This window comes from Arachis hypogaea, chromosome 9, assembly GCF_003086295.3.
Source record: "Arachis hypogaea cultivar Tifrunner chromosome 9, arahy.Tifrunner.gnm2.J5K5, whole genome shotgun sequence".
NCBI lineage: Eukaryota > Viridiplantae > Streptophyta > Magnoliopsida > Fabales > Fabaceae > Arachis > Arachis hypogaea.
The window spans coordinates 104926647-104998735 of record NC_092044.1 but is presented as its reverse complement, the minus strand read 5'-3'; the positions used below and the strand labels follow the sequence as shown (position 1 = coordinate 104998735).

The window sequence follows — 72089 nt, the reverse complement described above, 5'->3', positions numbered from 1 at the left end:
TTAAACGAGTCAATTTAGCTGTCAACTCAAACTAGTGGAATTTAGCTTATGTAAAAAAATGAGAATGCAAATCATATTTACCTAAAAAATTCTTTGAAAGAAATGTTCGGTAAAAAAAATCGAATTATTCTTAAATATATCAGTGGATTCAATTGTCTTATATCAAAATACAGGTCTCTTCCTCTTTTATATTAAACTCTTGCATCCACAAAATTATAACCTAAATAAGTGAATATAATTTGTGATAATAGATAATCACACTATAAAGTTAGATGAAAAAATTTGAGTAAGAATAATTATTAAATAATTAAATTAAATGAATAAGAGTATCACTAAATTCATAAAAGATAAATAAAATATAGAATTTGTACCTTAAAAAGATTAATTTTGATAAAAAAAAGATAAACTTATATTATTATTATATGAAGTAGTTAAAGAACAATATAAAATATTAAATAAAAAAATTATTTTAAATCTAACACTCATAAACAATAAAAAAAAACACTATACATAGCATTCAGTCGTATAAAAATTAATAGTCAGAGTTGGACAAAGAATTTGGTACATATATACTGTACAAGATGTCTCTGGTACGGGTTGAGAGATGGATCGGGAACTCGCAGGTCGAGGCGGGTGCCTGATTACCTGCAAAGACATTCCGACGCTCAAGTCAGGATGGATCTGTGAGGTGTACGGTGTGTGGAATGGATGATTACCTAGAGGGACCTGGGTCCTCTTATTTATAGGTGACGATAGATATCTTATCTTATGTTATCTTATTTGGCTAAGATAAGGGAGACGTTTGAATTCGAAAGTTGGTTGGGGTCCGAGTGGGCCGGTTCCTATTTTTTCAGAAGGTTTGGAAGGGCCGGACTCGGGTGACTGGGTTCATGTGGTTGCCCCGGATTTTGGGGGATCCGTGGGTCAGATCCGTAACATATACTTTCCTAAAAATTAATAATAGTCCAACTTTGTTCTTGAAAGATTATTAATTCTTTAAATTAGTCCCCAAAAGATTAAATTAGTCATACTAGTCATTGAAAGATAAAACATAAGTCAAATTGATTCTTCCGTTAATCAGATGATGATAAACCACGTTAAGTATCATGTGGCATAATAAGTTCATTGTTTCTAGACAAAAAATACCAAATAAGTAAACAAACATTCAGACGCTAACAAAATGATAACGGAAACATGTTATCAATAAAAAGATCCCAAAAAGAGGATTAATTTTGACAAAAATGACCAGCTATTAATTAAGTTAACTGGAGTTAAGGTTAAATGTTAAAGTGTCAATTAACAATTATCAAAATTACAAAAATTATCCATACTTTTAATTTTTATAATTTTAGAAACACCTCCATTTCAATTTTTTTAAAAATCGTAGCTCATTTTTTCTGAGATTCTTGTCTCTTACTTCTCTGCTCTACCTTTCTCCTTCTGAGCCAAACTCTTCTTGTCCTTTCTCTTTTTCTCCTCTTCTATCAAATCCGCCACCTTTAGCTTCAGCAGTATTGAAGTCTCTTCTACAGCAGTAGTATCTCACTTCTGGATCCGATGAAAAAGATGCTGAGGTGACCACCAAAAAATTTAAGATGGAATTTTTAATTAATTACCCAATACAACTGAAAAATCCAAAATTTCCCAACCCTAATCCCCCTTCTTTCCCCCTCTGAACCCTAATTTCGCCTCCCCGACACACCCTCTCACTCCCTCAACCTAAAAATCTTTCTGAACCCTAATCTAGCAAAAGATATCTCTTCCTTATCACACTCTCTCACTCTTTCAATCATGAATTGTCCCTTAAGATGACACTGGCGGACACAGAAGATCTGACGACGAGATGGAGACTGTGCAGTGTCGGTGACACTGACTCTGTCAGACTGAGAAGGCTGAGCTATGTTTTGAGGGATAGTGAGTTCAGAGTGTGAAACAGTGCATTGGGAAAGAGGGATTAGAGTTCAAAGGAAAAAGGGAATGGAATTAGGGTTCATAAGGAAGGATTTTGGATTAGGGAAGGGGGATTAGGGTTAGGGACTGGGAGGGAGGAATTAGGGTTGGGAAAGGGGGAGAGTGCATTCAGGAAGGGGAAGGGGGGAGTGCGTTGGGGAGGGGGAAGAGGAAGTGCGTTGCAAGGGAAGGATTAGGATTGGAGAGGATTTTTGCCATGTCATCAAAACGTAGTGGCTATGTCAGCATTGTGCTTATCGAAAATTTGCTTCAGTGAGCTCGAAGACACGCTTGTCAAATTTAATAATTTTTTAGGGGCCATTTTGACAATGAAGGTTGTGGTAGGCTTAGAGAAGGGGGGTTGAATCTATGCCTTCCTTTTAATTTGCTGTTTTGACTCTTTTTAAGCAAAGCTACAAATCTGATTCTGTTTGAACTCAGCAGCGGAAATTTATGAGACAATTTATTTTTGTCTCATGAATAACAGAAAACAGAACATGACAGAGAAGAAGAAGCTAACACCAGCATATATCCTGGTTCGGTTGCTTTGTGCTATGCAACCTACATCCAGTCTCCTCCACAAATATGGAAGAATTTCACTATAGTTAACAGTATTACATACACCAATTTCACACTCAAGTTCTAGCCTAACTTGACATTGGCTATGCTAACACCTAACTATCTTCTCTTAGTGCTAACCCAACTAAGAAAGGGATACCAAACAAGTACAAGATACAAGACACTTAACCAACCTAAAGAAATCTGAAAAATAACTCTAGGCTTTTCTCTCAAGTGTATCTCTCAACCTTTTCACTCATGGCTTTTTCTTAAGCTTTCTCACTTTGCCTTTTCTCTCAAGAAATTACAGAAAGATAAGCTTAGAAAAGTACATTACAATCAGAAAAACATGAAGGAGATTGACTTCATCAACAGCCTCTGTGCTATGCGAAAAACCAGATTAGCAAGCCTCTGATTCAGTTCTTCATACTGGCGGAATGCACCTTTGAGTAGGTTACACTGTCCAGTTAGTTGAACTTCTTCAAAGAGCTCTCTCAGAACAAACACCTCAGGTTTACTGGTTTTCTCTCCTTACCTTGAATGAACAGCAAGTTCTTCTTTTATCTCCTTGCATGTTCCTTGGTTCTTCCTCCAAGGTCAACATCTTGAGCCTTGAGCTTCACCAACCACAGATTCACTTTTTTCTTTTCAATCATCAAATTGGAACCTTTCCTTCTGACTTTTCCAACTTGACCGAAAGCCATGAATATGTAACTGAACTTGTTTTCCAATGGTCAACCAAATCTGAACCCTTGAATACCAACTTGGTCCCCAAGTCTTGAATGAGACCGTAGATACACAGCAGAATAGGGCAGAGTGCAATTTTCCCTTCACAGCCATTTTCGGATAGAGCAGAGAGTAGGGAAGAAAGGATGAAGATCTGATTCATGCAAGATGATATGGTTTACCTTTCTTAAGCTTGATTTAGCTTGGGATTTCTGTTTTAGCTTCTGTGCTTCAAGCTTCAACTCTCTCTCTCTTGCTTCTTTGGTTAATGGCTTATGGAAGAAGCTTTTCTTCTCTTTCTCTTTCTTGCTTTTTCTGAAATCTTGATGTGACTTGATTAGAAGGAAGAAGAACGTTGCTTTGGTTGGAGCATTATGGTGGGAAATGAAAATCAATTCGGGTTTGGATCATGTAACCCGTTTGGCCCATCTGATTTCTTTGGCTTCTTCCTTTGCTTTTGCTTGGGCTTTTTATTTTGCTTTCAGCCCAATATTCTTTGCTGAATGCCTTTTATTCCATTTGGGCTATTACCATTTGGCCTGCAATAATAAACAATTAGTTAATTAGTAGATATAATTAATCAACACTAATTATTTATTTTGCTCAAAAATAATGTTTGTCATCATTAATTAATTTAGTTAATTTCTTAACTCAACAGACAATAACAAAAGTCAAGTACCATTTTGTCAGCGTCGGAATCTTTCGAATGCCGATTTGATATTTACCACTTTTATGTAAAGGGAGTTTTGTTTATTAAGATCTAAAAATTGATATTAAAATTAAGGTTTAATTACACTGTCGATCCCTATATTTTATTAAATTTTTTAATTAACTCTCTATAATTTTTTCCTTTCAATTGGGTTCTTATAGTATTTTTAATTTTATAATTATCTCATTCTTAGTGTAAAAAATGTTTGAATTATCTGAATATTTTTTCGTAATATGAAGGTATTTATAATTAAAAACCTAACTAGATCTTTGCCACAAGTATTTTGGAAGAAATATTCTATTAATTTTAACATTTTTTATATGAAAAAGAACCTAATTACAAAATTAAATATAGTTTAAAAACTTAATTGAAAAAAAAAAGTACATAGACCTAATTAAAAATTTGATAAAATTATAAGGACCAACAAAATAATTAAGTCTAAAATTTGTATTAAAATTATTAAGAATTAATATTATGAAGACAAAAATAAGAGAGATTTATATGGGAACTAATTTGATTAATTTTTTAAATTTTAGGTATGAAAATAACTTACTGCATTATTTCAACAACTATTTTACTCTAAATAAATTTATAACGTGTCAAATAACACGTAGTACATGTGGTATGCCATGTATTCCTGACATGACACATCAATCAATTATCTTATAATACGTAACATTAACCTATTATGTCATTATCTAATTTTTTACCAGGATTTAATATAAAATTTAATTTATCTACTATATAATGATTTAATAATTAAAATTTATTAATAATAATTTTCTGTCTAAAACATTTTTTACAAACTAATTTAGTGTATTAATATAAATTTATTATTTCGGGCATAATAAATTAATAAAATAAATAATTAATTACATAACGAGGTATTTTTATGGGCCATTGCAATCTGTTTTTTTTTTTTAAGACCACTGTAAATTGTGTATTTGAACATTAAACAACTGTTTTTAATGTTTTGAACAAGCATCACTATTAAAAAGCCCACTTCATTATTTAATTCTTTTCTCATTTTTCAAACCAGCGGACCAGGTCTATGTTCAACCGATTTTTTGTTCTTTGAACCAGACCAACCAGTATATTAATAAAAAAAACCGATGGGACCACATGTTTATCTTAATTAATGATACACTAACTACGAAACACGTGTGATCATTCTAATATTGCCAACTCAGAATATTTACATGAAGACAAAACACCCATCATCATGTGAGTAGCCGCCTGAGAGATATCTCTTGAAGTCTTTGGGGTAGACATATTTTGGATTTGTTTTGAAATGAAATTCCTCTTACCAACTTATCCTTCTATTGTAATGTGTATCTTATCTACACACTTTGCTTACCGTGTGAATGAAGTGTTTGAATTGTGGAGCAACCATTTTCGGGAGTGCTTTCCTTAATTATATTACCTAAAACTCAATGTATCATATTTTAGTTTTGTAATTTCAGTCCTCCAAAATCTGAATAATGTTGGCTCAACATTTTCTTAGTAAGTCATTCTTACAAAATTTCCAAAATTAGTTCTGTACCATTTATATTTAAATTATTTTTAGGTTTTTTTAATAATTTTATTTAATATTTAATTAAACCGGTTGAACTCCGGTTGAACTCCGGTCGAACCAATGAACCATTGAACTAGTAACCTCACTGGTTTATTGACCAGTCCGGTTCTCGCAACCTTGACATTATGTGATGCCTATTTTTATGAAATTACGACTTATTTTTACATAGAGTAAGGAGCTTATCAAATCCACTATTTTGGGAGAATAGGGATAAATCATTTGACTTGTGCCTAGCTAACTATTCATGGTGATTGCTTTCATAGGTCTACTTTGACTTTACCTCATAGGTTTTTAGCCTTATGTAGGTTAATTTTTGAAATAGATATGATGATAAAAAATTTATAGACAAAGTGATTTATTTTATGTATAAGGGTAAATATATGGTTGGTTTTCTCTCTTTTCAGTGGTGATAACTCTCTTCCTCTTTTTTTCAGAGGCAAGAATTCTAGAAGGGCATGTTATATCATTCAGTTGTTATATCCACAAAGAGATATCCATTTGCTTTTTTGTTTCAACGTGTGTATTTCTATACTTTGTGATCACTTTAAATCATGTCTAATTATTATTCTACTGCAAGATTAAACAGGATGAGTATTTTAAAAAGGGTAGTAAAATTACAACAGAGAAAAGGTGAGTTAGTTTTTTTCTTTATTAGCTCACAAGATGAGGATATGTTAACTAATCTAATGTTCTTTGCTAAATTAAAGCATCTTATTTTCTGCTTAATATTTTCTTCTATTTATTCTTGGTTTCTTTTATAGTTGTTAAGCCAAGAGTTTCAGCTCAGGAAACTCACTTCTCACAGTAACTGATTCCATGTTACTTTTTTAGACTATTATATTTTATATCTTTTCATTTTCCCAAATTAGTTATGCATGCTATCATAGATTTTGCATATATTTTTTATCTTACTTTGCAGCTGACTCCATGCGGTTAAATTAGTCTCCTGCAACAAATTTATTTACCATTATATCAGGTTCTATTATAAGAAAATATGTAGTCTCAAATTTTGGTAAGAGTTGATATATAAATTTATTCTTTTTGTCTCAAATATGCTAATTGATTGTTCTTGTTTGTTCGACTTGGTTAAATGCTATACTTCTTTGGAGTTATAGATCAATCATCAGAGATTTATGATGCTTCTATAAGTATTGCACCTATGCTTGATGACGCTCATGATCATCCATTATTTGCACAAAGTGAAATGCAAGGTTAGTTTCTTGTGAGGTCTCGACTAAATAATAATAATAAATTTAAAGAAGAAAAATGAGTATAATCATATGGGGCAACATAATGGCGTCTTCAATCAAACATACTTGAACAAGTACAATAATGAAGTAGAAAATAAAGGAAAAAATATATAGCTAGAGAAAGATTTAAACCAATGTTCTAAAAACCGGTTCGAACCGGCCGGTCGGACCGGTCGAACCGTGAACCGTTGAGAAAAGCGGTTCGAACAATAAACAAAACCGTAGATTTCAGAAATCGCCATCGAACCGGTGAATCGGTCGGGAACCAGTCGGTCAAATCGAACCGTGATCCGACCGGATTTTAGAGAAGGCAACTAAACGTTGCCGTTTCAATCCCCAAAAATCCCTAACTATTACTCCGTCGCATAGCCAAGCCCTAATCGATCTCCTCAGTCCTCTCAGTCTCGCACACACACTCAGTCAGGGGGAGGGCTCCTCAATCTCATCGAGCTCACCTCCGTCCAGCCACCGTCTCGTGCCGCCGCCGTCGTCGTTCCTTCGAACAGCCACCGCCTCGTGCTCGCTCACTTCGCCTCCATCGCGCAGCAACCAGTGCAACCTTCGAAGCCTCCATCGCGCAACCTTCGAAGCCTCCATCGCACAGCAGCCATCGCGACCTTCGAAGCCACCATCTACTGCTCTGTCTCCCTCGGTGTCTCTCGGTGTCTCTGTCTCCCTTGGTCGCTCGGTGTCTTTGTCTTTGTCTCTCGGTGTCTCTGTCTCCTTCCACAACCACTGTCTCTTGTGTGTTCTCTAGGTAATTTTTTTTATTAACTATGAATTTACGATTGAATAATTACTTGATTCTGTGAAGTTCTGTGAACTCTGATATAGTGATATCTGATCATAGTTTTTTATTGCGGATGGCGACTCATGGCGGTGAGCCAAAAATCCGCCATAAAGTTATAGCGGATGGCGTTGCGGAAAATGGCGGAAATGGCGGATTACCTAAAATACACATATATGTACAAAAAAAACATGCAGAAAAATTGCAAATATAATAAACTATAAAATCTATCTATATAAGCAACTTTCTAGTCATAAAACATCTAATTAATATAGCAAATATAGTAGCAAATTTAGCAAATAAATATAACATCAAGTTCAAATCATAACTCAAAAGTCATAAGCAAGCCATAAAATAGAAGACATAAAACATAAAAACTATAAACCATCTACATTCTATTTCTAGCTCTCATCAAATTCATCCAAATTAACACGATTATTATCGTGTCCCTCTACCCCCTCATCATCCTCTGATTCAGTATCATTGAATTGAATCTCCTCTTCTTGTTCTTCTTCATTTTCAGAATCCTCTTCATCTTCAAAATCTGGTTCTTCTTCCTCTTCCACAATTACTGCTTTTCCTTTTCCTTTTTTTGAAGCCTTAGACCCACTTGGTCCACCCTTTGCACCACCTCTTGCAGTTGCAGGTTCTTTTCTTTTTCTATTTTGTTGTCTTCTAGTATATGTCATAGGCTCATGTCCTCCCATTGCTTCAAAAACAAGGTTCCAACTCAAAGTGTTGTCATCTTGATGAACCAAATCAGCATCATCATCCATATTATCATCATCTCGAAAGGTGGCAGTCCCAATTTCTCCCACTAACCACTCATTACACTCATCAATGTCATTGAGTGCAATAGGGTCAACTTCATCTTTAAGGTTGTACCTCTCGATGAGTTGTTGGTTATACTTTATGAAGACCAAGCTCTCCATCCTTTCATGATCAAGCCTATTTCTTTTCTTAGTATGAATATGCTCAAATATACTCCAATTGCGTTCACATCCAGAAGCACTACAAGTCAAGCTCAAGATCTTGATAGCAAGGTCTCGCATGTTTGGAGTTTCATGCCCATATGTCCGCCACCAAAATGCTATAAAATTAAAATAAATTTGTCTAAGCCTTTAATGGAACTAAATTTATAAAGTTTTGTAAAATTTATAACAATCTTACCGGGTGAAATCTTTTTCCTCTGAGATTTTGCAAAGGATGATCCAAAAAGTCCATAGCCGGCCTTATATAGTGCTTGCTCCTCCAATATCTTCTCTTGCACAGCTACACTTGGCACCAATCTAGTGATGCACTCAAACCATCCCTTTGTAACTTCTAAATCCAATTCAATGCGAGGATTATCATAAAACAAATCCGGATTCAGAAAATGACCAGCTGCATGCAACGGACGATGAAGTTGGCAATTCCATCTGTTGTCAACGATTTTAAAAACTTCAGAATATTTGCTCACATCATTAGAAAATGTTTTCATGATGCATTCCTTTGCCTTCTCCATTGCTTCATATATATAACCCATTGGCGGCTTCTTCTCCCCATCAACAAGTCGAAGCACCCGAACAAGAGGCCCCATGATCTTAAGGGTGTACTTGACATGATTCCAAAAAGAGGGCCTAATAACAATCTTTGTTGCCTCCCTCCCTTTTGCCTCCCTTGACAACTTATTCCTTACCCAATCATCCGAAGTGAACATTCTTCTTAGATTTCCTTTCTCCTCATAAAGCCTTTCCAAAGAGAGAAATGAAGTGGCAAATCGGGTGACTGCATGCCTCACCAATTCCTTGCCATTTGTGAATTGTCTCAACATGGATAAAGTGCTAGAGTGGCTATAAGTGAAGCTAACCAAAGAAATGGCACTTTTTATGGTTTTTTGGATTAACGGTAACTTCCCAATGTCTTCAAGCATCAAATCCAAACAATGGGCAGCACACGGGGTCCAAAACAAATTCGGTCTTTTCTCCATCAGCAACTTACCGGCTAGAACATAATTGCTCCCGTTGTCAGTTACAACTTGAACAACATTTTGCTCCCCAATTTCCTCAACAATACCATCAAGAAGCTCAAACATTTTTTCACCCGTCTTCACATAATCAGAGGCATCAATAGACTTCAAAAACATTGTCCCAACAGGAGAGTTTACAAGAAAGTTGATAATGCTCCGTTGTCTCTTATCCGTCCAAGCATCTGACATAATAGAGCAGCCATACTTTTCCCATTGTTCCTTATGACCCTTCAACAAGTCTTTGGTGTATTCTAATTCTTCATTAAGGAGTAGCACCCTTAGAGCATGATAAGTGGGAGCAGGTAAATTAGGACCAAAGCTTCCAACAGCCCACAACATTTCTTGAAAACTCTTCAATCTCACTGGATTCAATGGAATCCCAGCTTGGTAGAACCACCGGGCTATGTATCGATGAACTCTACGAACTGCTTCCTTATTACATGCTTCCTTGATATTCTGTTGCCTCAATTTCTCCTTTTTGTTTCTTGCAATGGCAGTTTCGGGTCTTTTCATAAACAAGTCCATTGGACCTCTCATAGAACTTGCCCCCCCTCTAGCTGCTGCCATTGGAGTTGGATTTGGAATTTCATCAATTCCTTGAGCATCTTCCTCTGACAATCCAAAGCCCAAACTATCTAAATCAAGCTCCCTAGCATTGACACTATGTTCCTCAGTGCTTGCCGGCGTAGAACTTTGTCTTCCTCGATTTTTTTTTTTGGTTGTAGAACTCCCATAATTCAGCAATAACATCCTTTGGGACCATTTTACATCCAGCAACATTCCCAGGCTTAATCATTAAGTGCTCCTTTGCCCGTGTAATTCCTCCTCTCGTAATTTTTCCACAAAAATTACATATGGTGTCATTGGTATTTCCCTCTTCTACAGCAGTAACATATTTCCACCCTGGATCAATCCTACTGGCACGGACAGCAGCTGCAGGACGAGCAGCAGTTCCAGCAACATGGCCAGCAGAGGCAGAGGCAGGGGCAGGGGTAGGAACAGGGGTAGAGGCAGGGGCTGGTCTAGAAGTTGACATGATGAACTGAGCTGAAAGGAAAAAAAATTGGAGGAAGAGAAGTTTATGAGGGAAGAGAAGGAGAAGGAGACAGGGAAGTGGGTGAACTGATTCACTGAATGAAAAAAAAAAAGAAACGGTACTTCTACAAACCAGAAAAAAGAGGGAATTGTGGTGATGAACGGCGGTGACCACCACCGGCGACGGTCGGCGACGAACGGCAACAGGCGGCGGCGACGGACGGCGACGGGCAGTGGCTAAGTTCAGCGGTGATTGGAGGCAGAGAGAAGAGAGAAAGAGAACAGAGAAAGAGCCGTTCTGGAGGTTGAAGGCTCGTTTTTGAACTGCAGCTGCTGAAGGTGGGTTACACTTTCATTTAGGGTTTTGCAAAATTACCCAATTACCCCCGAATTTTTTTAAAAAACCCGAAAAAATCCGCCATTTTCGCCATTCTCCATGGCGGACCGCCATGGCGCCACCGCCATTGCGGCGCCTTTTGCCCCGCCGTGATAAGCACGTTGCGGTGGCCTACATATGGCGGTGAGGTCAAATCCCGCCACGCCATTCCGCCATGGCGCCGCCATGGCCGCAATTTTAAAACACTGTATCTGATATGTGGTTTATTGATATAGTGAAGTTTTGTGAACTCTGATTCAAGTCATTCAACTGTGAACTGATATGGTGATATAGTGATTGAATAATTGTTTTTCTGTGAACTGTGAAGTGTGAACTAATATAGTGATTGAATAATTGATTGAATAATTGTTTGCCTGTTTCAACTGATTTTTCAACTGAATAATTGAAATTGAAATTGAAATTCTGCAACTAATTGATAGGTAGGTTTTGTTTGTTTATTTCTCCTGAATTGAAATTGAAATTCTGCAACTAATTTTCTGGTTTGAGTGAGTAAGAGTCAGCTTTTTCTGCTATTTAACTTCATGTTGTTTTATGGGAGTACAGCTTGATGGAGCTATTAAGGAAGCTTTTGATGTGGCGTACAACAATATATATGCATTCCATGCTGCTCAAAAGACACCTGAGAGAATTGTTGAGAACTTAAAAGTATGTATGTCATTTCAATTCTTATTCTTACTTTGGATCATCCATGTTTTATTAAGTCAATTTTTTTAAACAGTTGAAAATAAATTACTTAAAGATATGTCAAGTGGTGTCCTTTTATGACAATTGTTGCTTGCCAACTTTATTTAGAAAAGGCTAGATATTCCTAGAAAGATTAAATACAAAATATGTGGAAGATTTATTTTGGTTCTAGTTAGATGTGCATTACTGCCCCTGATTTATGGATTTTCACCATTATGTTTGTGCCAAGTTCTTTGATTTTGTAATTATGCTTATGTGTTTGTTCATTCTTGGGGTGTTACACCAATATTTTTGCTTTGAGTCTTCTGAAAATACTAGGAAATTCAATGCAAGCGAGCTGCAAGAAGTATTGATTCTGTGGGTCTTTATGTTCCACGAGAAACTGCTGTATTACCATCAACAGCTTTGATGCTTTCTATTGTAAGTGAAATTTTTTATCAAACTTGAATCAGTTGGATGTTGGCATGTTTATGTTTGATTGGCTGTTTTTGTTATTTGACTTTTAAGTTTGTATTTGAATGAGATCATAACATTCTGATTTATGTAACACTTTTAATTGGGATGATATTTTCAGATTTATATTAGACTATAATTATGTTTTAATGTGTTTATTTATATTTTATTTACTATTTTATTATAAAACGATTTTTTCGATTTAACCACGGTCGAACCGGTTGAACCTACGAACCAATGAACCAATAGCTAGAGCGGTTCGATGACCGGTTCAGTTTTCAGAACTTTGATTTAAACTTGCCTACTAGCTATCCACAATCCACCACCAGCAACAGTACAGCACCTTGCACCTACACTCAGACCAGCATCACTTTTCACCAGCGCATCCAGACTCTAATATTGTATCTAAGTAGTAGAGCAAAGGAAGATTTCAACATCATAGGCAAAGAAAGAAAGACATTGAGAGAGAGCAAAATAACAAATAATGACCAAGAAAATAGAACACAAAAACTCACCACAAATGCAACAGAGCAGTTATCTAAAGAAGGAACAGAGTCACCCGGAGACAATGAAAGGGAAGCACGAGCACAACCTTCGAAAGAATAGAGCCACAAGACGTGACTTCAACCCGCAGCAGAGGAGAATCACCAGCAGAGCCTGCAGCAGAGCAGATAGAAGAGAGTGCGAGGAGAGTGTCCAACGAAAAAGTGATAGGGCGACGGCGTTTAAAGATGAGTCGATGGTGGTTTAGTTTAGCTTAGGGTTTTGGGTGAAATATGTGTTGATTAGGGTAATTGATTTAGGTGAAATTGAATGAGAAAATTTTGGAAGGATTTCAAATAGCTTCTATGTTATTTTAGGTCTGACTCATTTGTAATGTTCTAATAATCAAACTTCTGTAATTAATATTTATGTAAATTGTTACTTAATTATATTATTGCAATTTAAACTATTAATTAACCTACGTACATTTTATTCAATTTCTATTATTAGGAATTGAGCAGTGAATTTTTTGTATTAATTATTTTATCTTCTTAATAAATTAATTTTAAATGATAAATTTTCTTCTGTTTAAAAGATAAATTTAAAACTACTTTTATTCAATAATAATGCAGTTTAATTCGGTTAGAATAGATGTATTATTATTATTTCATTTGAATTTTACTTTGAATAATTATAATTTTTAATATCTGGAAGGCTATATAAATACTTCTTAGACGTTTGAATATTTAAATAATTAAATGAATATTAATGTATTTGTTTTTAAGTTAGTATTATAAACCTTAAATATGAATTTTTGAAATGAAATATATGCAGTTGATTATTTTTTTTCTTCTTCTTTGATCCTTGTTCAAGAAAGACGTCATGGGGCGTACAGAGTCAACGGGTTTAAGTTTAGCATTATGGCAAAGGATGAAGGGATGAAAATCCAAAATAGTGGAGTATATGTCCCGTCTAATACATGAAGTTAAGCAAGCATGCGTGACAAAAAAGTAGATGTTGGTAATGTTCCATATTATGACAAAATAGTAGACATAATTGAATTGAATTACAGCTGTCAGATCTCAGTTGTATTGTTCAAGTGTGTTTGGGGGGATACGACTACTAGTAGAGGCATCAAACAAGATCATTTGGGTCTTACTAGTGTTAATTTCTCTCGTTCGATACACACCGATGATCAAGAAGACCATGAATAGTACATATTGGCGTCGGAGACTCGTCTCGTATATTATGTGGATGATGAAGTAGATAAAGAATGAAGTGTAGTGTTCATGTGAAGCCACGAGACTTGTACGACACGGGAGAAGAGAATGAAGAAGCTGAAGTTGATTTTTCTCCTCAGCCAAAATTGAACATGTTTGCGGCAGGTGATATTGAAAACTTACAGTTGACCAGAAATAATGATATAGAAAACTCCACAAATAATGCTTCTGAAAATATCGACGAGGTTGCATAATGGAAATAGGATTAAAGTCAATTTACTTTAAAAAGGGTCTTCGTGTAATTAATGTGTTTAATAATCTTAATGGTGTATGTAGTTTGATGGTTATATCACGATTGGCATTTTCAGAATTTAATTAAGTTTTTACTGAATTGTTGGTTTTAATAAATAAAAGTCATTTTCCATTTCTTTATATGATTTATTTAGAAAAAGTTATCTTACAACGAAGTATTAATTTCGTTATTATTGTTATTGTTCTTAATATCGTTGTTATGATAATCATGCTATTTATTAGTTATAATCAATGCTAATATTGTTATGACTAATAAATATTAGTGAACAGAGCAAATAAAAATAGAAGACTTTTTATCATGTTGTGCAAGCACAACATTCACTAAAAAGATAATTATGGCCTCTCCATTCTTTTTATTGGAACATGGAATTTCTGTTGCAATAGACATATGATTTCGTAGAATGAATGTTAGGTATTGATTGGAGGCTATATTAGGACACTCTTATTTTAACCAATACTTGAAAACGACTAACGAATTTACCATGTAGATTTGTTCATTAGGCATACCCTTTAAAATGTCTTAAACCATATTTGATTAATACATATTTTAAGTTGACATATGCTAACAAATTTACTACAATAATATTTGCTACATCACCATTCATATTTGTAGGAATTTTATGAATGGGAATCAATGTACGAAAAAAAATTGATATGTTTTTGTGACGTATATCTGGAAAGAGTTCTGGATACATACTTACTGAATTGAAGGTACAAAAAATATATAATATAGAAAGTTCATCATAAAAAAACAGTATTTTACGAAAAAGATGATGAGCTATATTTTTTATTATATAGATGCGCTTTACAAACAAGCATGCGGTTGAATTGGATATTGCATCACAGGAGAAAATAAAATTTATAGAATTGCACACTATAAAGTTTCTTTCCCAAAAATCTGCTCAAACTATCAACAAGGGAGATGGTAATTGTTGTTTATTTTTGTTTAGTTTTAAAACTTGTCTTAGCAAATTAAGGTACCTTTTTTTCTAAATTACTATCTAATGACTTTGGAGTTGGTTTTTTCTGATTATACTAAGATTTTTGTATATGGGTTGATATTTTTAGTATTGGCTGAATATTCAGAAAAAATAGCTAATGACAGTTTAGATGGGGCAGGGATTGATTCAGAGGACAATTTAGATAATATCTCTTCTGTTGGAATTGACATCTCCATGCAGTTTGATCTGAATAAGGTTCCAGAAAAAGATAATGAAACTTTAGATGACAACAAAGAGAAGATGATGTACACGTTGCAAAAAGGGACTTCAATTTGAAGTCATAGTTTGGAGATGACATATCAGATCCTTTATCACATGAAGTCAGTAAATTCTTGATATAATATTTTTGGTCAGGTTAATACGATGTTAAAGATAAAATTTGACCTTTTATTTTAAGACTTACATTTTTTTTTCTTAATTTAATGGTTTATGTTGCGGTATTACATATTTCACTACTTTAACAATTTATTGATTTAGATTTAGTAAGGTATATCTTTGAAGAAGCCTAAAATTAATGTATGCTCAATTGAAATTAGCATTAATTTATACATATTTTATACTTTTGTTTTAGATTTATGCTTGAATGCAAACTTAAAAAGATTTTATAATAAATGAGAAAATCTAATTGTAAATTTTTTCATATGATTAAATAAATATATTTTTGAATTGATTAATTTTTTTTTTACGTAAAACAAATCCAAAAATAGTGTTTAGGTAACAGTAACTCAAACATATTTTTCAAAATAAACTTATGAGAATATATCAAAAATTAAAATATGGCAAACTCAATTTAATTACTAATAAAAAATTCTAATTTTAGGAAAGACAATATTTTTCTATTACAACATTGAAAAAATTAGTGAGAACTTAAGCAGTTTATACTCTGTTGATTTTTAAAAAGAGATTACATCTAAATATCAAAGTGAGGAATTTAACGAATTTGGCGGCGGTTTGAGTGAATCCGTAGCTAAAAGTAAATTTTGTCTCAGCGACTACTTCTCGCAATTAGGTCAATTTAACAGCGATTACACTATAATTGTCGCTAAATTCCAAACGAATATCAACGCCAGACCTAGCCGCCGCATCAACTGCCATTATTTTTTGGACGGCAGCAGTTGTAACTGTCGCAAAACCACCATTGCTATCTGCTAGATTTGTAGTATTTCTGCAATCATAGTGCTGGTGGGTTTGGTAGTTGTAATGGTTTTTATAATAGACTTGTAATTTTGGTGTTTGTCATCATATTCAGGTTTTAGTAATAGAAACATAATTGATATTGGAGTAGTAATAGTGGTGAAAAACTAACAATAATATTAACGAGGTATGTGTAATTTATTAATTTTAGAAAAAATAGTTATGAAAAGGTTTTAGAAAGTAATAAAAAGTGAAAAAAAAAGTTTAAGACCGTTCATTTTTGGCAAAAATATTTTAAATTAAAAAAGTAAAGTATATTTTTTGTTGCTAAAATTTGTTAAAAATTTAAAAAATATTCTTAAGTATTATTTTGTTTCAATTTTATAACAAATGTTTTTTATTTGCATCAAACTTACCTCTATTAGCTAAGTTTCAAAAAATTTAGGATCAATCCAGTAATAATGCATGATAAATAAAAATTAATGACAGAATTATGTGTCTGATTTGCTTGTGTTGAAAGTTATATTTGTATTGTTGAATTAGACCTAAATTTCTTGAAAAAATAGCTACGAGAAATACATTTGATACAACTCAAAAATTTTGAGACAAATTTAAAATAAAATAAAATTTATGAATATTTTTAAAATTTGAGTAATTACCCAACTTTTCTAAGGTTTTTAATATCGGATGATTTAGTCCGCATGTTTCAAAATCCACAAAATAATCCTTAAAACTGCATTTGTTTATAAGTACGAGACACTAATATACAGGAATATAGGGTACATTTCATTACAACCATAGGACATTGAGACAGAGACACAGAAACATAAAATCATGTTTGACAGATGAGACATGGACAAAAATATTATATCCAAAGATACTGAATTATTGTATTTTGTGTCCATCTTGATAGAAAAGATATAGAGACACTAACAAAAGATAAAACTTATTTTTATTTTTTCTTTCATTATTCTTATTATTTTTTCATAATTATATTTTTTATTATTATATTTTCTTACCAAATTGTTTGAATAAAAAAAATAAGAATAAATTGAACTTTCATAATTCGTTGTAGTATATTACTAAACAAAATACAAAAATTAATAATTTTTGTATCTTATTTTTAGTGTCTTATCTTGTTTTATCCTGTTATTAGAACCAAACTAATCTATAAAGATATAAAATCATATTTAAGAGACAAGACATAGATAGAGATTATGTATAGAAATATTGAATTATTGTATTTTGTGTTTTTTTTTATAGGAAGAACATAATCACACTAACAAAAAGACAAAACTTATTTTTTTAATTTTTCTTCATTATTTCTATCAAATTTTTATAATGATATTTTTTATTGTTATATTTTTTTCTTAAATCTTTTGTATGAAAAAAGAGTAAATTAAAATTTCATAATTTATTTAAGTTTATTATCAAATAAAATATGACACTAATTTTTTTATCTTTATTTTTTGTGTCTTATTTTTAATATTTTTATCTTGTCATATTTTTAGAACTAAATACAGTCTAATATTTACCTCCAATAGACAATATAACCCTGATTTATTTAATTAAAATGACTATTTTTAAATTTTTAAAATTTGTTAGAAATTATTTTAAAAATTTTTAAATTATTTTGTCCTTCAGATCAAATTAGAAGAGATTACATTGACTAACGAAATAAATAATAAAGACAATTTTATATATTTAAAAAAAATTAGTGTCCAATTTTAAAATCTAATAGAATTATTTAAGTAATTACTCTTAAAACTTTTGGTAAATTCGAGAGAAAACAATTATAATTTTTCGAAGTGAAAATATTTTTTTCTTGCAATTAATGCTTTATCTATTATTTTATTAAAAGGTCGTGGACTTGTGAGCCGGACTAGTTAAATACCCTACATTCATGCGCACCGTAACAACTCCTCTCATTGTCATATATCATATATGCAATGTGAGAGAAAGAAAACTCTCGCCGGTGCCAGGGTTTATGATATAGTCCGAGCCTGAAGACCAAAGTTGAAAGAAAGAACAGAAAAGAAAACAAGAACTATTGATCAAACTTAAAAAGAACATTGACACATAAATTCGAAGCAAAAATCAATTATATATTATAAAGAATAAACAAATAATAACTGCATTTTCTTTTCCGTCACCGTTCTGGTTGCGATGGATATTAGGTTTCCTTATTCGCCGGCGGAAACTGCAAATGTACGTACGGTTCAGTTCGGAATTCTCAGCCCCGACGAAATCGTAATGTTTTCCAACTTAAAACATTTCAAAACCCTCGAACTTGAAGAAACCACAATGATTGTGATTATGTATTGTGATTGTGATTGTGTGTGTGTGTGTGTGTGTAGAGGAGAAACTCTGTGGTGGAAATCGAGCACGGGAAGAGCTCGGAGAAGGGGAAGCCAAAGGTCGGAGGGTTGAGCGACCCTCGCCTTGGAACCGTTGATAGGAAGATTCGGTGTGCCACGTGTACGGCTGATATGGCTGAGTGCCCGGGGCATTTCGGTCACTTGGAGCTCGCTAAGCCAATGTTTCACGTTGGTTTCTTGAAGACGGTGCTCACCGTCATGCGTTGTGTTTGCTTCAACTGTTCCAAGATTTTGGCGCGCGAGGTCCGATTTCAAATGTTTTGAGAACCATGCATTGAGTTAATAGGAGAAAGGAGCTTAGTTGCTTCTTGTTGAATTTGATTTTTTTCTGAATTCTTGTTTAGTAGTCTCTTTTTAAGTTGACTATGGTTTTGGAGCAGGATAAGAAGTTTGAACAAGCTTTGAAGATTGGGAACGCTAAAAACAGGCTGAAGAGGATCTTGGATGCTTGCAAAAACATAAGCAATTGTCAAGGTGGTGAAGATTCTGAGGAGCTGGTTCGAATTGGCTGCGGTGCCTTGCAGCCCAAGATTACTATTGACGGTATAAAGATGATTGCTGAGTATAAGGCTCGGAGGAACAAAAACAATGACCATGAACAGCTTCCTAATCCTGAAGAAAGGAAAGAGATTCTTTCTGCAGAAAGGGTAATAATTGACATTTGATCCGAGTTCGGAATTTATATTATTATCTTGACTTCTATGTTTGTTGCTAAATAGTAAATAATAAATAATAAATACACATGTTGAATCAATTGAAGGTTCTTGGTGTTCTAAAAAGGATAAGCGACGAGGACTGCGAATTGTTGGGCTTGAATCCGCAGTTTGCGCGTCCTGATTGGATGATCTTGCAAGTTCTTCCAATTCCTCCTCCACCAGTGAGACCTTCTGTTATGATGCACTCATCTTGTAGGTGTGAGGAAAGTGTTCTCTTCTCTTGCACTGTCTTTACTTGCTGTACAAGTTTTCTAAGCTCTTTAAATTTAATTAATCCTTTACCAATGATAGTGATGAGTGATAACATTTTCATCTTTATCTTACCTACATTATGTAATTGTTGGTGCATGTAGGATGACTTGACTCATCAGTTAGCCACAATCATCAAGCACAATGAAAATTTGAAGAGACATGCGAAAAATAGATCACCTCAGCATATTGTTTCCCAGTTTTCTCTGTTGTTGCAGTTCCATATAACCGCATATTTTGATAACGAGTTGAAGGGACTGCCAAGAGTATGATTGTGTTCATATGCCGCCGTTTGCTACTGATATAATCTGCATTTCCTTTATAACCGTTGAATTTGGAATTTTGATAAAATTTTCACAGGCTACTCAAAGAACAGGAAGGCCTATCAAATCAATTTGTAGCAGGCTTAAAGCCAAAGAAGGTCGGATTAGAGGAAATTTGATGGGGAAAAGAGTTGATTTTTCTGCTCGAACGGTTATTACACCAGACCCGAACATTAACATTGATGAACTTGGAGTGCCATGGAGTATTGCTTTGAACCTTTCACACCCTGAGACTGTAACTCCATATAATATTGAAAGGTTGTCCTTTGGATATGGTTTTCTACTTGCTTGGCTTTTAAAACATTTTGTATAATTATTAACCAAACAAAGAATTTTAATTTACAAAAAAATGTGAAAAACAGGTTGAAGGAGCTTGTAGAGTATGGACCCAATCCCCCACCTGGGAAAACTGGTGCCAAGTACATCATTCGCGATGATGGGCAAAGGCTTGATCTCAGATATTTGAAGAAAAGTTGCCATCCTCATTTGGAGATAGGATACAAGGCATTGTGTTTTAGATGATACAGTTTCTCTTCTTATTTTAAAAAGGTTTCCTCTTGATGTCTGCTAATAGTTTCAATTGTTGTGATTTTAGGTGGAGCGCCATTTGATGGACGGAGACTTAGTTCTCTTGAATCGTCAGCCTAGTCTTCATAAAATGTCCATTATGGGGCACAGAATCAAAATCATGCCTTATTCTACGTTTCGGCTTAATTTGTCGGCAACTAAGCCTTATAATGCTGATTTTGATGGGGATGAAATGAACATGCATGTTCCTCAGTCATTTGAAACCAGAGCAGAGTTGTTGGAGCTCATGATGGTGCCTAAATGCATTGTATCTCCTCAATCAAACAGACCAGTAATGGATATTGTTCAAGACACACTATTAGGATGCAGAAAAATCACCAAGAGAGATACCTTCATCACAAAGGTATTATTCACCGAATTTTTATATATTGCTGCAGTTACTTGATATATGAAGAAGTTCTTGTACAAGCTACTCAGATTAATGAATTTTTTGTTTTCCTTTTTCTTTTTTAAAGGATGTATTTATGAACATTCTAATGTGGTGGGAAGATTTCGACGGGAATGTTCCTACACCAGCAATATTGAAGCCAGAACCATTGTGGACTGGGAAACAAGTTTTCAATCTTATTATTCCCAAGCAAATAAATTTAACTAGGTATTCTAGCTGGCATGATGATAACGAAGGAGGATCATCAATAACTCCAGGGGATACTATGGTCAGAATTGAAAAAGGGGAACTACTTACCGGAACTCTTTGCAAAAAGACACTTGGAGCATCTACTGGAAGTCTCATTCATGTCATTTGGTATGCAACATCACTATATAAAATGTTAAATGTTCCATTCATCTTTACAACTTCTTTGCAAAGGGTTGAATTGATCTAATGATCTTGGTAAACGTGGCTTTGGAAACTGTAATAATTCAGTTACTTTCTTCTTTGCACACCCTCGCTAATGTTGGCTTGAATACAGGGAAGACGCTGGCCCCGATGCAGCTCGTAAATTTCTTGGCCACACTCAGTGGCTTGTAAACTACTGGCTTCTGCAGAATTCTTTTAGCATTGGAATTGGTGATTCGATTGCGGACGCTTCGACTATGGAGGTTATTAACCAGACTATTTCAGAGGCAAAAGAGAAAGTGAAAACACTATTTAGGGATGCTCAAGAAAAGAAGTTGGAGTCTGAACCCGGTCAGACAATGATGGATACATTTGAGAAGAAAGTGAATGAGGTGATTCAATTATATTGCAGGTCACTTTGATATATTACTAAATTCTGCATTTGCTTGAATATGATGTTTCATGTTATTGGCAATCTTAGGTGCTGAACGAAGCTCGTAATGATGCCGGGAAAAAAGCGCAGACAAGTTTATCTGAGAGCAATAATCTGAAAGCAATGGTGACAGCTGGTTCCAAAGGAAGTTTTATCAACATATCTCAGATGACTGCTTGTCTTGGTCAACAGAATGTTGAAGGCAAGCGAATTCCATTTGGGTTCATAGATAGGACACTGCCACACTTTACAAAAGATGATTATGGGCCTGAAAGCCGAGGCTTTGTGGAGAACTCGTATCTTCGAGGGCTGACCCCACAAGAGTTCTTTTTCCATGCCATGGGAGGTAGGGAAGGTGTTATTGATACTGCAGTGAAGACCTCTGAAACTGGATACATCCAAAGGCGGCTTGTGAAGGCTATGGAGGATATTATGGTCAAATACGATGGAACTGTTAGGAACTCCGTAGGAGATGTCATACAATTTCTCTATGGAGAAGATGGTATGGATGCTGTTTGGATTGAAACACAGAATCTTGATTCCCTGAAAATGAAAAAGTCAGACTTTGATAGGACCTTTAAGTATGAGTTTGATAAGGAGAACTGGAATCCTAGTTACATGCTTGAAGGGCCTATTGAAGACTTGAAATCCAGCATAGAGCTTCGTAATTTACTTGAGGATGAATTTGAAATGCTTGAACATGATAGACATCTGCTTGCAAATGAGATTGCCACTACTGGTACTAGTTCTCTTCCACTGCCTGTTAACCTTAAGAGGCTTATCAGGAATGCTCAGAAGACATTTAAGATTGACTTTCGAAGGCCTTCTGATATGGACCCGATTGAAATTGTAGAAGCTGTTGATAAGCTACAGGAGAGACTTAAAGTTGTTCCTGGTGATGATCTCCTTAGTCAAGAAGCTCAGAAGAATGCTACTGTCCTGTTCAATATCCTTCTTCGCAGCACTCTTTCCAGTAAAAGGGTCTTGCAGGAATATAAGCTTTCCCGCGAAGCATTTGAATGGTTAGTGGGAGAGATAGAATCAAGATTCCAGCAGTCACTAGTAACTGCGGGGGAAATGATTGGTTGTGTGGCGGCACAATCTATTGGGGAGCCGGCTACTCAGATGACTCTCAACACATTCCACTATGCTGGTGTAAGTGCTAAGAATGTTACACTTGGTGTTCCCAGGTTAACAGAAATTATTAATGTGGCCAAGAGAATCAAAACACCTTCCTTGTCTGTGTATTTGAAACCTGAGGTTAGTAGGACTTCAGAGGAGGCCAAACGTGTGCAGTGTGATTTAGAGCTTACTACACTTAGGAGAGTGACACAAGCTACAGAGGTGTGGTATGATCCAGACCCATTGTATACTGTAATTGAAGAAGATGTTGATTTTGTGAAGTTGTACAATGAAATGCCTGATGAAGAAGTTGCTCTTGAAAGAATGTCACCTTGGTTGCTTCGCATAGAATTGAACCGAGAGATGATGGTGGATAAGAAGTTGAGCATGGCTGACATTGCTGAGGAGATAAAACATGTGTTTGATGATGATTTGAAATGTATTTTCAATGATGACAATGCTGAAAAGCTCATACTTCGTATCCGAATCATGAATGATGAAGCCCACCGGGGAGAGATTCAGGATGATTCTGCTGATGATGTTTTCTTAAAGAGAATAGAAAGCAGCATGCTTACTGAGATGACATTACGTGGCATCCCTGGCATCAGCAAAGTATTTATGAAAAGTATTGACGTTCCAAAATTTGATGACAATGAAGGTTTTCAGACTCATAAGGAATGGATGCTTGAAACTGATGGTGTCAACCTTTTAGCTGCAATGTGCCATGAGCAAGTTGATGCAACAAGGAGCATAAGCAACCACCTTATTGAAATTATTGAAGTCCTTGGAATTGAGGCAGTTCGGCGGGCTCTTCTGAATGAATTGCGTGCTGTCATCTCTTTTGATGGATCTTATGTCAATTACAGGCATCTCGCTATTCTTTGTGATACTATGACTTATCGTGGTCATTTGATGTCAATTACGCGCCATGGTATCAACCAAAATGATACCGGTCCAATGATGAGATGCTCATTTGAACAGACTGTTGATATTCTCCTTGATGCTGCAGCATATGCTGAGGCTGATCACTTAAGGGGTGTCAGCGAAAACATCATGTTAGGCCAGCTTGCGCCCCTTGGCACTGGACAATGCTCTCTGTATCTTAATGATGAGATGATTAAGAATGCATTTGATCTCCAGCTACCTAGTTATATGGATGGTCTTGACTTTGGCAAGACACCTGCTCATTTCTCCATGTCAACTCCCTATCTTGATGGCTTGATGTCACCAACTCATTTGTCCAGTCCAAATCTGCGGCCATCACCAATTAATAATGCAGTTTTTTCACCTTATGGAATGGCCTGTGGTTACAGCGCATATCGAAGTGACTACAGTATATCTTCACCTGCTTATGATCCAGTTTCACCTAAGTACACTCCCACTTCTCCTGTATATAGCCCTGTGTCACCAAGTTATAGTCCTCTTTCCCCAACTTATACGTGAGTCATTCTTTGGATTCTTTTAATATTGGTTTCTGGAAATCTATATGATAAATGGAACTTGCAACCAAACTGTATTGATATCCTGAAAACTTTATTTTCATAAAAAAAAAAACTTTAGATTTGAGTCGGAAATTATATTCTTTTGCAGCCCGACGTCTCCGGCATATAGTCCTATATCACCTGCATATAGCCCCTCCTCTCCTGGGTACAGCCCTACATCACCAAGCTATAGTCCTATATCACCTACATATAGCCCCTCCTCTCCTTGGTACAGCCCTACATCACCAAGCTATAGTCCCATATCACCTACATATAGCCCCTCCTCTCCTTGGTACAGCCCTACATCACCAAGCTATAGTCCTATATCACCTATATATAGCCCCTCCTCTCCTGGGTACAGCCCTACATCACCAAGCTATAGTCCTACTTCCCCTTATTACAGTCGGTTATCTGCAGAGTATAGTCCCACATCACCATACTATAGGTGAGTCATTCTTTGGATTCTTTTAATTGTTGAACTTTGCTAATGGATGAAGAAATGGAAGTTGCCAACACTAAAATGAGGATGAGCCTTAACGTTGGTTCTCAATATTAGCTTTTTGGGTAGTTGAAAATAGTATAGTGACTTTGGTTCTCAACTGCACACTTGTTTTGTTATAGTTCTTCACTCCAAGTAACTATATGCCATATTATTTTGCAGCCCCTCATCACCAACTTATTCTCCATCCAGCCCAAAATTTAGTCCAAGCAGGTAAGTTAAGAACAACAGTACAAATATTCTCTCTTTCTTTCTTCTTTTCTTGCTTTCTTATGTGTTGCTAAAATTGCAAGAGGTTGCATTTCTTCTTTCTTTGACTAATCCACATTTTCGCATTTTACAAGTCCGGATTTCAGCCTAACTTCTCCACAGTTCAGGTATGCATCTATAGATATCATTATTTAATTATTTTAGTTGCCAAATATCTAGGCATATCTATTAATTTTGCCATTCTGTTTCATCATTTATAGTGCTTCAATGGAATACTCGCCAAGTCGACATGGTTACTCACCGTCATCAACCAGCCAATACACTCCATAGACAAGTGCCAAGGATGAGGATGATAATACAACTCTCTGAGGTACACTCACACCTGAAGAAAATTAATATCTGTCATGATTTCTATCTTTATTGGATGGAGTATTTGACAGTAAACATAATTATGAAAATCTTCACTAGATATATAAGGTGATTCAATATTCACTTGATTCTATTTTGCTCGTATTGATTTAATAAATGTGCATTTCAAAATAAAAAATCTTTAAATAGTCTCTCATTTTTTTCAAAGAAAAAAATAGTACAAGAGGTGTTATTATTTTAAATGTAAAATTACTTTATGTTAAAATAATATTTAAAGATATTTTTTAAACAAATTTTATGAATAAAAAAATTATTATAATATCAAATTTATAGCTTCTTTAACATAAAACATTTGTACTCTCATTAGTGATCCTATTTTTCTAAAATATTTTCTAAACACAATAATGGCCAGATTTTTGGAAAATTGGAGGATATTTGTTGTTGCTAGTATAAGAATTCGAGGGAAAAAGAAAGAAGGTTTTGATGTTGGTATTCTTGCACTTTAACTTCCCTTGGGATTCATGGTTGCAAAACAATAATGAGTGATAGCATTTGCTCAGGTTTTCTTTCTCTGCTTTTTGATTTCCCCCTTGTTTGATTTAAACTTGTAGAAAAGTTACCTATTTGTATTGTGGTTATAGTAGCATGTATGACTACTCAATTCAATTCTGAATCGAATATTTCACTGGAAAGTATCTAAGACTGGTGTGAATGGTTCAACACAACTTGAGACTTCAAGGAGAAGAGTTAGCTCTGCTTGGCTCTCATGTTTGCATGATTCTATCTGTTTCAATTGTATTAATAATCACAATGGAACTATGCAAGTGTTTCTGCTTTCATTTGTTTTCTCGATCTTTTTCTTTATATTTTAGCATTCTTTTTCCCTCTTCATCCAAACAGTTAATCTAGTTGTTTGATAGTATAAAAATTCTGATACATTTTTATCGGTAATAATTCTAGAGATCCAGAAATATTGGGAACGACTAAAGATTCATGATCACTTGTATACATGGTGATATCTAGAATGTCCAATACTAAGAAATTTTTAGATATGCTATGTAGACAATGATCATGGATTTTTATGATTATTGTTTTTAGTATTTTTGAATCTCTTTAGAATTAATACGGATACTTCAAAAGAAAAAATATATATTTGTTGAATTAGCTACGAATACAAAACTCAGCATGGTAGTCTGTATAGAATATAAACAAAGAAGATTACCATAGTCATCCAAAAAGGATATTACAATACTATTATTATATTATCTTGACATCGATCTTAAATTAATTTAGAGGAAACTTATAAGACTGATAAAAAAAAAAAGCGTGCACATATTTCAGTTTATAGGCATTCAGAACTAATTCTGTAACTATCATAAATATGTACAATACATTGTATATACACAAAAAAATTAATTATCTATATAAAATATATATCAAAATATAAAATATACAATAAAAATAAATTAAATAATATATTTATATACAAATATATTATGATTAATTTTCAATGTGTATATATTATTTTGAGTAGAGTTGGAGGTTTGTATATTTATATATACTTTAAATTTTGCTTAAAGAGTAAAGACTATATAAAAGAGATAATCATGATCTTCGTTTATCTATTTATTTTTATTATATAAAATTGATACTTAAATTTTTAAATTTTTTATTTAAATTAAATAAATATATCAAATTATTAATTACGAAAATGTATAAAATTGAAGTATTTATAAAAATCTATTATATAACACATCTCGAATGTTGAGAGGTTAATTTAAATTTGAGCATATCTCGACATCTAAGATATAATTGCTAACTACCTTTCTAACTCAACTCAACTCAACTCAGCTTGAGCATGCTAAAAGTCCTTTGCTAGATAGACAATAAGAAGAGCAATCTTTTACTCCTTAGTAATATCATCAACATCAAAAACAAATTTATTTAGTTGATACCATAAAAAATTCATCTTAGTAATAAAAAGAAGGGGTTAAAATTGTCCTTGGTAGAGAGATTTAGTAGATAAACAACTAAGCCAATAAAAGAGAATTAAAGAAGTTACCTGAAACCAAACTATTATCAATGCTCATTTACGGGCCTCTTGCCACTTTGCAATCACAGAATACATGGAGCAAAGATTCAGAGGATACACCACAAATGATACAACTGTCTTCCTCCATCATATATCTTCTGGTGTAGTCAAAAGGGTTTGATGCGCTACGAGCCAGCAGAAAGACCGCAACCGTGGAGCCTCCAGCTTCCATATTTTTTAGAATAAGAAAGCATTTGAGTTATCCGCATGTCCCAAAAAGATAACACAAGCCGATTTGATCGAGAAGACACCACTCAATATCATAAGCCAAACCAACCTATCGATGCCCTAAAACGATTTAATAGAAGCAAAAATATAATATCAATCCTCTCCCAGTATAGTACCAATCCGATCATAGTCTCAATGACTATTAATAACAAACTCGCAAATTCTCTCTTCCAGCATCTCTTCGCTAACTTCTAATTTAGCAAAGTCCACAAGTTTATGAATATCTAGAATTTATTGGTCGGTCCAAAAATTAATCTCAGTACCGGATCCGACCCTCCATATGAGATTATTCTAAAAATCCTTCTAAATTATTTGGATGCCTTGCTTTAACAACACGAAAAGTAGCCTCACGACATCCATAATGATTTCAAAGAACTTTAACCCAAAGATCTCCTTTATTATGGACAAATGTTCGATCTAATTCATCAAATTTGCATTATTAAGAACTCACACAGGTCTAAAGCCGAAACCTCTTTGCGCCTTAGGCGAACAAAAAGTTTTCCACTTAAAAAGATGAGGCTTTTGATGTGTGGAAAACGATCAAACACAAAACTCACCGGCAAGTGTACCGGGTCGCATCAAGTAATAATAACTCACATGAGTGAGGTCGATCCCACAGGGATTGAAGGATTGAGCAATTTTAGTTTAGTGGTTGATTTAGTCAAGCGAATCAAGTTTTGGTTGAGTGGGTTGTATTTAACAGAATATAAATTGCTTGGAATGTAAAGGGAGAAGGGAAATTGCAGTAAATTAAAGAACAGGAAAGTAAACTTGCAGAATCTTAAAGAACAAGAAATTAAATGACTGAAACTTAAAGTGCAAGAAATGTAAATTGCAGTAACTTAAATGGCAAGGAATGTAAATTGCTTGAATGTAAAAGGGATTTGAGGACTGGGATTGCAGAATCTAAACAAAGAGAAAGTAAATTGCAACAATTAATAAAGTAGAAGATGAATTGGAATAAACTGAAATTCAAACAGAAAATGAAATTAAAGTGCAGCAGGGTTCACAGAAGAACCAAAAGTAAAATGGGATCTCAGGTCTCAAGAGACTAGAAAGCAGAGTCTAGATCTCAATTTGCCTTCCCAGATCCAAGTTCACAAAGCAATTGACAAGGAATTGAAGAAGAAGCAGTAAAGGGAATGTAAATGGGTTCAATTATGCAGAAGAGAAATTAAAGAGTTCTTGAGTGGAGATTGAGACAGAATTTCCTCAATTCTTAACACCCAAGAATCAAAACAAGGAAATTAAAAAGACCCAAGCAAGAATGAGGAAGAAGAGAGATCAATTCCCCTCCCCAATTCTCTGAAATCTCAGTGAAGACACCAAGAGAAGTTCCAAAGTGCAAAAGTAAAATTCAAAGCTCAAAAGAAAGTGCAAAATTCAAAAGCTAAGCAAAAGGTTCAAAAAAAGGGTCTAATTACATCAAACTAGCTCCTATTTATACACTTTCTATTCTTGGATTTTGGGATTTGGATGGGCTTTTGATTTGGTGAAGAAATGAATTAAATTGGCATTTTAATTGAATTTTTCGGCCCAAGAAAATAGCTTCCAGGAGGCTGCCCTGCCCTTGTGGAGGGCAGGGCAGGATTTGGTGCGTGTTGGTGCTTGCTTGGTGCGGCTTGGTGCGGCTTGGTGCAGTCTTGGTGCGCAAAACGCTGCCCTGCCCTCGCGGAGGGCAGGGCAGGAAAATTTGGTGCGCCAGAAATGCCACGGTGCGTGCTTGGTGCTGCTAGATTCAAGCTGTGATGCGCGCTGGTGCTGCCAGGATCGTGCCTTGGTGCGCAGAATGCTGCCCTGCCCTCGCGGAGGGCAGGGCAGAAAAATTTGGTGCTGCCAGGATTGTGTGTGGTGCACGCTGGTGCTGCCAGGGTCATGATTTGATGCGCCAGATTCACTTCTTGGTGCGCCAGAATTGTGCACCAACCAAATGCTGCCCTGCCCTCGCGGAGGGCAGGGCAGTGTTTCCAAAATGCAGTCCCGTGTTCGAATCCGGGCAGAAACACACGCTACATCATTTTCCTTGGTTTCTTGGCACGGTAATGGGCCTTAAGTCCTAGCTTCCTCATGGTCCCGTGTTCAACTCTTGTGGCAAGCATTTGGAGACATTTTCCTTTGATTTTCTCCCTTGGTGAGCCCGATACTGCCCTTGTGGAGGGCAGGGCAACATTTTATTCCTCTTGATTCCAAGGCACAAAATTGTGCTCTGCCCTTGTAGTGGGCAGGGCAGAGTTGCCTTTCATGCTTGGTTCCCTTATGTTGCCCTTCTAGAGGGCAGTGTGCCCTTGTGGAGGGCAATGCTTGCCCTTCCTCATGTTGTGCGCCACACTTCTTCTCTCTTTGACCACACTTTCTTTTCCTTGGGCCACACTTCCTTAGGCCACGCTTTTCCTTTTTTTTTCTTTTCTTCACCTACAATAAACCAAAACAACCACTCAAAGTATCACTAAATTCAAGAGGCTTATAAATCAATTAAAATTCAATTAAAATTAGCTTAAACCTCATGGATTAACATTAATTTCATGGTGGTTGCTTGATTTAAAGAAGTTGTGCATTTTCACTCCAAATCACTTACTTAAGAAGCAAGAAAGTGCATAAAGACTAACAAAACAAATGAAATTAGCTTGAAAAATGGGTATATGATGACTTGTCATCACAACACCAAACTTAAATCTTGCTTGTCCCCAAGCAAGCATCAAAACTAAGAGTAAATGACATGAATAAGAAAAGAACACATATCCTTATTAGGCATATAGCAGAACTTGATTTATGGAGTCTTTATGCAGACAATGACAACTCACTTATTGTTGCTGCTACATAATATACATCTTTCCTCAAAGGCTTGCTAAACTTGCTGTTGGAAGACTCACTTTTTAATTACTCCCTTGCTAACTTTTCTTGGCTTATAATGCTTAACAAGCTTATTATTCTTTTGGAGGTTTGGTGTCAAATGTTGCAGTATTAGCCTTTGGCTTTATTTTCTTTTTCTTTTACTCAACATCTTTCCACCACAGACACATGGCTCACTAATTCTTCCTAGGATCATTGATGCCCAGCATCTCTTTGGATAACTAAATGTTCTGTATCTAAGTTGCTCTTTATTGTGGATTTTCAATTGGCCATCCCAAATCAGTTGATCTAAGTGACCGGGTTTTAAAATACCCCTTAGAATTTACTCATCCAAGCATATCTTAGTACAAGAACACCACAGGCATATGTCCTAGGGTCCAAGCTATTGGTGTCCAACCTTTATTCTTTGTTTTTCTTGCTATTTTGGCTTTTTCTTCTTCCTTTCCTTTCTGTTTTCGTTACCAAGGGCTGTTTCATTATTGATAAGAGTCTTTATACAGCAGGCTAACTTACACTTGAATGAGAATGATATTATGCAACAATTATTTCATGAGTTATGCATTTAATCAAACACATATACCACCACCAACTTCCATTCTTACTTATGCAACATTGGATATTTCACTTTTCAATTCAAACAAGTCTCTTTTATTTAAGCATATGGGAAACAAAACAAAATTTCAAGCTAAGTGATGGATAACAAGCATTATGCAGATTTAGCATTTTTCTAGCTATTTATTAACTAACTAAAATGAAAAACAAAGAACAAAAATTGCATGAAGTAAAAGAAATAAATGATGGAGGCATATCATGTTTCAGACATGCATCTCCTTATTAAAGACATGAAAGAGGAGATATGAAAGAACTTTGCCACCTTCTAATGGTCGTGGCTGCTGCTTGATTCTCCCTTCTTCTTCTTTCTCTTCCCTGTCTTGGAATAATCTCGGATCTCTTCACCAGGACATCTTCTACCCCAAACAGAATCTAAGAGTCCTGAGAGCCCAACATCTTCCAATCTTTTAAAGGTTGCCTCAGTATATTGATGAGATCTTGCCTGTTGCTTGGCTAAAAATTCAGGGCATTGCTCAAATGGCTTGATCTCAGGATTGAGTGTTGGCAAATTGTGGGTCAAGTACTCCAACCTTGCTTGCATGTTTTCATCATTCTCCATTCTTTGTGCGTATCTGACTTCTCCCATGGTGTGATGAACATTCTTCCATTGATACAGGTTGTGACTATATTCCCCTGCTTTAGCTTGACTAAAATACAGCTTATCATATGATTCTTTGAATTCTTTGTATTGCTCTTTTTGTCCTTCAAGAATCTGTGCTTGAAATTCTTGCTGCTGAGTCATCATTTGTTGTTGCCATCTCTCTTGTTTTTCCTCCATTTGACGCTGCCAAGCTTCCCGTTCCTCTTTATCTTTCAAATATTGCTCTACAAATTCTGGATGGGGCTCTAGATATTTCTCTTGGCCCCCCTGATTTTGACCTTGTTGAGCCTGCATGAGTTGCTGAGATAGTTCTTCAATTGATCTTTGTAACTGGCTCATGTCTATGGCATCATGAGCTTGATTTCGTCCTTCCTCTCTTTGTGATCTCCTTTGTCTAGGAGCTACCACCCCTTCTTGATCTTCTTCTTCATTTATTCCCTCCATACTCTTCTTGGTGATTCCTTTTCCCTTTTTCACTTTTTCTGTATCCTCATCTTCAAAGATTACTTTAGCTTTCTCACATAGTCTGAGGATGGTACTTGGATGTCCAAGACTACTTGATTTGCTTGTGCTATTGGCCATATCTTGAATACTGTCGGCTATGAGTTGTGCGAGGTTGATTTCACCTCCATGTAAGATGCAGTATGTCAAGAGTGCCCGTTTGATTGTGACCCAAGAGGCGTTTCCAGTAGGAAGAATAGATCTCCTCACTATTTCATACCATCCTTTGGCTACAGGAGTAAGATTTATCCTTCTCAAGTGACTTGGAACTCCCTTTGAATCTCTTTCCCAATCTGTATTTTCCACACATAACCCTTGCAGGATCTCATCAGGATTATTTTCCATTTGCAATCTAGCCTCATAACTAGGCTCTGCATAAGTTATGGTTCTCAACTTTAGAGCCCTAGTGATGGTTGCTGGGCTGAAGCTCACTTCAACTCCTCTGACATAACTTGTGTAAGGAGCACTATCTTTGTTTTCTTTCACAGCATTTGCATAGAACTCCCTGATCATAACTGCACTGATGTCAACTAGAGGAGCACACAAGAGTTCCCACCTTCTTTCTCTAGTAATTTGCCTCATGATGGGATATTCTCCTTCCCTCAACTCAAGGCTTTTCTCATAGATGACATTCTTTGCCTCCATGAACCTATGATATCTCCCTTCATGGAATTTGGATCTAAATTTGTTTGCATCAAATGATGGGGGTTCGGCTACCATAGGTTCCTTTCCCGGCCTTCTTTTTGAACTTGAAGAGGCCATTGAGTTTGAGGTGAAAAGAAAGAAGAAGTGAGAAAAGAAGAAGTTTGTGTTGTGTTTGGGAAGAGTTTTGGTTCGGTTCTGTTGTGAGACAAGGGAATTATGTTGGTTTTAGGAGTAAAGAGGATTATGATTCTCATATGAGGGTAGCTTGAATGAGTGTGTAAACCGTTTGGTGCAACGGCTATTAATAAGCAAAGTCTTCAAGCTTTCCAACAAAACCACAATGAATGAAGAAGGAACTCGTTAGTGCTCATGAAGGGTTGGGATTGAGTTGTTCATCTAAAGGATTCATGGAATGGACGGTCTGCATGCATTGTTGAGGCTTGACGAGGATCCTCCTCCCATTGGCTGCATGTATTTAGGCGTTCAATGATGCATGCATGCATACAAATTCTGCTTCCCCATGAGCACGTTCTTCTAGGCACATGTGACCATCCTCACATAGCTCCTTCTAGCCGTGGCCCCTCCTAGATTTTGTCTTAATCTTTTTTTTCCTACCTGAACCAAAACAGCTAGCTTAGAACATTAATATAGTCGTTGGCAATTTATTTGCAATAATAAAAATTGTTTTAGTTTGTTTAATAGTTATTTGAATTTTTTTTTTGTGATCAATTGTGTCCCTAAATAAAAATGCTAAAGTTTGGTGAACACCAAAGTTATCTTTTATTGAGGGGACGGCTTAACATTGCAAACCGTTCTTCACAATTGATGCATTTTATATAAAAAATTGATGCATGATCCCTTTCTGTATGGTTTTGAGTCCATGATTGGGAAATGATCTTCTGAACATTGTTACACATGCAAACACCAAACTTAGTGTTTGGTCATATGCTTCATCAAAAGAATTATGCATATGTTCTAAGACTAATCCCCTTTTTTTGAAAGATGAACTTGGGTGTACCTTAAGGTACACCAAACTTAGAAGTTTGACATGTGCTTTAAAACAATGTATGTATTTATCAGGCATGAAAGTTCAAAATTATACTCAGAGGAATCATAGCTTATTGAATGAAAGAGAAGACAGAAAGCTTAAATCATGGGTTGCCTCCCATGAAGCGCTCTTTTATTGTCACTAGCTTGACATTGAACTCCCTTTAGGGTGGTTGATGTTGGTGATGTCTCAACTTGTCACCTCTCACTGTAAGCTTTCTCTGTGTGCCTTGATGCTCAATTTCCATGTGCTCAAGAGAAAGTATTTGGTTGACAGTGTAATAATCTTCTGTTCCCAGCTGTTGATATACTAGTTGCACCTTATCACCTTTAGAAAATCCTTCAGTTGGAATTTTCTTGTTCTTCCACCCTTTGTGAGCCTTGTTCTTGCTCTTCATCTTTTTCTTTCTTGTTGATCTTTCTTTCTTGACATTGACTTGAGTTGTGATACCTTCCTTCTTGTTTATCACCCCTGCTTCCTTTTGAATTTCTTTTTCTCCTTGTATAAGTTTGTTTTTCTGTTCTACTGCCTTGTTGGTTGCTTGCTTTGGAAGGGAGTCACCACTTGTTTTGCTTATTTCTTCATTCCTGTGTAATTCTGGAAAGACTTTCAGAGTGATGCTCTCCTCATGCATCCTGAGGGTTAACTCTCCCTGCTCTATATCCACAATGGCTCTAGCAGTGGCAAAAAATGGTCGACCAAGTATTATGGAATCATTTCCATTTTCTGAAGAATCCAGGACCACAAAATCTGCAGGATAAATGAACTTGTCAACCTTAACTAAAAGGTTCTCAATCAGCCCTTTAGGATATACCACTGATTGGTCTACCAACTCCAAGGACATCTGTATTGGTTTCACCTCCTCTATGCCAAGCTTCTTCACTAAAGAAGATGGGATTAGATTTATGCTTGCTCCTAAATCACACATTTCCTTGTTGATGAATAGGTTTCCAATAGTGCAAGGTAGGAAGAAACCTCCAGGATCTTCAAGCTTGGGAGGGAGTCCCTTTTTAATGAGTGCACTGCATTCTTCACTAAGCATTACAGTTTCCTTTTCAATCCAACTTCTTTTCTTGTTGATGAGCTCTTTCAAGAACTTGGCATACAGAGGCATTTGCTCCATAGCCTCAGCTAAAGGTATGTTAATTTCCAGCTTCTTGAAAGTCTCAAGAAATTTGTGGAAATGCTGATCCTTTGTCTCTTTGTGTAATCTCTGTGGATAAGGCAGTGGTGGTGTTAAGTTCTTCTCCACTTGATGTTGTCTTGGAATTGGTTCTTCCATGATTTGCTTTCCTTTTTTCAAATTCTGTGGTTTGTTGTCTTCCTCTGTGAGTTTTTCTGGGACATTCTTGCTTACCATGTCCTTGTTGATGGCTTCATCATTCTTCGTTGGCTCATTGTCATTGTTCTTGGTTGCTCCTTGGTTACCATCCAATAACAGTTTTCCACTTCTTAGTTGCACGACCTTGCATTCTTCCTTTGGGTTAGGAATAGTGTCACTAGGCAGTGAGCTTGATGGTTTTTCAACAGAAATTTGTTTTGAGATTTGCCCAATTTGCCTTTCTAAGTTCTTCATGGAAGCTTCTTGGTTCTTTGTTGTCAATTCTTGGTTCTTCATCATTTTCTCCATGAGCAGCTCTAGATTGGTGATCCTCTGGGATTCATGTGAAATTGGTTGATTTTGGGTTGTTGATGGATGATGATAAGTGGTTTGATTTGTTGGGTGGTTATTGGGTGGATAATGGTTAGAGTTGGGGTAGTTATTTTGTGGTTTTCTGTATGTATTTTGGTTAGTGTTTGGCTGGGGGTTATGGTTTGTGCTTTTCCAATTATTCTGACTTGTGTTTCTTTGCCATGGTTGTTGGTTTTGATTATGGTTGTCTCCCCACCTGAGGTTGGGATGGTTCTTCCAAGATGGATTGTAAGTATCACCATAGACTTCATTTGTTCCAGGATTTTGGTTGTGCATGTATTGGACTTGCTCTTGCTGTTGCTCCTCTTGAGTTTCTTCACTTTGCACCCAAGTAGTTGGTGGTTGGTTGGTGGCACTCACTGATGCAACTTGCAAGCCATCAATTCTCTTGGCCATTTGTTCAAACTGTTGTTGAATCTGATGCTGCATTATCTTGTTCTGAGCTAGAATTGAATCCACTCCTTCCAACTCCATTACTCCTCTTCTTTGTGATGGTTGGCGTTGTCTTTGATGAGCAAAGAAATATTGATTATTGGCCACCATGTCAATGAGGTTTTGAGCTTCCTCTGTAGTTTTCATGAGTTGCAAAGAGCCTCCAGCTGAATGATCAAGTGCTTCTTGAGCTTTAAGAGTGAGCCCCTCATAGAAGTTCTGCAACTTATCCCACTCAGTAAACATCTCTGGTGGACATTTCCTCAATAGTGCCTTATATCTTTCCCATGCTTCATATAAGTTTTCAGCCTCCATTTGAGTGAATGTCTGCACATCAGTCTTCAATCTTAGGATTCTTTGAGGGGGATAAAATTTGGCAAGGAACTTGCTCACCAAGTCATCCCAAGTGTTGATGCTTTCTTTTGGAAAGGTCTCTAGCCATTGGGTGGCTTTATCTCTGAGAGAAAATGGAAAGAGTAGCAACTTGTAGCTATCAGGAGGTACACCATTGGTTTTCACAGTGTCACAGATTCTCAAGAAGGTAGACAAATGTTGATTTGGATCCTCCAAAGGTCCTCCTCCAAAAGAACAATTGTTTTGAACCAAAGTGATGAGTTGTGGCTTTAGTTCGAAATTGTTTGCATTGACATTGGGAGGAAGAATGCTACTTCCACAGTGTCTAGCATTTGCAAATGTGTATGAAGCCAAGACTCTTCGTTGTTGTTGGTTATTGTTGGCTCCTTCTCCTGGTTGATTGAGATCTCCTTCCATCTCTTGGAATTCCTCCTCAGATTCTTCCTCTCCAATAACGTTTTTTCCTCTTTCAGCTCATCTTATTCTTCGAAGAGTTCTTTGGTCAATTTCAGAGAGGACAGGGGAAGATCTTCCTGTACCTGACATACAAACACACAACAATAAACACACAGATCCAGAAAACTAATGAAACTCCAATCTATAGTTAGAATGAAGTTTTAGTTAGTTTAAGCAAAAATTCAAACAGTTAGTGTGTTAGTCAAAATTAAAATAACAGAAAAGAAAAAGTGCTTAATCTAGACCTCCACTTCACTTAATCATTGTCAATCTATTTCAATCCCCGGCAACGGCGCCAAAAACTTGATGTGTGGAAAACGATCCAACACAAAACTCACCGGCAAGTGTACCGGGTCGCATCAAGTAATAATAACTCACATGAGTGAGGTCGATCCCACAGGGATTGAAGGGTTGAGCAATTTTAGTTTAGTGGTTGATTTAGTCAAGCGAATCAAGTTTTGGTTGAGTGGGTTGTATTTAACAGAATATAAATTGCTTGGAATGTAAAGGGAGAAGGGAAATTGCAGTAAATTAAAGAACAGGAAAGTAAACTTGCAGAATCTTAAAGAACAAGAAATTAAATGACTGAAACTTAAAGTGCAAGAAATGTAAATTGTAGTAACTTAAATGGCAAGGAATGTAAATTGCTTGAATGTAAAAGGGATTTGAGGACTGGGATTGCAGAATCTAAACAAAGAGAAAGTAAATTGCAACAATTAATAAAGTAGAAGATGAATTGGAATAAACTGAAATTCAAACAGAAAATGAAATTAAAGTGCAGCAGGGTTCACAGAAGAACCAAAAGTAAAATGGGATCTCAGGTCTCAAGAGACTAGAAAGCAGAGTCTAGATCTCAATTTGCCTTCCCAGATCCAAGTTCACAAAGCAATTGACAAGGAATTGAAGAAGAAGCAGTAAAGGGAATGTAAATGGGTTCAATTATGCAGAAGAGAAATTAAAGAGTTCTTGAGTGGAGATTGAGACAAAATTTCCTCAATTCTTAACACCCAAGAATCAAAACAAGGAAATTAAAAAGACCCAAGCAAGAATGAGGAAGAAGAGAGATCAATTCCCCTCCCCAATTCTCTGAAATCTCAGTGAAGACACCAAGAGAAGTTCCAAAGTGCAAAAGTAAAATTCAAAGCTCAAAAGAAAGTGCAAAATTCAAAAGCTAAGCAAAAGGTTCAAAAAAAGGGTCTAATTACATCAAACTAGCTCCTATTTATACACTTTCTATTCTTGGATTTTGGGATTTGGATGGGCTTTTGATTTGGTGAAGAAATGAATTAAATTGGCATTTTAATTGAATTTTTCGGCCCAAGAAAATAGCTTCCAGGAGGCTGCCCTGCCCTTGTGGAGGGCAGGGCAGGATTTGGTGCGTGTTGGTGCTTGCTTGGTGCGGCTTGGTGCGGCTTGGTGCAGTCTTGGTGCGCAAAACGCTGCCCTGCCCTCGCGGAAGGCAGGGCAGGAAAATTTGGTGCGCCAGAAATGCCACGGTGCGTGCTTGGTGCTGCTAGATTCAAGCTGTGATGCGCGCTGGTGCTGCCAGGATCGTGCCTTGGTGCGCAGAATGCTGCCCTGCCCTCGCGGAGGGCAGGGCAGAAAAATTTGGTGCTGCCAGGATTGTGTGTGGTGCGCGCTGGTGCTGCCAGGGTCATGATTTGGTGCGCCAGATTCACTTCTTGGTGCGCCAGAATTGTGCACCAACCAAATGCTGAGGGCAGTGTTTCCAAAATGCAGTCCCGTGTTCGAATCCGGGCAGAAACACACGCTACATCATTTTCCTTGGTTTCTTGGCACGGTAATGGGCCTTAAGTCCTAGCTTCCTCATGGTCCCGTGTTCAACTCTTGTGGCAAGCATTTGGAGACATTTTCCTTTGATTTTCTCCCTTGGTGAGCCCGATACTGCCCTTGTGGAGGGCAGGGCAACATTTTATTCCTCTTGATTCCAAGGCACAAAATTGTGCTCTGCCCTTGTAGTGGGCAGGGCAGAGTTGCCTTTCATGCTTGGTTCCCTTATGTTGCCCTTCTAGAGGGCAGTGTGCCCTTGTGGAGGGCAATGCTTGCCCTTCCTCATGTTGTGCGCCACACTTCTTCTCTCTTTGACCACACTTTCTTTTCCTTGGGCCACACTTCCTTAGGCCACGCTTTTCTTTTTTTTTTCTTTTCTTCACCTACAATAAACCAAAACAACCACTCAAAGTATCACTAAATTCAAGAGGCTTATAAATCAATTAAAATTCAATTAAAATTAGCTTAAACCTCATGGATTAACATTAATTTCATGGTGGTTGCTTGATTTAAAGAAGTTGTGCATTTTCACTCCAAATCACTTACTTAAGAAGCAAGAAAGTGCATAAAGACTAACAAAACAAATGAAATTAGCTTGAAAAATGGGTATATGATGACTTGTCATCAGCTTTCTAACCAAATTAACTCCTCCAAACAAAATTGTGACATATGCTATCAATTCGATTACAAATACTCAAAGGCAGCTTCATGGTTTGCATTATATAAGATAGGATAGTTGATAGAGTCAATTGAACAAGACTCACTCTACCTACCAAAGAAACATTACAGACTTTTTAAGAGTTAAGACATTTTAATATTCTGTCAAAAATGAAATGATACATTCAAATATATCATGATTATAAAATTAATTTATAATTTTATATTTATCTTTTTAATAATTTTTTTTATTCTCATTTATTTTTCTAAATCCAAGTAAATTTAAATTTGGCACATCTCTTTATTAAATATATTCAAATATATCATGATTATAAAATTAATTTATATTTTGTATGTTTCTCATTTTTATTCATTTTTTTAAAATGTTATTTAATTATTTGTAATCCAAAAAACATCATATAAAAAGACAAAGTATGAAAATTAAAACAAATATAAAAATAAAAGCAATAAATAAAGATATAATTTTATATAATTCTAATATAAAAAGTTTATAATTTTTTTAAAAATAAATGAATTCAAATTTTTAAATAATAAATTATATTTTAATTTATATTACATTTTAGTTAAATAATTATATAAAATTATATATTAATGATTAAATAAATATTTTGTAAAATATTTTAAATATAAAACCATTTAAATTTAATATTAATTTATATATTATTTAATTAATATCTAAATAATATAATATTTATTAAAATACATTATATAATATAATTAATTAATAAATTTAAAAGATCAGCATTTTTAATAAAATCTAATAAGCTTTTAACCAATAAAAAAATGTATAATTTTATATTATTAAATATAATCTCATATTATTAAAAATATTAATAAAAATTAATTAACGATTATAAATCAGAAAATCTGTTGGCACTTAATACTAACTGTAATTAATTTACCACTCCGAGAGGTCACACTCTAGTTGAAAGAAAAAGAAAATCATATCTAGTATATATATCATTGTTGAAAAAGGGGTAGGTTTCCATTAATTAGGTAAAGCCAAAACATGAAGATGGAAGTTACATACTGATTCTGGAATATCTTGTACGCAAACATGGTTACCAAACATAACAATCATAGTAGGTAGTTAGTTACGTAGCTTCTTTCTTTGCACGGCAAAACACAAGGCCCCTACCATCTCCTTCATGGACCATGAAACACCATCTCAAATCAATAGCTGAACATGGAAAACGTGTCTTCAACCAGAACCAGGGACTCATTCATCTTGGCAAACTTGGCCAAGTTGAAGACGCTGTCACTGTCTTCGAAACCATGCCCCACAAGAACCTTGTAACTTACAATTCCATGGTTTCGGTTTTTGCTAAAAATGGTAGGATCAATGATGCCCGCAAACTGTTTGATAAAATGCCCCATAGAAACCTGGTTTCTTGGAACACCATGATTGCTGGGTATGTTCACAACAACATGGTTGAAGAAGCCGCTCACTTGTTTGACACAATGCCTCGCAGAGATAACTTCTCATGGGCTTTGATGATAACTTGCTATTCGCGTAAGGGGATGCTCCATAAGGCTAGGGAGCTCTTTGATTTGGTTCCTGATAAGTTGGACACTAAGTGTTGGAATGCCATGATTGCAGGTTATGCGAAGAAGGGTCACTTCCGCGAGGCCGAGGAAGTGTTTGAGCGGACACCGGTAAAGGATTTGGTTTCTTACAACTCGATGTTAGCCGGGTATACCCAGAATGGTAAAATGCATCAAGCATTGCAGTTTTTTGAGAGGATGACCAACAAGAACGCAGTTTCATGGAACTTGATGATTGCTGGGTTTGTTAACTGTGGTGATCCTAGTTCTGCTTGGCAGTTGTTTGAAAAGATTCCAAATCCTAGTGCTGTTTCTTGGGTTACGATGTTGTGTGGATTTGCAAGACACGGTAAGATTATGGAGGCTAGGAAGCTTTTTGATAGTATGCCTGATAAAAACGTGGTCTCGTGGAATGCAATGATTGCAGCCTATGTCCAAGACTTGCAAATTGGTGAAGCTGTAAAGCTGTTCAAGGAAATGCCAGATAAAGATTCTGTGTCATGGACTACAATAATTAATGGGTACATTAGAGTTGGTAAGCTTAACGAGGCAAGGAAAATTTATAATCAGATGCCTTGCAAGGACACGGCAGCACAAACTGCTTTGTTGTCCGGATTAATACAGAATGGAAGAATAGATGAGGCTGGTCAAATGTTCAGTCGAATTCATGTTCGCGATGCTGTTTGTTGGAACAGCATGATTTCAGGCTATTCACAGAGTGGAAGAATGGAAGAAGCTTACAACCTATTTAGACATATGCCCATCAAGAATGCAGTTTCGTGGAATACTATGATTTCCGGGTACGCTCAGGCAGGGAAGATGGATCGAGCAGCAGAGATCTTTCATTCCATGGAAGCAAGGAATATAGTTTCTTGGAATTCTCTTATTGCAGGTTTTCTACAAAATAGCTTATACTTGGACGCTGTTAAGAGTTTTGTTATCATGGGACAGGAAGAACAGAAACCAGATCAATCAACTTTTGCATGTGCCTTAAGCGCGTGTGCGAATCTTGCAGCCTTGCAATTAGGCAAGCAGCTCCATGAATACATTCTGAAGAGTGGTTATGTAAATGATATCTTTGTTAGTAATGCCTTGATTGCCATGTATGCAAAATGTGGAAGGGTACAGAAGGCAGAACAGGTGTTCAGAGATATCTGGCGCGCAGACCTTATCTCTTGGAACTCCCTCATTTCGGGTTATGCTTTGAATGGATTAGCAAATGAGGCGTTTAAGGCCTTCGAGCAGATGTTATCAGAGGGGATTGCTCCAGATGAGTTTACCTTCATGGGTATGTTATCAACATGCAGTCATGCCGGTTTAGCTCTGAAGGGTTTGGCTTTGTTTAAATGCATGGTTGAAGAATTTAGCATTGAACCCTTGGCTGAACATTACAGCTGCCTAGTTGATTTGCTTGGCCGTGTTGGTAGGTTTGAGGAAGCCTTCAATGTAATGAGGGGTATGAAGGTGAAAGCAAATGCTGGACTATGGGGTTCGCTGCTTGCGGCTTCTCGAGTACATAAAAACCTTGAACTCGGTAGAGTAGCAGCCAAGATGCTTTTGGAACTCGAACCTGCTAATGCCTCCAACTATGTTACTTTGTCAAACATGCTTGCAGAGGCAGGAAGATGGAAAGAGGTTGAGAGGCTAAGGGTGCTCATGAGGGAGAAACAAGCTACGAAACTTCCCGGATGCAGCTGGATTGAAATACAAAATCAAATACAATCTTTCATCTCCGACGATCCCTCAAAGTCGAGAGCTGAAAATATTCCGTTTATATTGAATAGTTTAACTGAACACATTAGGGACAAATGTATATCTGATATGAATCAATCATTGGAATTTTATGATTGGAGATACCAAAGTGTTAGCCTGCCAAGAGGTTAATTAAAGTAGCAAAAAACCTTTTTGAATGAAATTAGAGAGATACCAAATGTCCAAATGTCATGTGTTAATGCCATGTCTCTTTGAGAAGAAAATGATGCCGCAAATTTTGGTTCTGTGGCAGAAAAGTTGAAGCATACAAGAAAATGAATGAACACCCTGCAAGATGATATATTCACTAGAATGGTTCTCTTCAACCATACTTTCTTCATGTATTCACCTTTTTCCATTTTTGTGATTTATGAGAATACTAAATACTTATCTACCATGAAAAGATATATGTAGCTTCAGTAAAACTAGTCTCACATAATCTCAGGTGCGAACAATACATAATTGATACTTGATGCATTTATGTTTTAACTTGTTATCAATTAGATGAAATACTTTTCCACTGGACTATTGGAAATGATAGACATAAAAAAGTGTGTTAACTGGATGTCCAAGATCGTACAAGTACACAAAATATTTTACCATCCAACTTGAAATGTGTTCCTCTATCAGTGATATGTCACACACATGCTATATTGTATGCATCATGCAAACTGAGTTCTGCAGGAATTCAGGATAAAGATGCTGCTAGCTATGCTCTATTTTGGAATGTCCAAAATTTACTGTTCTCTTTCAAATTTCTAACCACTTGTTCTCTGTTATGTAAATCAACTATCATTGAGACAAAACCTTCAAACTAGATGCTACTCTCTTAATTCTCATGACCATTCCTGAGTTTGAACTCGAATACGACTTAACGAGAGACTTACAAATCCTCCATCTATGTCAAGTTTCTGCTGCAAATTCATTAAGTTTCAAATGTAACAAAGGGTCAAAATGACTCTCACGACGTAAAACACATTTAACCAATTTGGATTGGTCTAGTAGTCAGCTCACTAGTCCGTTTAAATAAGAGTTGGGAGTTAAAATCTTGCTTTATACATGTAGCAACCTGTTAGTTAATAGCAAATCCTTAATGAAACTCAAATTTACGGCGAATTACCTTAGTCTGTTGGGTTGAATGATACCGTGAAAATAAAAAACAAAATGTAAAACGAGATTTTTTTTTCATTTTTGGTATGAAAATGGAAGGAGTATTTAATTGAAGCATAATTGGGCTGTTAGAAATGTGGGCCTCAAAGCCAATCTAATTTATACAGCCACTGTCATAGTGACATTCAGAAGATAAATGTGACCCAAAAAAAAAAAAGCAGAAACGCTATTTTCTTTTTAATGCTCATTTATATTATATTTTGAACTAAAAAATTTATCTCCTTATTTAAAAATATTAAATTTTATAGAGAAAGTAACAGATACAAGGTGCCTTCTAGTTTGTTAGATTGCAGGATTAATTTTTGGGACATATAATTCAATAATCCAAGTAAAAGAAATTTTAAGGAGATCATAAATTTAAACTAGGATCTATCTTTTTTTATTTTTGGTTCAGAAAAAAAAAAAAGAGTTATACGTAATATTTTTTCACCTCGTGTACCCTTCTATACCCTAAACTCTTCTACCTCACTTTTTTCCTTTTTTTTATCTTTTTTTTTTCTTAGGTATAGTTGCCTTCTACCTTACTTAAAGAGAAATTTTTGTATAAAGATTGAGGGAGGATGCCATTGTTTTTTTTTTTTCCTTAAAGAAAAATGGTTCAGTTACAAAAATAGAAGTGCTTTATTAAAAGCGTAAAAGGTTCAAGTTCGATTATTTATTTTTGCTACCTAGTTAAAAATATATTCCGAAAATTTAAATATTTTTTTATCAAAAATAAAATTGGAGAATGCCAATGAAAGGCACATTGTTCTATTATCATCAACTCACAGCATTACTAAACTCCCAACAAATTTTATTTTTCCGTAAAATAAAAAAAAAACCAACAATTCAATGATCAATTCATGTTATGTTACCCTCAAAATTTCAGGCAACAGAAAACCATGATTTAGACTCTGATCATTAAAATGTTGAAGGAAAGACAACTTTTTTGGGGCATGAATAAGTAAACTTCTACATTTGCTTAAACAGATTAATGGACTAATTATTAGATTAATCCAACTTAATTATTCGAACATTATTGTTAATAATAGAACAATTAATGTTTAGTTATGTTATTTTTTTCATAGCAACTGACACTTTTTTTATTAATTTATCTTTCTTTATTTATTATTTATTATCACTAATTAAAGTAAATAAATTCTTTTTAAATGGATTTATTACTCATCTAATTACTCACTTAATGATAAATAAAGTTTGAAACTTTGAATTGACACTTCCTTATTTAATATGTATAATAATTTATTTATTATATAAATTCACTTTTAACGTTGAACACTAGATGAAAAATGAGGAAAATAAGGAAAACTTGAAAAAAAAATCAAGAAAAGAATGTTGTGAAGAGAAACTATAGAGTTCACAATTAATGCAAACACAAAAATTAATATCTTTCTTACAAATAAACATATTATATGTATCTCTTCATACAATGATGTATCCAAAAGTTTTATAATGTATTATACATTATATTTATTTTTAACCACAAAATTATTGTTATAGAATTTTCTACTATATATTTTGATGATTAATATGAATATAAAAGAAGAAAATACATATATACTAGAAAAACATTGAAGAAGTTACTAATTTTGAGTGAGAATTGTGTGATTCATTATTCCATCAATCATTCAAGGAATTATTCCCTATTGGGACCCTCATTCACTCCCTCGAGAAGAGTTAAAAGGAAAAGTCTTAAAACTTACAAAAACCAAACCACAGTCATTCACTTCACTCAACAAACACAAACACAAACACAGTATCCATAGTTTCCTGTCCATTCAAACAGACAGACAGTCCTCTCTCTCTCTCTTTCTCTCTTTTTTCTCTTCCCTTCTTTCCCTCCCTTTTCCCTTTTATCCACTTTCTCTTTTTCTCTCTCTCTCTCTTTTTCCCATCATCAAGGTTTTTAAGGAGCTTATTCTTAACAAAAGTGGTTTATTCCATTATTATTTAAATTCTTTTATATAGTTCCCACAAATAACACTGACCATAAGCTTTTGATAATCCACATTCCTTTACATCTAACAATCAATAGAGAAAGATAAAGCAATCAAATCCCACTTTCATACAAAAAGCCAAAACTTCCCCTCACTAACAAGAAAGGCACAAAACCCTCACAATATATATCTATCCATCTTGCACCCTCTCTTCATAATAATAATACAAATGAAAAAAACCCCATTAACACTTCTTCTCTAGATAGTTCAAAATTCTTCTAAATTTTTTATTTACTATCACTTCTTGCGAGCAAAGAGATATGAGAGGAGGAATATGCAGTATTCAGCTTCAGGCTCTTACGCCTGAAGCTGCAACTGTTGTCAAGCAGGCGGTTAGTCTCGCGACGAGGAGGGGCCACGCACAAGTGACTCCTCTTCACGTCGCGAGCGCCATGCTGGCTGCATCTGCGGGTCTTCTAAGAAAGGCTTGCCTTCAGTGTCACTCGCACCCGCTTCAGTGCAAGGCGTTGGAGCTCTGCTTCAACGTTGCACTGAACCGGTTGCCGGCGTCCACTCAAAGCCCACTATTGGCACCTCATCACCAGTACTCTTCGACGCCGTCCCTGTCCAACGCGCTGGTGGCGGCGTTCAAGCGCGCGCAGGCTCACCAGCGCCGCGGATCCATTGAGAACCAACAGCAGCAACAACAACACATCTTGGCTTTGAAGATTGAGGTGGAGCAACTCATAATCTCAATCCTTGATGACCCTAGCGTTAGTAGGGTCATGAGAGAAGCTGGTTTCTCAAGCACAGTTATCAAAGCTAGGGTTGAACAAGCTCTTTCAATGGAGGTTTCTTCACAGAAAGAGTCCAAGGAAAGCAGCATAAGGCCTCATCAGCAACAACAAGTTCTTGGTAATGGAAGCAATAACAACAATGTGTCAGCATCTTCTAGACCTTTTGATCAATTATTCATGAAAAATGATGATGATGAGGTGGTTAGTGTGTTGAATGAGTTGGTGAAGAGAAGAAGGAACACAGTGATTGTGGGAGAGAGTTTAAGCAATGTTGAAGGAGTGGCCAAGGGAGTGATGGAGAAATTTGAGGTTGGGAATGTTCCAATGGAGTTAAGGTATGTTCAATTTGTGAGCCTTCCTTTGATGTATTTCAGGAACATTTCGAAAGAAGAGGTTGAAAACAAGATGATGGAGATTAGGAGCCTTGTGAGGAGCTATGTTGGGAGAGGGCTTATTCTCTACTTGGGTGACCTCAAATGGTTGTTTGACTTTTGGTCAACCTTTTGTTCTGATGAATCTTCAAAGAACTTGTATTGTTCTTTGGAGCATATGGTTATGGAGATCAAGAAATTGGTGTGTGAGAATAATAATGGTAATAGGGTTTGGCTTTTGGGGATTTCAAGCTTTAAGACTTACATGAAGTGTAAGATTTCTCATCCTTCTTTGGAATCTATTTGGGAGCTTCATCCTTTCACTATTCCTGTTGGAAGCCTTAGCCTAACTTTAAACTTTGACAGGTAAATTATTATATTCTTTATATTTTCTATTTTCTATTTTCTTATTTTGTAATTAATTAATGTATGGTTGTTGTTTTAATTATTACAGTGATTTTCAAGGTCAAGAGAGAAGCAATGCATTATTCAAGAACCTAACTTGCTGTAGAGATTGTTCACTAAATTTTGAAAAAGAAGCTCAGAGCATAACCAATAACGTGAGCAGAAAAGTTAGCAGTGTTACTACTACTACCACCTTGCCAACATGGCTCCAAAATTGCAAAAAAGAAGACAAAATTCTCATAATAGAAGATGAGGTTTGTATATACCTTTTGCTACTTCATTTTTAGATTCAAAAAATGAACAAATATTATTAATATTATTATTTTATATAAAAAAATAATATAAAATATTTTATTTTTTATATGAATTTAATTTTAATATACTTCAAGTATAAAATATAATTTTATATATGCATCTAAAAGAACTAATATTATTGATTTTATATTTTTAATATATCAAAATTAAATTTTTTATATTTATGAAAAAACAATTTTTGATTCTCTTTTGTTATTTATGCAGCAGGAAAATACAATAAGACTTAAGGAAGTGTGCAAGAAATGGAACTCATTTTGCAATTCAGTTCACAACAACAACAAGAGACAGATTTCATCATCAATTCATGAAAAACCAGTTTTGTTTGGTTCATCAACTCCATCATCTCCAACTTCTGTTTCATCATCACATGAATTATTAGCAAAATCTAACAACACTCATCATCACCAAAGCCAGCACCTAATAAACTGGCCAATCATAAGCATTTCCACTGAGGAAAAAGTAGAACCAATCAGAGAATGTGAGTTACTATACACTGAAAATGGCAGTGATGAAAATTGTTGCTATGATGGCAACAACCTCATCATGTTCATGCCAGATCATAGAGAAGACAATAACAATGACAATGACAATAATGCCCTCCACCCTAAACCAGATCTCTTGTCAAATCCAAACTCAAGTCCAAACTCAGCTTCTTCAAGTGAAGCAGTTGAAGGCTTAGACAGCACTCAGATGTTCAAAGAACTCAATGCTGAGAATCTCAAGATTCTCTCTGATGCATTGGACAGAAAAGTTCTTCATCTTCAACTTCCACAACACAACAAAGGCAAGATTGTTCATGAGATTGCAAGCACCATCCTTCAATGCAGATCAGGAATGATGAGCAACAAAAACAGATTGGTGAAGAGAGAAGAAGAGAAGCAAGAGACTTGGATGGTGTTCTTGGGTTTGGACCATTCTTCAAATCAAGCCAAGGAGAGTGTCTCAAAGGAGATAGCTAAGGCTGTGTTTGGATCTTATGCTAACTTTGTAACAATTTCCATGAGCAATTTCCTCACTGATGAATCCAAGCACTGCAATAAGAAGAAGAGGCCAAGGAATGAGTTTGGAAGCAGTTATCTTCAGAGGTTTGGTGAGGCAGTTAATGAGAATCCTCATAGAGTGTTCTTCATGGAAGATTTGGATCAAGTTGATAACTTTTCCCAAAAGGGTATCAAGAAAGCCATTGAGAGTGGTAGTTTGATGCTTCCTGCTTGTGAATCTGTTCCTCTCAAGGATGCCATTGTCATTTTCAGCTGCGAAAGTTTCTTCAGTTCTTCTTCATCATCAAAACCTTCTTCTGATGAATGCAAAGGCAAAGGGAAAGAGAATGGTGATGATGATGATAACAAGATGGAGGAGAAAAGTTCCATGAGCCTCTGTTTGGATCTGAATATAGCCATTGAAGATGATGCTTCTAGAGGTGGAGACATTATTGGTATCTTAGAGTTAGTTGATAAGCAAATTAATTTTAGTGCACAAGAATTATCATGATATCATAGGATAATAATAATGCATGGAAATAATAATTAAACATTATTATCCTCCTATGACAAATTTGGGTGTTACCTTTTTCTTTTCTTGTTTTATTATGTTTTTCAGTTACACAGATTTTGTGGGGCAAAAAAAAAAAAAAAGTGAATTGCACTTAGCTTGTTTAATTTAGTTAGAGATAGATACAACTTATGTAGTATTTCAAGCTTTGTTATGGGGAAATGGTATATTTAGCAATGAGTCTCTCTTTGTATGTATGTGTATATGTTGATGTACTTCAATCTTTTTGAATTAATGCAAACTTTAATTTAATTTAATTTAATTAGTATGCTCCTCAGTATGATTATTAGTTAATTAATTATTATTACCTACTTTAGACTAAGCAAGTTTCTTCATTTTTTTTATCATATGATGATCCATTCATTATTATTGAGAAGTGTATATATTATGCAATATAGTAAAGAACATTAAATATTAAAGGGAGAAAAAAAAGCAGAAGAAATTGATAGATGTGGCACTTCTCTATACCAGCAGTCTATCATTCATGTCCTTATTGTTATGATATGATTTTTATATTATTATATGACAAAAGATTGTGTTATTGAAAACAAATTAAAATTCTAATAAAACTCCAGGGCCAATTTTTTGGTGCTGATTTTGGTGTCGAACTTGCCTATTTTGTTTTAGATAAGTTTTCAATATTTTAAAATTATTTCTTTTTATATTATTAAAATTATATAATAATTTTTAACTATTTTTAATAAATTAGATATCAAAATTTAGACACAAAAATTCATCACTAAAACTCCAGTCCTTACAAATTTCATCACATATTCACATGCATGCATGACAGTGTACTAAATATTTGCCCCCACTATAATGTTTGCTGAAAGTGATGTTATTAATTAATATTTAAAATGGTATGTGCAGAAAAATTATAAAAAATAAAAGAAGAATAAAAAAGAATCTATATATGTTGAAGTAGAGACCCTAAAATTTGAAATTTAAAAAGTAAATAATAGATACAAAATATGATCATTTGAATATTTAAACGTCAAGAACAAATTGTTAATGTAATTAATTATATATAGGAGTAAAAATTTTATATCACGTACTTACAGTATTTGGATAATTAGTTGAAAGTATTAATAATAATAATAATAATAATAATAATAATAATAATAATAATAATAATTAATACAATTTATTACATATACATCAAAAATTAATTATTTATTTAAAATATATATTAAAATATAAAATATATTACTATATATTTTAACTAATGATTTATTTAAACAAAATGATTAACGAATTTTAGAATTGGTCCATTTCAACTAAAAGACATTACACCTTAATTTAATGTTATTAATTAAATTAAAGATTAATTTACTCTTTTAATCCTATTATTCACGTTGTTTAATAATATTGTTGGTTATCTATATTTTTCTATATATTTATACTGTTCTTTACCGTGCAACTAGTATTTTTTTTTTTTTTAGTTGATAATAGTAGTAGGAAATGTATATAAGAGTTTTCCAAATTAGATGCATGTGCGACAATTTTAGTGTTTGTGTTTTGGTTCAGAAAAGTAAGTGTAAAAATTTGCAGGCCTTATTAGACGATAGCTTGTGTTGGATGATAAAACAGGATTTTCGCAGAAACACATGCATGCTTGGCATTCATAAAACTTCTTTGTCAGCATAACGTATAGTACTATTCTTACAGCTTTAGTCATATACATAGCTAGTACTTATATATAAGATACATCTCTTTCCAAAAAAATAAAAAAAAGTTCTGATTATTGTCTTATATGTTAACATTGTCATAAAAGTTAAAAATAATCCATGCATCTAATTAATTAAGAACATTTGTTGGAATATAAAATGCATATTAAAATTATATTATGGTTATTTTAGTGATTGATTTTTAATGTGTACGTAATATTTTTAAAATTTTAAACTCGAAATATTATGTTAGCGCAGGATTCAAATTGTGAAGTGAGTAGTATACTTGCTTATTAATTACTTCACCCAATTCTCATTGTTGGTATTCAAATACACATCTTTTGGAAATATGACTTTAAAAAAAAAAAGAAGAAAAAATAAATAAATTAAAGGTCCTGGAAAGGTGAATAAAGGAATTATTCATAGCGTAAGCATACTGCAAAGAAAAATCAATGCAACTTGCCCAAAAGTTATTAATAATTATTCATTTTCCAAAATCGTTTTCTCAGTGAACTTAGATTATTACATCAACTCGATCGTAGCATATGCTAGTTGGAACTAACTATTCTCATGCATTATATTCTTTTGGAACTAACTATATTCATATATGAGTTTGCATTGTTTCCTATATATATTCTTTGACTACTTTTTCATTTTTACACTCCTAATATCACTTCAAAATATAAAAGGAACAATAATGATAATATATAATAAAAGAATATTGAACAGAAGGTAACAAAATATATATACCACCAATGCAAGTGGGAAAAAAAAGAAAAAAAATAACTTCCGCTGAAAAATATATACAATTTAAAGAGAGAGTTTCTAAATCCCATGCATTATATTGGCCATTATTATTCTCCAATAATTAATAATCACAATCTTGTTTGATTAGCTAAGCATACTGAGCATTAATTAATTTTAAGATATGCTTATTATGTTAAATATTTTTGCAAACATCATTTTAGGTTAACAGTCGTCTTTCAAATATATATATTTTGGATGCACTTATTACCATTAAAAAGATTTATACTATTAATTAGACAGCTTTTTAAGTAATGAATTAAAAAATTGATTATTTTATTAACGTAATAATATGCGATTAATTATTTGTATAAAATTATTTTAAATTGAGGATGTATGAAAATTAAATTTATGCATATTGGCTACAATTAATAAAGGTACTCAAAATTTTCAAATTTTGAGAAAGTACTTCTTCATGTCTAATGGACTAGCAAAATAAAACATGCCTTTTGTTAAGCATTCTTTTAGGCATTGTTAACTCTTTCTTTAAGTTATAACTACTAATTAATAATAGCTAGCATAACAACGATGGATTTTTATTCTTTTTATTTAATTTTTGTCCTTTATCTTTTCTTTTCTTTTTTTTTTCTTTTCGTTAAAAGAGTGAATAGGTGAAAGCAAAGTTACAATGAAACTATGAAGTGGACCAAGTCTCTTGCTAGCAAAGTGGCAAAGGCTTTAAAAGATAGGAATAAATTGATCCTTCATGCTCTAAAAGAAGCAAAGATGGAGACAAAAATTAAATTGACCTTTCTCTTTGCCAATAAATTTTCACTGAATTAATCCAAAATACACCTATATATGTGCCTTCCCTAGCTTACAAGAAACCTACGGCTTCCTTTTTGAAAAGATTTTGCAACTAACTTTTAATTTCTTCTTAATGTTTTAATTAAGATCTTCAATCTTCGCCAATCCTCAATGATATATATAATGTAATGCATCCAAATATTTTCTCAATTATCAATATAATTATAGTTACATGTATATAATTCTGGTAGTGGTAGTTGAATTATATTGATAATAAAAATGATTATTCGGCCAAGGTTTTCAGTTTACTCACAGCTATCGTCTCCTGAAACTTGCCCGGACGGAGGCCGCTCTTAATTGCATGGAGATGGACTTCAGGATGAAGGTCGGGGATCCTCATTGCGACTTTTGTAAAACGAGTGATATAATCCTTGAGGCTCTCTTGTGGTCCTTGTTTGATGGTCGTCAGGTAGTCAGAATCGTGTAGGTATATTGCAGATGCTGCAAAGTGGTCTTCGAACTGCTTTGCCAACTCTTGAAAACGCGATATTGAATCTGCAGGCAAAGAACAAAACCAGTCAAGTGCAGGACCGTCTAAAAAAGATGGAAAACAACGGCATAAAATAGGGTCAGATGCACCATTAACGATCATAATAGATCGGAATTTCTTAATATGCTGCTTTGGATCTCCCAATCCATCATAAGGGGTCAGAGTGTTCGGCAGGGTGAACTGTCGGGGAAGCTGAAAATTCATAATGTCGGCCGTGAATGGTCCGGCAGAATTGTCACGCTCGTCTTCCTCATCGTCTGGTTGGGACCTTTCTGTCCGGTGAGCTTCTTCTTCTTCCTGCTGGGGCGTTTCTGAAACATGAGTCGGTATTGACCGACGTTCGTGATTTTCCTCTCGATTATGAAGATCATCATTGTGTTCCAGCCGATTAGTAACCAATTGCGCAATTTGTTCCTGCATTCTTCGGTTTTCCTCCGCCATTTGTTGATTTGCTTGCTGAAGCTCGGTCACCATCCGAAGGAGCTCAGATGGGGTCGGGGGAGGGGCGTCAGCCATGGTAGTATTTCAAGGGTGTTTTGGGACCTTTGCGAATGGTTTTTCGAGTTGCTGGCCCCACAGTGGGCGCCAAATGTTCTTGCCTGGTAATTCCGAGGTATAGCTCGTCCTCTGGTGAGATCGGCGGACTCCTAGAGTAGACCGAGGTATACGTCGGTGACAAATGAACGGCGAGGGTGGGTACCTGCAAAGGCACTCCGACGCTCAAGTTAGTATTAAAGGGATAATAGTTCTTAATCTTGGAAAAATGACGTACCTTCTTTTGGTCTTTTGTCTGCTTTATATTAGCAAGAGAAGTCGGCCGTTATCCTTCAGATGTAACGTCTAGGAAGAGGATAAATGGTAAATCCGACGTTATTGGTTTGAGGTCATTTATGATGAAATCGTTGGTTATGATTGGGCCTGAAGTGTAACCGAGCTATAATGTGTAACCGATGTTTACTGGTCATATCAATATATATATATAATATGATAGTACATAGAGATGACAAAATTTGTTGAAATGCAAGGATCTCCGCGAAAACCGTTCTAAATGGAGAATCGAAGACGAAGAAATTTTTTTGAGAATTGAAATTATAGCCAAAATTCTTTTGAAACAGACATAGAAAGTCGAACGAGAATTTCCGTTCCGTTCCCTCTAATTTTTAAATGATTAAATTTATTTAAATATCATTAATAATTTATTTTGAATATAATTTTTTTAGTCATTTCATATATATATATATATATATATATATTAAAAAATTTAACCCTAATTTCAAGTGTCTTTCCTTTTTTTCATAATGCTAGTTAATATTCTTTCCAGTCACTTCATAAGGGAAGAACACGCAAATTCTAATTTCCCATAGTGTCACAATTATACTCTTACTATTTCTTCTTAGTGCTCAACGTGTCGTCATCCTCTCATCACCTCGTTGTCTTTGATTGTAGCATTTTTTTTTTAACCGCTATGTGACTGTATTCTTATATGTTGTAATATTTTTTTTAATTTTTTATTGTAACAACTTTTATATAAATAATCAATATAAAAAGATAGAAAATGAAACTCCACAAAAAATAAGAATATATAGGAGACAATATTCCTTTATAATGAGAATTAAAATGAAAAGAAAGAACAAATTTAGAAACAAAAATAAAGAACGGAAAGGTATCCTCCGATGCACCCCCGCCCTCCCCAGTTGCTATCCCTAATAATAAGCATGCCGTTTCATGCAACCTTCTTCATAAAATTTTCGATTTGTTTTTCATGCATATGCAAATAATTAAATAAAGAGAAAGTATAGGGAGTCAATGACCTAAGCGTACAATGTGTACAATGAAGGTTTAGAAAGTATTAGAGATATGATTATTAGTGTTACATTGTCCTATCAGGTTATGTTTTTGGGATGAGTAGTTTCAGGACATGGTATTAGAGTTCCAGATCCGGAAGGTCAAGAGTTCGAATCTTGGTTATGTTTAGGCCATTAACTCTCTAGCACTACTCTTAAATAAAACTTCTCAATTTCTCAAGTATGTAGTAATTCAAAGTAAGGTTAGCATTATTGTTATCTGTATTTTTTAATTTTATTTTTCTTTTATATATGTATATTGAATCTACAAGTTTAGCTCAACTTGCCCAATTAACTCTCGTGTTGAGTCAAGTTGAAAAAATAAATTTTGTTAACTCTATTTCGTGGATACTCTAGCAACATAAAAAAAATGAGAAAATGGTTTTTGTTTTTATTTTCTTTTTGCAAAGCTAAGAATTAATTAAATTTTACTATTAATGCATGATTAATCTGTGGAAGATCACATATCCTCATTTCTCTTATAATTTCGTAATAATCTCAATCAAGCTTGAATTCTAAATATAAAGTAATCAATAATGAAAGAAATATATATGTGCGGCCATGGGATTTAAGTTCCAATTCATCAAACATGATTGCTTTCAGTTAAAAAGAAAAACTCTTGAACCCTACTTAATTAATCAATTAGTTAATTAGCTAGAGTTGCATATGTAACACACCAATAATTTAAAAACTAAAAAGTTCACATAATAAAAATATTTTGTAATAAAAAATTGGCTGGACTTAAATATTGAGCGATATTATTAGATGATAATTTTATGAAAAAGTATTGGATATAGTATTAATATATACTATCTGTTAATTTATTGTTAATAATAATTAATTATTATATTTTAAACATATATATAAATTAAAGAGACACATCCAAAAATACATCTATAAAGATATTTTTATTAGATACCATTATAAAAAAATATTTTTATTAGACACATCCATAAAAATACTTTTATTAAATACAATTATAAACAAAAATTGATAAAATTCTTATCGGTAACATAACAAAATTGTAATTTTATTATTACACATTTATACGTCAAATTCATATACAGTATATATTAAAATATAAAAAAATAAATTAAATAATATATTCATAGAAAAATACGGGATAATAAATTTGACGATGCATATAATAATTTTAATTTATTATATATAAATAAATAGGTTATAACTCTGATGGAAAGTAGTTATATTCGTAACGAGTTCTGCTATATATTCAAGCGATTTATGCAATTAAGCAATTAAGTTATTTAGTTTATATTGTGTGGAGTTTCGTCTTTTTTTTTCTCCTCTTCCTCTTTTTTCTTCATCTATTTTTATTATTGTCATCATTACCACCACATCCATCTTCTCATCTTTTTTCTGTTTCTTTTTCATTTGAATTTTTTTATCTCTTCTTTCTTTTTCTTCTTCTTCCTCCATCATCATCACTAACAACACCACCAACATTTTGCTAACATTTTTATTGATTCTGATTTTCTGTTGTGACATTATTAAATAATTTTGGAACGAAAATATTATGAAAATAAAACTATTGTATAATACCAAATGAACCGAAAATTGTCCATTATATAAATTCAAATTCAGAAACACCTGCGTCTCGAATGAACCAAAAATATTGTATATCAAAATGAAACTATTGTCTAATACCAAATGAACAAAAAATTGTCCATTACATAAATTCGAATTCAAAAACAAGTCAATTTTGAACAAAAATATATCCAAATCAATTTTGGATAAGACAATATCATTAATATGACAAAAATTCGATAATAACGATATCGACTATACGTATTAAAAGAAGACCATGACGATAACGATAACGATGATGATTGTGATGATGATCATAATGATGATAGAAGAGAAGGATGAAAAAGAAAGAGAAGATGAAATTTCAATAGAAAGAAAAGGAGGAGGTGTTGTTAGTGATGACGGTAACGAAATTGAAAAATAATAAAAAGAGAGAAGAAGAAGATGTAGCATCTGGAGTGAAGAAGAAAAAGAAACACAAGGAAGGAGAAAACGGAACAAAATGTAAAAACTCAAATCACTTGAATAAATTTAAATATTAAAATTACGGAAAAGTTCTGCATACAAGCCATTACGGCTTGTATGCTTTACAAGTTCATTAAGCAATAAAACAAAAAAACGCGCCTCTCCACATACATTGTATACACGCGCTATATAAGATCCCACGTATATCTAACTACCAAATTTAAAAGATTCGTTTTCGTTATTTTGAGATTTGGTTGTTCTTCTTCTCGCGCCTCTTCCCTCCTTCTTCTTCTCCATCGTTCTTTTCCTCTCCTTTTCTTACTGGTATGTTCTTCGTTTACGTTACTTTCTTCTCTCTCTGTGCAACTTGAGCTTCATTTTCTATTTTGATTTGTTGTTTTCTGAAATCAAAGTTTGAACTCGTTTTGAAGATAATGGATCATTCAACCTCAGATTGTCAGCTGAATCCAGGCGAAGTGGATTATGAATTTGAATCTAACGAAGTTCCTGAGGTTTGATTTATATAGGATTAGTATGAATTTTCTTTCAGTAATTTGTATTGCATTGTGTAGTTGAAAAATTGCTGAACATTGACTGTGAAACTAACACGTTAACATAAATCTGTCGACTCAATGTATTATTTGTGATTAATTATCTGGAATTTATAGCAGACGCTCGGGTGTAGATCAGGTCTTTTTTGGGTGTATTTTTGCTAGAAGTGTGGGTGTATTTACACTTTACTGGTTTTTTGTTATTTTAATTGAGTTGTTGTTGTTCAGGTGTATTATATCAGACATGATTGGGTGTGTTTTTAGTTTTTGACATGGTGTATTCTGCAGCCTGTGTATTTACAGTTTATGGCTTTAAAGGTCATTCTGTAGTTGAGTTGTAGCGGTTCGGGTGTATCATGTTAGACATGATTGGGTGTATTTGAATCATATCTATGGGTGTATTCACAGTTTCTGACATGGTGTATTGTGCAGCCTCTCTCGGTTGTTGATGACGAGCTTGTTCCGAAGGTTGGAATGACCTTTACCACCCTTGAAGATGCTGGAAAATTTTACAGGAACTACGCCAAGGCTGCAGGTTTCTCTACAAGAGTTCGGTGCACAAATAGGAAGGGAAACGAGATTAAGAATCAACTGATTACATGTAGCAGAGAGGGAAAATGGAAATCTAAAATATCTCCGACCGAGAAGACTAATCCGACAGCCGGTCTAAACTGTCCTGCAAGAATTTATATACACACATTGAAGGATGTCGGTGCTTGGATCATTTCAAAGGTTGTGCTGGATCATTCACACCCCTGCTGTCCAAGCAAAGCAGAGATGCTCAAACAGCACAGGGAACTAAGCATGTCCATTCGTCGTACGATAGAGAATAACGAGGAGGCCGGTATCAGACCAAGCAAAACCTACCAATCATTTGTTGCGGCTACCGGGGGGTCACCGCGAGTTAAATTTTATCGAAAAGGACGTGAGGAATTACATTACCAGGGAAGTGAGGAATGTTTCCGAACAAAAAGATGCAAAGGAATTCGGGAATATTTCTTAAGAATGAAAGAGAAGAATCCAAATTTCTTTTTTGAGCTCGAACTCAAGAAGGATCAATCGATTAAGCTGGCTTTTTGGGCCGATGCAAGAAGCAGAGCTGCCTTTGAGTATTTCGGAGACGTCATTTCATTCGACACCACCTACAATACAAACAGGTAACAAACTGCCCCTGTTTATGATGCTAAATTAATTTTTTTTACGAATTCGCAGCAGAGGTGTATATTGGCTGTTTCATTGGGTGTATACGAAGCATTTGTTGGGGTGTACCTAATGATTTTGGATTCTGGACCATGGTAATTTGTTTCAGGTATAATTTGGTCTGTGGTTCTTTTGTCGGGGTGAATCACCACGGTCAGTCAACACTTCTCGGATGCTCTTTGATGAAGAACGAAGAAATTGAATCATTCAAATGGTTATTTCAATGCTGGCTTCGTTGCATGGGAGGAAACACTCCGAAAGGGTTTCTCACCGATCAGTGCGCATCAATGAAAAGGGCTTTAGATGCCTGTATGCCAACAACAGTTCACCGTTGGTGTATTTGGCACATCATGAAGAAGATTCCAAGCAAACTAAACGGATACAAGGGACATGCCGATTTTGAACAAGAAATGAGCCAAGTTGTTTGGAACTCTCATAGCAAAGACTCATTCGATAGGAATTGGAATGATTTTCTGCTGAATTTTGGTCTTGCGGATAACAAGTGGCTTTCAGGTAATGTCTTTTTAAAATCTGCAGCAGAGGTGTAAATTGCATGTTCCCTCGGGTGTATTTATAGTCTGTGTTTGGGTGTATTATGCAGATCTGTATGAAGACCGTCACATATGGGTTCCTATCTATCTGGATCACCACTTCTGGGCAGGGATGAGAAGCACACAAAGGAGCGAGAGCATGCATTCATTTTTTAACAAGTATATCACCCAGAACAGCTCGCTTATTCAGTTCGTCAAACAATACGATAATTGCCTCGGAAGCAGGGAGCAAGCAGAGAGAGAATCAGATGTTGCAGATTTTCATACGGTCATACCGTGTGCAACCAAATCCTCCATTGAAGCTCAGTTTCAAGATGCGTACACTCATGCAAAGTTTAGGGAAGTCCAAGCGCAATTCAGAGGAAAGGCGAATTGCATCACCAGATTAAAGAATTCCGCTCTAGACTATTCAGTATACGAAGTCGGAGAACAAGTTTCCAGCTCAATATTCAATAAGTTCGCGGTTACTTACGACTCAGTTGCAACCGAGGTAAAATGCCAATGCTTATTATTCGAGTCGAGAGGGATACTGTGCCGTCACGCACTAAGCGTGTTAAGCTTCGAACAAGTAAGCCAAGTGTCACCTAGATATATACTGGAACGATGGAGCAAGAAGGTAAACAGGCGACACACACACATCAAGAGCAGCCACGACGAGCCACTGATGGAGCCAAGAAGCAAGAGGTTCGACCAATTGGTTTTTCGTTCGCAAAATATTTGCGAATTTGCATCTGAATCGGAGGAGCTGACTGCAATTCTGCACCGTGCGTACGATAACGTCATGGCCGAGATGGAATCATTAAAAGCCAAAAGGAAGGGGACATCTTCTTTATCCCACGAAGACGCCAACTTGGAATCCGTTAACGAGCTTCAAAGCCGCCAAGGATTCGAACAAGAGGACATCCAAAAAATAGGCTAGGTTCAAAGCTGGACAAACATATTGCAAATGCCACAAAGAAGAAGAAGACGAAAGTTTTAAGCGAGGTAAAAGTAATGTTCTTTAAATTTGTGGCGATTGAGTTTACTTTTCTCGTTAATAGTTTAGCTAATGTGTGAGTGTTATATTCAGATAAACCTGTTTGATGCTGCATCAGCGGTGCATTCAAATTCCAGCCAATATCAAGGACACATTATGAATTATCAGTTCAGGGTACCAGCAGCATGGGATAACTCTTTGGGTGTATAGTTTTAGAGAATATGGGTGTAAAAGCACTGTTCTTTTGGGTGTATTTTTGTTCATTCACAATTTACATATAGCTACATATATAGATACATATAGAACAATAGCTGTAAAAATTCGCAGGTTATAGGTGTATATTTGATTTGATGTTTTTCTTCATATTTTAGTACATGTAATTCATACAATTTGAATACAGCACAGACAGTTTGGGTGTATATTTTATGCAATCTTGGGTGTATTATTAGACTTGCGTTGGGTGTAACAGTTTATAATTTGCGTTTATATATGCCTTGATTTTTTCCTTCATGTTTTACCACCTGTAATACAGCTTTTGAATACAGCACAGACAGTTTAACAGCACAGATAGTTTTAACTATGGAAAAAAATATACATGGAATAGAAGTTGTTGATAAATGGCAAATATTTACATCATTTGTTCAATTTACAAACTACCCAGCAGTTGGATTACGCAGTTTCTATATCATCAGAATTTATCTGACAAAACGGACTCAATAATACAGAGGATGGCTTCGACAGCCTTATAGCATTACTCTCTCTAATTGCCCGATCTCTCTCTTTATTCATCTTACTGAATAGTATCCGCGAAGCATACTCCACTCTATAGTGGTCCACCTCCTCCTATAATTAAAAAGTATATTCTATTTAAACAGCAATATTAATTCAGTAAAGTAATACAGAGTTATATAGTTCTAAAGACAGTTACCTGTGGCCAATTATCCCATTCATACTTCCCCTTTTTAATGTTTTCTGGCTCAATTAACTCCATCCACTTCATAACGTAGATAGCGCAGTCATAGCTGAAAACGAAGAAAATAGATTACAAATCTCATCTACGAAAGTTTAATGTTTAGAGTCACAAATTTATACCTTGATTTTTGGCCTGATATTTTAACATATGATGATTTAATTTCCTTCTCCTTCTCGCCTTTCCTCAGAGATTTTCCGCCGGCATATGTTATCAATCTTGAAAATACATATCCCTTAAATACCAAAACAAATCAGTAATACACCCGAATGAATGCACAAGATACACCCAACTGAATGGACAATATACACCCAACACAACTTAAAGTAAAGAAGACAGAAGCAACTTACAGTGAATTTATTAAGCTTCTTTCTCTCTTCGTCGGGAGCTTTTTTGTGTAGCGGGTCAAGTATATGACATCTTCGCTTCGTTGTATCTATCAGCCATAACCACCAATGCCCCGAGTAGCAAACAGGTGCAAAAATCTGAAGGATTGCCACATTTCCAACAGTGTGTTATTTTATTTGGCATATAAGTAAAGAAGCGTACTAACAAATTTAGCAAATGAAAACTTACATATGGATGCGAAGTTAATTTTTTTCTATCTATGAAGGGAATAAAACTCGGGTAGTTTTCCACCCTGAATTCCTTATTCGTTTTCGGTGATATGAATTCCCCGTTTGGGTGATCCAAAAGTGTCATGTTCTGCAAGAATTGCGAAACTAGAAATAAAATACTGAAAATATACCCAAGTGAATACTTTAAATACACCCAAATGACTACACAACTTACACCCAATTGAACATAAAAAATACACCCAAATCAACACAGAAAATACACCCAAAGTTCGTAGAAGTAACACTTACCACAATATCGGGGGGGAGACAGTATATTTGTTCTTGAAACCTCTTTTCATTTTTCTGGTTGAGGATGTGGCAGATGGTAGATACAATCTAGAAATATATGCCAAAATCAATTTTACATTAATAAACATTGCAGTTGACTTTGGTGTAAAAATATTAGTGTTATTCTAATATTACCGCAAATTCTATATCACTTTTTGCCTGGAGGGATGCAAGGTGCATTCTAATCAATATGTATTTATCTTGGGCAATCAGAGTGCACATGTGCTCATACTCGTTAGTATTGCCATCTGCTCTTCCTTCAGTCTCGTCCCCCAGATGTAGCACTTTTGTTTCATATCATCCGTAATCTGATTTATTCCCTCAGGAGTTTCAAACTTCCCAGAACTTTCTCCCCCAGTCTCCCTTTGAATTTCTGGACTTTCGTTTTTTCCCTTCGCCGCACTGCTTGCTAATTTTTGGACCAAATTCTCTAATTGTTCCAGCAAATTTGCAGTTTCTGGAGATTTTGCGCTTTCTGTCTCCTGCGTTGACGCTCCCTCCTGGCTTGAATCAGTCAAGCCAAGGCTGAATGATGGCACTGGATCTGTTTTAGGAATATAGGATGTTGTCCGTACCATCATCATAAGGGCAGCAACGTCTTCTGCGGCTGGATGACTGCGTCATCATGTATAACGTATTATAAGAATAAGAATATACGGATGATAAGAAAAGATTGATTTTAGTCTGATGAACTTACATTTTAGTTGGAGCTGGGGGAAGCGTGGGTGTGGTTTCTTGAAGTTGTTGGGGGGGTTCAGGAGTGCTGCACAGTTACAAAAAATTAATCATGGCGTAAAAAAACAAATCAGGAACAATATACACCCAAACTGTTACCAATTATACACCCGAACTTTAACCCAATATACACCCAATACTATTTCTTACGTTTCTGTAGTTCCTTCTATCTGAGGCAGAGGGGTTGGTTCAAAATCTGACTCAGGTGTTTCTTGAAGTTCCGGCACAGTGATTGTTTGGGATGGCCGCACAAAAACTTGAATCGGGACTCTAAACAAGAAGAAAAATGAAAGGTTAACAATGCCTTTGAAAATAATAAGGTTATAAGGTTGAAATATTCTTGAAAAACTCACATTGCAAGCGCATCCGACGGTGTCTGTTCCCTCACAACCATCATATTCGAATCAGCCGGATTCAACCTAAAATACACCCAAAGAAAATCAATAAATACATGATGATTGGATTTTTGATGGTTTAGAATTTCACAAATGAATTCTCGTTGCAAGTATAGTTCCTAAACCAAACAATAATCTTTTCATACAAAAAGTTGTTTGTCACTAAAACAAACCCCTAAATTTATAAACCGAAGTATTGAAACCTCGGGTCGTTCTCCCTAGGAATTGTAATGAAGTGTTTTGTTATTGGTTGAGTTATTTTTGGGGTTTTGATAAGAGGCATGAAAGATAAATGGCAAGAAAGTAAACTAACAACTATAAAAGGCTCTTGGCAAGGTATGAAAATTAGAAGTCCTATCCTAGTTATCCTCCTCAATTGTGATGAGAATTGTTCATTGCTACCACTTAGTTAACCCTTACTAAATAAAGGAAAGTCAAGTGGATGAATTGACTTGAGCCACAAGTCCTAGCCAACTCCCAAGGAAAGACTAGCTTTAGTGCACTCCAAACCAATTAGCAATCTCTCCAATTACCAATCAACAAAGGAATTAGATAACTCAAGTGTCACTAATTACTCTACCTAGGCCAAGAGGAACAAAATCTACACTAAAACTAAAAGAGACATTTCAACAAACACATAAAGTGCAATAGAAGTGAACATTATTAAATGCAAGAATTAAAGGAATCTACAACTACAAAAACAAGAGATCAACAATAGAAAAGTAAAGAAGACACATTTAGTATGAATTACCTCTTATTGAATTGGAAGAATGTAGAAGGAACAATACTAGATCTACAACAAAATATAAGAACAACATAAAGAAAATTACAATAAAAGAATGGAAGGAGAATGAATCTAACAACAAGGAATTGAGATGTAGAAGTAGAAGAAAGCAAAGATTAAAACCTAGATCTAAGAACTAATCCTAATCCTAATCCTAATTCTAGAGAGAAGTGAGAGCTTCTCTCTCTAGAAACTACTTCTAAAACTAAACTATACTAATGGTTAAAAGTTCAATTGATTCCTCTTCAATCCTTGGCTTGAATAGCATTAGAAATGAGTTGGATTGGGCCCACAAGGCTTCTAAAATCGCTGGCCACGTTTTGCTTCAAGTGGACTAGGTGGCAGCAACGGCGCGTGCGCATACTATGCGCGTGCGTGCCACCATACGTGTAGCAACTATGGCAAATCTTATATCGTTTCGAAACCCCGGATGTTAGCTTTCTAACCCAACTGGAACCGCATCATTTGGACCTCTGTAGCTCAAGTTATGGTCATTTAAGTACGAAGAGGTCGGTGACAAACCCCATTTGTAGGGTTTATCTTGTATTGATTCTAGGGGATTTTATCACCTTTCACCCACATTTATTCAATAAAATAGCATGGTTTTGTATATTCTCCTTTAATTGTGCTTAAGAGTGAAAACATGCTTTTTAGAACTTAAAATAGCTAAATCTAATTCTCCTTGATTCCATTAGATGCCTTGATATATTTGTTAAGTGATTTAAGGTTTAGGAGGCAAAGATTGGATCAAGGGAATGAAGAAAGAAGCATGAAAAGTTGGAGAACTCATGAAGAAATGAAAGAACCGGAAAGCTGTCAAGCCGACCTCTTCGCACTTAATCGACCATAACTTGAGCTACAGAGGTCCAAATGATGCGGTTCCAGTTGGGTTGGAAAGCTAACATCCGGGGCTTCGCAACGATATAAGATTTGCCATAGTTGCTACACGTATGGTGGCGCGCACGTACAAAGTACGCACACGCGCCGTTGCTGCCACCTAGTCCACTTGAAGCAAAACGTGGCCAGCGATTTTAGAAGCCTTGTGGGCCCAATCCAACTCATTTCTGATGCTATTTAACCCAAGGAGTGAAGAGGGAAACACATGTTAGTTACCATTAGTCATAGTTTAGTTTAGTAGTTAGAATTAGTTTCTAGAGAGAGAAGCTCTCACTTCTCTCTAGGATTAGGATTAGGATTAGGTTTAGTTCTTAGATCTAGATTTTAATTCATCTTCTTCTACTTCTATCTTCTCAATTTCTTGTTGTTACATTCATTCTTCTTCCATTCTTTTATTGTAATTTCCTTTATGTTGTTCTTACACTTTGTTGTAGATCTACTTTTGTTCCTTCCATTTTCTTTCAATTCAATAAGAGGTAATTCATACTAAATATGTCTTCTTTACTTTTCTATTGTTGATCTCTTGTTTTTGTAGTTGTATATTCCTTTAATTCTTGCATTTAATAATGTTCACTTCTATTGCACTTTATGTGTTTGTTGAAATGTCTCTTTTAATTTTAGTGTAGATTTTGTTCCTCTTGGCCTAGGTAGAGTAATTAGTGACACTTGAGTTATCTAATTCCTTTGTTGATTGATAATTGGAGATATTGCTAATTGGTTTGGAGTGCACTAAAGCTAGTCTTTCCTTGGGAGTTGGCTAGGACTTGTGGCTCAAGTCAATTTATCCACTTGACTTTCCTTTCTTTAGTAAGGGTTAACTAAGTGGTAGCAATGAACAATTCTCATCACAATTGAGAAGGATAACTAGGATAGGACTTCTAGTTCTCATATCTTGCCAAGAGCTTTGCTAGTTGTTAGTTTATTTTCTTTGCCATTTATATTTCTTGTCTAAAATCTTAAAAACCCCAAATATAAATCACAACCAATAACAAGACACTTCATTACAATTCCTAGGGAGAACGACCCGAGGTTTCAATACTTCGGTTATTAATTTTAGGGGTTTGTTACTTGTGACAAACAATCTTTTGTATGAAAGGATTAGTGATTGGTTTAGAAACTATACTTGCAACGAGAATTCATTTGTGAAATTCTAAACCATCAAAAATCCATTCGTCAGTCGGCTTGACAGCTTTCCGGTTCTTTCATTTCTTCATGAGTTCTCCAACTTTTCATGCTTCTTTCTTCATTCCCTTGATCCAATCTTTGCCTCCTAAACCTTAAATCACTTAACAAACATATCAAGGCATCTAATGGAATCAAGGTGAATTGAATTTATTCATTTTAAGACCTAAAAAGCATGTTTTCACTCTTAAGCACAATTAAAGGAGAATATATAAAACCATGCTATTTCATTGAATAAATGTGGGTAAAAGGTTATAAAATCCCCTAAAATCAATACAAGATAAACCGTCAAAACGGGGTTTGTCAACCTCCCCACACTTAAACCAAGCATGTCCTCATGCTTGAACCAAGAATGAAGTAAGGGTATGGTATTTATTTAATGGAAACTAACTAAATGCAATCTACCTATATGCAACTATCTAAATGAATGCAATTGCTTGGTCAAAATAAATCAATTCCCAAGAAGCATATATGATCAAGGGCTAAGGACTAGCAAGTCTAATCCACAATTGAATTGAGTTATTAAATGTTTTTACAAACTTGCATGAAAGGAGATGATCATGGGTGGAAACATGTAATTGAGCAATCGAACCCTCACCGGATGTATTTGCACTCTATTCGCTCAAGTGTTTAGGGTTGATTCTCTCAATTCTCTCCTAATCATGCTTTCTAAGATTTGTTCTTCTTCTAAAAATCAACAAATATTTCATGCATGCATACAAGTATCATGAGGTCTTTTCTTTAGGTTGTAATGGGGCTAGGGTCAAGGTAGGATGCATATTTGGTTAAGTGAGTTTGAAATTAGAATCTTTGATAAGCTTAAACTTCCCACCTAACCTATGACATCCTATACAATTAAGTTCTAATCTAACTATCCATTTCTCACTTTTTCACATACTCATGTATTCCTTTTTAATTTCACAACACCTATGCATTGATTTTATTGGACTATACTTTGATTTGGGGCATTTTGTCTCCTTTTTATTTCTTTCTTTTTCTTCTTTTTCTTTCTTTTTCTATTTTTTCTTTTTTTTCTATTCCGTATTATTTTTCTTTTTCTTTTTCTTTTGTTTTTCTCATTTTTTTTCTTTCTATGTACAAGAACCTCAATGCATAAGGTTTTACATTTGATCAATACATGGGTATGTACCCAATTCCCAATATTTCCAATAATAATACAAAACTACCCTTTTATTCACCCAATGTCCCAAGGTTCCCACACTTGAATGATATTCACACACACTAGCCTAAGCTAATCAAAGATCCAAATTAAGGACTTGTATTGTTTTTCGCTTTAGGCTTGTAATGTGCTAAAATAAGAACGAAGTGGGTTAAGCGTAGGCTCAAATTGGCTAACAAAGGAATATAAAAGGTTGGCTATTTGGATAAGTAAGCTAATGAAATGATGGCCTCAATCATATAAATGCATGAATACACAAAATAATGGACATAAAGAATCAAACAAATCAAAGATTACAATCATAGAAAGAGAATAATGCACACAAGAAGGAAAATAAGTGGTTATAAGATGTAACCACACCATTAGGCTCAAATCTCACTTGCTTGTGTTCTTAGCTCAAAAAACATGATCCATAATATATATATTTCAAGCAAGTTCTATGAAGAGTTTTCACTCAAATCAATTGAGGTGCCCTATAGATAGAAATCTTGAAAAATTTCATTATTTTGACTAAACTTATTGTGTATATATATGCAAAAAATAAGAATATGCAACAAAAATCCTAAAAACCTAAGATGAAATGCAAAAGTATTGAGATTAGAAATTTGTCACCCAAAATCGCCGACCGGTCGGACGACCTCCCCACACTTAAAAGTTTGCACCGTCCTCGGTGAACTCAAAGATGAGCAAGGGGGTACGGCGACTCTCCGGATTGCTGCGTGTTCTTTGTCTCGCTTCCGTTATTGCTTGTGGTGCATTCGTCATGAAAAACAAAAATATAACACCATAAGATGAGACAATACAAAATCAAGGAAGCATACTTTGTTGGAGTGAGGTAAACCACTAGAATTGAGTGAGTGAATTAGTGTGACATTAAGAAATATTAGGTGTGTGAATTCTAAATTGCGCGGTTTAGAACACACATTAGCATAAAAAGCTATGTCACCAAAGAAGCATGCACTTTACTCATTCTAGTATGCTTGAGATGCTTTAAGTAAACTTGTAAGGTAAAACAAGCATTAAAGAAGCATGAAAGCATTCAAGTCAAACACATATGGATGCATATGATCATGACATAAGGCATTAAGGTAAATGCACATCATCATCCATCATCAAGAGGTTGCCTAATCAAAGAATACGGTTCAAATCACATGGTGGCCAAATCATGCAATTCAAAAAAGTTACAAGCTCAAATGCAATTCTCATCACTTGGTATTCTTAAAAGGTAAGCATGAAAAATGCAAAACCAAGTTAAATATAACCTCAATCATAGAATCCAACAAAGATTATCTAAAAACATTAATGCTAAATTAGCATTTAGGCAATAAGGGGCAGCAATGTATAGTAAACAAAGTCAATAATCCAACATTTATGATGAAGAGAGAGAAAATAAAATGAAAACCATACTAAAACTAACTAAAATAAATGGTTATCCATGGTGTTTGGAAGTGTTGGATGAGGGGTAGAAGAAGGAAAGAAGAAAGGAGAAGGAAAGAAATGGAAAAATGAGAAGAAAAGAAATGTAGTGAAGGAAGGGCATCCACGCGTACGCGCACATGGCGCGCCCGCGTCGATGGCTTATTTCGAGAATGGCGCGTACGCGTCATGTGCGTGTACGCGCAAGTGGGGTTGTGCCAAAGGCACAACGCGCGCACAGTGCGGGCCTAACTCTCGGGTTAATGCATGGAAGGTGGAACTTCTCAACCCACGCGTACGCGTGCATGGCGCGCTCGCGTGGATGGTCGAAAATGCTCAATGTACGCGTACGCGTGCAGTGCGCGTACGCGTGGATGGTGCTCTGTTTTTCAAAAATTTTTGGTATATTTTTACACCAATCCAAGCATTCCAAACCTCCAAACAGCTACCAAAACACCATAGAACCTTATTTAACATACTAAACTATCAAATGCACTTAACAAACTACCAAAACATGAAATTAAACTAATTTTACCCATATATACAAAAGAGAAAATGAAAAGATTTTACCATGGTGGGGTGTCTCCCACCTAGCACTTTTGTTTATTGTCCTTAAGTTGGACTTATGGGGAGCTCCTCTCAAGGTGGCTTGTGCTTGTATTCATCTTGGAACTCCCACCAATGCTTGGTTCTCCATTGTGCCCCAAGATTCTTTATGGATTGAGCCAAGTGTTGATGGAGTTCTTCACAAGCTTGGGGCTCCCAAAGTTGATCCTCTTCTTGTGATCCGGGGTCCCACACTTTATTTTCACACCCGTCTTGAGGTTGATCATTATTATTAGTCCATCCGGGTGGTGAACAAGAAGAATTCTCTATGAAGTGCCCAACAATCCTCCTAGACCCATCTATTTGAGCACTACTCCAACCTTTATATCTCGTGTTTGATGCATCAACCATAATGAGCCTTGATTTGCAACGCCAACCACGAAACATCTTTCGCTTATGCTTCATCCCACAAAGCATCCTAAGTTGACCATCCGTATCAAGCAAACCATATTCAAGTGGGATAATAAAGCTAATAGAAATGAACTTCACCCACTCAAATGAAGGTGTAGATGGCAACCTAGGCAAAGATGATTCCAAGGTTCTTGACAAAGCATATTCCACCCCCATCCTCCTTTTTCTAAGGATCTCCACCTCTTCACAAGATTTCTCTAATTCAATCCTTTGTTCATCAATACTATCTAAGCATTTTCCCTTAATCAAACTATAATTAGGAGGGTGAAAGAAGTTCACCTCCACAACATTTTCAAATACACCGGGAGAAGGTTCTTCAAGTTCAAAGGATTCTCCACCACTAGGACTTGATGCTTGATCTTCATCACCAAGGAAACTCAATTCTTTCTCTATCCCATCCAAGTCTTCATATGGAATATGCCTTGGAGGTTGTGCACATCCCTCCCTAGCATCAATTTCAATCATCTTGGAAAGGTTCTCTTCAACTCTATGTTCCCATGGAAGCTCCGCATCTCCTAAGTCTTCTACCATTTCTTCCTTGTCTTCAACAATTAAAGCTTCCTCCAATTGTTCCAATACAAAGCAACTTCCCTTATTTCCCACCGGAGTTTCCAATCTCTCCTTCATGCTATGTTCTTCATTTAATTCTCCACATGTAGCCATGGGAGTTTCTTGAGTGTTCAAGCATTGGGATGCTAATTGATTTGTTACCGCATCCAAGGCGGCCATGAAATTTTGCACATCCCTTTTCATCTCTTCTTGCCCTTGAACAAGAACACCAAGGGTTTCATCCATTAGAGGTTGGGGTGGGTGGAAAGGTTCCTCATTTTGGGGGAAGGGTTCATAGTAGGAAGATGGTTCTTTTTGTTGTGGTGGTTCAATATTCTCCACTCTTTCCACTTGTTGCACAACACACTCCATGGTTGCTTGAAATTGATCCAATGCTTCCTTGAGACGATCCCTTGACTCTTGTTCCTCTTGGATATCATGAGTAGGACCATAAGGCTCTTGGATTGAAAGACATGAATATTCTTCCATGGGAGGTTGTGGTGAAAGGTAGAATTCATCTTGTGGTTGAAAACTTTCATATATTGGGGGTGGTTCATCTTGGTAATAATATGGAGGGGGTGGCTCTTGAAAATGTTGATGTTGGAATGGTGGTGGCTCTATGTGTGGTTCATATTGCTCATATGGTTGTTGGTAGGATGGATATGGATTAGGGTCATATGAAGGTGGTTGGTGAAAAGAGGCTTGTGAGTGTGGTTGGGGGCCATGTTGAGGAGGGGGTTCATAAGCATATGGTGGTGGCTCTTGAAAGTCACAAGGAGATTCACCATAGCCATTGAATTGATATGCATCAAAAAATGGCTCTTCTTCATAGTGCATTGGGGGAGGTTGTTACCATGAAGATTGATCATATGCATATGGCTCCTCCCACCATTGATTGTCCCATCCTTGATGCATCTCTTCATTGAAGTTCTCATCACCTACAACATAGTTGTAATCACACTCATAGCCAAAATGAGAATTCATGGTGAAAAGAGAAAATAAAAACAAAAACTACTAAGAAATAATGAAACAAAGTCCTAACTTGCAAGCAATCCAAAAAAATCAAGCTATTCACAATATTCACATATATACAATAACCAATAACATAACACCATTGCAATTCCCCGGCAACGGCGCCATTTTGATGATTGGATTTTTGATGGTTTAGAATTTCACAAATGAATTCTCGTTGCAAGTATAGTTCCTAAACCAAACAATAATCTTTTCATACAAAAAGTTGTTTGTCACTAAAACAAACCCCTAAATTTATAAACCGAAGTATTGAAACCTCGGGTCGTTCTCCCTAGGAATTGTAATGAAGTGTTTTGTTATTGGTTGAGTTATTTTTGGGGTTTTGATAAGAGGCATGAAAGATAAATGGCAAGAAAGTAAACTAACAACTATAAAAGGCTCTTGGCAAGGTATGAAAATTAGAAGTCCTATCCTAGTTATCCTCCTCAATTGTGATGAGAATTGTTCATTGCTACCACTTAGTTAACCCTTACTAAATAAAGGAAAGTCAAGTTGATGAATTGACTTGAGCCACAAGTCCTAGCCAACTCCCAAGGAAAGACTAGCTTTAGTGTACTCCAAACCAATTAGCAATCTCTCCAATTACCAATCAACAAAGGAATTAGATAACTCAAGTGTCACTAATTACTCTACCTAGGCCAAAAGGAACAAAATCTACACTAAAACTAAAAGAGACATTTCAACAAACACATAAAGTGCAATAGAAGTGAACATTATTAAATGCAAGAATTAAAGGAATCTACAACTACAAAAACAAGAGATCAACAATAGAAAAGTAAAGAAGACACATTTAGTATGAATTACCTCTTATTGAATTGGAAGAATGTAGAAGGAACAATACTAGATCTACAACAAAATATAAGAACAACATAAAGAA

At 35.2% G+C, this 72089-nt stretch overlaps 3 protein-coding genes and 1 long non-coding RNA gene across 8 annotated transcripts in view; all 4 read left to right on the top strand.

Moving 5' to 3' along the window:
* LOC140175359 (uncharacterized) overlaps positions 1–13095 on the top strand; it is a 22422-nt gene extending 9327 nt beyond the window's left edge. Inside the window, exons 3-5 of one of the 3 annotated variants that reach the window (XR_011866020.1) lie at positions 5954–6730; positions 11540–11641; positions 11999–12247. This is a non-coding gene — a long non-coding RNA (uncharacterized lncRNA). Of the gene's footprint in view, positions 1–5186; positions 6731–11539; positions 11642–11998 lie in introns of those variants that run through there. The other 2 variants (XR_011866022.1, XR_011866021.1) reach the window with 2 other exon arrangements.
* A 5354-nt stretch (positions 13096–18449) lies between these two features.
* On the top strand, positions 18450–25390 carry LOC112709423 (DNA-directed RNA polymerase II subunit RPB1-like). Its single transcript, XM_072201900.1, has 15 exons — positions 18450–18533; positions 18641–18904; positions 19039–19308; positions 19422–19586; positions 19731–19892; positions 19987–20207; positions 20312–20453; positions 20545–20880; positions 20993–21282; positions 21449–21707; positions 21797–24309; positions 24461–24796; positions 25013–25063; positions 25195–25227; positions 25321–25390. The coding sequence occupies exons 1-15, from the start codon at positions 18450–18452 to the stop codon at positions 25388–25390; spliced, it is 5196 nt and encodes a 1731-aa protein (XP_072058001.1).
* Positions 25391–40396: 15006 nt separating this feature from the next.
* LOC112711470 (uncharacterized) lies at positions 40397–43047 on the top strand. Of its 2 annotated transcripts, XM_025764133.3 has the most exons (2): positions 40398–40923; positions 41011–42894. In XM_025764133.3, the coding sequence occupies exons 1-2, from the start codon at positions 40566–40568 to the stop codon at positions 42837–42839; spliced, it is 2187 nt and encodes a 728-aa protein (XP_025619918.1). In that variant the 5' UTR covers positions 40398–40565; the 3' UTR covers positions 42840–42894. The 2 variants fall into 2 exon arrangements, with proteins under 2 accessions (XP_029145019.1, XP_025619918.1); XM_029289186.2 differs by having other exon boundaries at positions 40397–43047.
* A 2924-nt stretch (positions 43048–45971) lies between these two features.
* LOC112711469 (protein SMAX1-LIKE 3) lies at positions 45972–49507 on the top strand. Of its 2 annotated transcripts, none has more exons than XM_025764131.3 (3): positions 45972–47345; positions 47434–47638; positions 47904–49507. In XM_025764131.3, the coding sequence occupies exons 1-3, from the start codon at positions 46132–46134 to the stop codon at positions 49188–49190; spliced, it is 2706 nt and encodes a 901-aa protein (XP_025619916.1). In that variant the 5' UTR covers positions 45972–46131; the 3' UTR covers positions 49191–49507. The 2 variants fall into 2 exon arrangements, with proteins under 2 accessions (XP_025619916.1, XP_025619917.1); XM_025764132.3 differs by having other exon boundaries at positions 46006–47345; positions 47907–49507.
* Positions 49508–72089: the final 22582 nt, after the last annotated feature.

Bases quoted from the DNA above. Each gene is read 5' to 3' on its own strand.
- LOC112709423 (XM_072201900.1), top strand. From the start codon at position 18,450: ATGGATATTAGGTTTCCTTATTCGCCGGCGGAAACTGCAAATGTACGT. The intron at 19,893-19,986 runs GTATGATTGTGT...AAATTTTCACAG, and splicing joins AGTTGAAGGGACTGCCAAGA to GCTACTCAAAGAACAGGAAG. The intron at 20,454-20,544 runs GCATTGTGTTTT...TTGTGATTTTAG, and splicing joins ATTTGGAGATAGGATACAAG to GTGGAGCGCCATTTGATGGA.
- LOC112711470 (XM_029289186.2), top strand. From the start codon at position 40,566: ATGAAACACCATCTCAAATCAATAGCTGAACATGGAAAACGTGTCTTC.
- LOC112711469 (XM_025764131.3), top strand. From the start codon at position 46,132: ATGAGAGGAGGAATATGCAGTATTCAGCTTCAGGCTCTTACGCCTGAA. The intron at 47,346-47,433 runs GTAAATTATTAT...TAATTATTACAG, and splicing joins CTAACTTTAAACTTTGACAG to TGATTTTCAAGGTCAAGAGA. The intron at 47,639-47,903 runs GTTTGTATATAC...TTATTTATGCAG, and splicing joins TTCTCATAATAGAAGATGAG to CAGGAAAATACAATAAGACT.